The sequence below is a fragment of the Natator depressus genome, chromosome 1 (assembly GCF_965152275.1).
Source record: "Natator depressus isolate rNatDep1 chromosome 1, rNatDep2.hap1, whole genome shotgun sequence".
In the NCBI taxonomy this organism is placed as follows: Eukaryota; Metazoa; Chordata; order Testudines; family Cheloniidae; genus Natator; species Natator depressus.
The window spans coordinates 152690408-152753103 of NC_134234.1; the positions used below are offsets into that span (position 1 = coordinate 152690408).

General features: G+C 42.4%; 1 protein-coding gene across 1 annotated transcript; it reads left to right on the plus strand.

Annotated features, from left to right (window-relative positions):
- The first annotated feature begins 6373 nt into the window (after nt 1–6373).
- MAOA (monoamine oxidase A) lies at nt 6374–48519 on the plus strand. The gene is made up of 15 exons (XM_074969162.1): nt 6374–6508; nt 18605–18699; nt 20886–21023; nt 32645–32749; nt 33988–34079; nt 36943–37084; nt 37593–37742; nt 38096–38255; nt 39084–39180; nt 41171–41224; nt 42124–42181; nt 42617–42714; nt 44187–44298; nt 46196–46258; nt 46788–48519. Exons 1-15 carry the CDS (start codon nt 6463–6465, stop codon nt 46935–46937), a joined length of 1560 nt encoding a protein of 519 aa, XP_074825263.1. The 5' UTR covers nt 6374–6462; the 3' UTR covers nt 46938–48519.
- The last annotated feature ends 14177 nt before the right edge of the window (nt 48520–62696 follow it).

Below are 62696 nucleotides of genomic sequence, written 5' to 3' on the forward strand. Positions count from 1 at the left end.
CGTATTAAACCACACACACAGTTATTTATTGTGACAAACTCCTGTTTTTATCCATGCTATACACTCTACTTTAATAAGGTATTTTAGACAATAAGAGGAAAAAGTACAATCAACATGATGATTTATAATGGTAACACCTTAAGGCCCCAGCTGAGATTAGGGTACCATTGTACTAAGCACACTATCAACTCGTGGTTAGGAGCAGGGTAAAGAGGGAAAAGGCACAGAGAAATGAAATGATTGTCCAAGTGGCAGAGCAAGGACTAGAGCCCAGATCTTCAGACACCCAGTATAGTGTCCTATCCACACTGACTCTCACATTAACAGTTTTTGATTTAGTTTTATGGGCAGAGAATTCTACCTGCAAGAAAAAACATACATAGCCCTTTCCTCCAGAACTACAGCCAGCTGCTATAGCCGGTCAAACCATTCCTGTTGCTGTCCCACAGGCTAGATTTATGAGATTTTTGTTTACAGTTGCAAACAAAAGTGAATTTACGTTGTCATGGTAGTTTTCTTCTAATCCTCCTTACATAATTTGCATGGGATTTCATTAGGGTAATTAAGGGTTTTATGTCATAATACAGAGTGTGAGTGCTGAAATAATTTTTAAGAATAATTTCAAAATCACAGTATACAAACTGAGATTGTCCCATTTCTTGCATGCTGCATAAAGCAGAAGAAACCGTGTACAATGCTCTCTTTTAGGGACAAACAGGTACAAGTTAACCTGCAAAACCCTGTGCTGCTTTGCTTCTCATTTCCAAAGCAGCAGGGCATTGTTGAACACCAGCTGCATGCTTTGGTCATGCAGAAATGCCAAAAGGGGCATAGCCCCACTGAAAGAGCCAAGGCTGGACCGCATAGCCACACTGAAAGGGCACATGGTCAGACCACATTCCTTTGTGCTCAAAAGGCCCAAGAAAACTGCCTCTTCCTGCTGTACATTATGTTTAGTTCTGGGCATGGCACTGTGGCTCTTAGGTTAAAAAGCACCAGAGAGAGACAAACAGAATTTCACACTTTACAGCAATGTTCCAGGCCTTACCCTCTGTTTCCCTAATTCTGTGGACTGAACTTAATTATCTTGATCTGGCTATATCGTACAAACCCCTTCTAAACATCTGCCTGCCTTCCATAGATTCTGGCTGTGTATGTGTGGATGAGATATGGCATTGCCAGGGCTCCCCGTATGTGTGTTAATCAAGCGGCTGTGGTACTGCACTGTACAGATATTTGCCATCTGTGACCATTTTCCTGGCTGCTGGCCCCCAGTCCTGTTACATACAATAAGTGTGCAGTTCTTGCCATTGTGCGTGTTGTCTCACATTGGGGATGGAACTGTGAGTAGTCAGAGTTCGTAGCAATCAATGCCATCACATGGTTTATCTGGTTGCCCTCGTAGGAAGCCAGACCAGCGTAAGTGTGAATGAGGGTCAGATTTCGGAATTTGCCAGTTAGATTTGAATGCTGAAATCCAACCAACTAGATTTGCTGATCTGATAAAATGTTGTAGTCCACACTGAAATTTGTTTTAAAAGGCATAGAGAGGTTATGGGAGGTGCAATCTGTGTTCTGAGGTCGTTTTGGCAGCTGGCAGGGGAGACCCTTTGTTTCCCTTTAGAAGTGGGGTGAAGAAGAGAATGAAGTGCTGCTTTCTAGGTCTGAACTTCAAAACTCCAAGACCCAGCAGGTTCAGCTGCTGAAGATGTAAGTCCCTTCGAACCCATCTATAACCGCTGCACCCCCACCCCTCTCCTGCGCCCATGTGGGGAAACTGACCTGGATGCACATTGGCATTTCTCCCTCCCCCCTCCCCCCGCCACCCAGGAGGCTGTGAGGGAGAGAGTGAAGAGCAACCTCAGGGCTCCCTGCATTCAGCATCAGGAGCTGCTGCTCCCCTCACAGCACAGCACAGGTGGGGAAAATGACCTGGATGCACGGAGCACTTCATGTTGCTCCTCGCTCCCCCCACCCCAGCCCAGCTCCCTAGGTGGGTGTGGAGGAACGTTGATGGGGATGTGAGCAATATCTGTGTGTCACTGGTTCACCCAGTCCCAGCTGAGTCCTTTTCATATGCACTTATATCACTAGAAAGGTCAGGCTAACCAACTGGTTTATATAACATCTTACAGAAAACAAAAGTTAGCTAAATAAAAAGGCTAATAAAGCTTGGTCTGTAATTTTACTACCACAGAGACCATGATGCAGAAAGTTACTATGCAACAGTGCAAATGTCAACACAATTAACTTTTTTTTTCAAATTAAGGCATAAATCCTTTTTCTGCCCTAAATCTGCGTTACAGTGTATTCCAAAAACAAACTAACAAAAACAAACAACCAGTTATTTTTAACAAAAACAGATGCTGAATCATAAGAACGGCCATACTGGGTCAGACCAAAGGTCCATCTAGCCCAGTATCCTGTCTTCCAACAGTGGCCAATGCCAGGTGCCCCAGAGGGAATGAACAGAACAGGTAATCATCAAGTGATCCATCCCCGGTCGCACACTCCCAGCTTCTGGCAAACAGAGGCTAGGAACAACAGTCCTGCCCATCCTGGCTAATAGCCATTAATGGACCTATCCTCCATGAATTTATCTAGTTCTTTGTTGAGCCCTGTTATAGTCTTGGCCTTCACAACATCCTCTGGCAAGGAGTTTCACAGGTTAACTGTGCATTGTGTGAAAAAATACTTCCTATTGTTTGTTTTAAACCTGCAGCCTCTTAATTTCATTTGATGACCCCTAGTTTGTGTGTTATGAGAAGTAGTAAATAATATTTCCTTATTTACTTTCTCCGCATCAGTCATGATTTTATAAACCTCTATCATATCCCCCCTTAGTCTCTTTTCCAAGCTGAAAAGTCCCAGTTTTATTAATCTTTCATCATATGGAAGCCATTCCATAACCCTAATAATTTTTGTTACCATTTTCTGAACCTTTTCCAATTCCAATATATCTTTTTTGAGATGGGGCGACCACATCTGCATGCAGTATTCAAGATGTGGGCGTACCATGGATTTATATAGAGGCAACATGATATTTTCTGTCTTATTATCTATCCCTTTCTTAATGATTCCCAACATTCAGTTCACATTTTTGACTGCCACTGCACATTCAGTGGATGATTTCAGAGAACTATCCACAATGACTCCAAGATCTCTTTCTTGAGTGGTAACAGCTAATTTAGACCCCATCATTTTATAGGTATAATTGAGATTATGTTTTCCAATGTCCATTACTTTGCAATTATCAACATTGAATTTCATCTGCCATTTAGTTGCCCAGTCACTCCGTTTTGTGAGATCCTTTTGTAGCTCTTTGCAGTCTGCTTGGGAATTAACTATCTTGAATAGTTTTGTATCATCTGCAAATTTTGCCACCTCACTGTTTACCCCTTTTTCCAGATCATTTATGAATATGTTGAATAGGACTCGTCCAAGTACAGACCCCGGGGGACACCACTATTTACCTCTCTCCATTCTGAAAACTGACCATTTATTCCTACACTTTGTTTCCTATCTTTTAACCAGTTACCAATCCATGAGAGGACCTTCCCCCTTACACCATGAGATAATCCAGGTTTTTCTGGTATTTTTACACTGGAATCTTGATTTTTTGTTTCTGTTGTTGTACTCAAAGTCGCCGTATTGGTTCTCCCTTTAGACAGTGGAATTTGGAGGATCAGAGCCAGAATTTGTCTGGATGTGGGTAGGTTCCCAGTACTGGATCTAGATGTTTGTGATGCTGTAGGAGGACATCAGGAACTAATTATTTTTTAAAAACTGGACTATTTTGATAGGCCATTCAAATTACAGAGATTTTTTTTGAGCGGGTGGGGGGAGAGGGGAAGGAAAGAGTGAGCAGGATCCAGGTAGAACCATCTTTCCCCCCAAACTGTAGATTAGTAGCAGCGCAGTCCCAGTTACCTATCAGGGAAAAGACATCAAAGTATCTGTGCCTCTTAGTCAGGGATGGCTAAACTGCAGCTCGTGAGCCACATGTGGCTCTTGTAGAGTTAAAGTGCGGCTCGCAGAACACCTCCCTGCTCCCCCCCTCCCCTTAGCAAACTGGGGGTAGAAGGGAAGCTCGGGGCTTCTATCCTGTGGTGGGACTATGCGCTTCTGCCAGAGACAACTGGTACCCACTGAGAGGTGGGTGGCACAATTTAAAGGTTTGCTGCCCCGCAACAACTTGCATCACCCCTCCAGACATGCCCCCGTTGCCCTCAGCAGCCCCTCCCTCCAGCTCCCAGGTGTTAGCACCGCAGGGCGAGGCAGTGGCAAGCTGCAGGGAGTTGCTGCTGCTGCCTTAGCTCCCTGGGGAGAGGCAGCAGCAAAAGCGGCAGCTCTCCCTGCAGCTCCCAGCTGTTTGCTGCTGCCTCTCCCCATGGCTGTAGCTCCCAGCTTGTGGGCTCCAGCAGCTGCTGTGTAACCATGTAACCAAGCAGGGCCAGCAAACCCTGGCAAAAATCTGGGGCGGCGGCATGTAAGCCCAGAGTCCTGGCAGGTGCCTCCCGGCTCTGGAACTTCTGAAGATTGTCATATGTGGTTGGGACAGTCAGTAAATTTGGCCACCCCTGGTCTAGGTCCTTAGGCTGTGCAGTGACTGGGGATCACCTGAGGGCAGGGTTGGATTAAGACCTTTAGGGGCCCTAAGCACTGAAAAGATTATGGTGCCCCCCCATACGTAATTCAAAATAAAAACAATACTATACCGTAAAATAAAATTTTGTTTTTTGAAATGACACAAAACTTACATGTATGCTGAAATTAAAATAGCTTCTTTCTAGATTTTCTGATTGCAAAATTCTGGATAAGTTCATCGAAGCTGACTCGAGAAAGCATGTCTGCTTCCATACACAATAGGGAAAGTGAATCAAGTCTGTCCTGACACAATGTTGTTCTCTGAGGGTTTTTTATTCTTTTCAGCTGAGAAAAAGAGCGTTCTGCGGAGCAGTTAGTAACCATCAATGATAGAAAAATACGTAGCACGATCTCTACGTTTGGAAATACACATTGTATTCCATCTTTCAATATTGTGTCACGAAGATCAATGTGACTGAATTTCATTTTTCCTGTTTCGTTAAACTTTTCGCACATATAACAGTGGAACTGCCGTACTTCTCCACAGAGATTCATGTTCAAGTCAACAGGGTATGAGTCAACTAGCTTTTGGGAACCTTGTGAAAATTGTTTGTCGGATAAATCCATATCGTTTAGAAAAGAAAATCTCCTTGATACTTCTTTATACACTTCACCTCTCCTCTTCATATGAGCTTCAAGTGTATCAATTATAGTATAGTAAGTAGATACGTGAAATTTGTGTCTAGGATTCAATTCTGTTTTTGTTGCACTGCTATCATTTGCTTGTTTTTTCCTGATTCGCTTGCAGGACTGGGCTTCTTTGTAGTTAGTATCAGGCAACATATCTTTTGATGTCTTCAAATCTTTCGAAATCATTCCTCAAAGTGTGTAAATGGCCTGCCAATGATTGACAGAGGTCTGCACATGTTTTCAAATCCAATTCTTTCTCTTGGAGAGCTTAACTTGTGTGGTAAAAGTGTTGTAAAATTTCATTCCACACAGTCAACATGAATACAGACTCTAGTCCTTGCATCTTGTTTGCAATGTTTTCTGCCTCTTGTATAGTTTCTCCCTTTTGTGATTGGTCTTCAGCTATACTCGGAAGACTATATCAATAATAAAACATAAATTTATTGCAATACATGACAGGATCTGATTTCCTCGCATTAGTCCGATCTACCTTAGTACGATGCCCCCCCTAGTTTAGGTGGGGATAAGTAATAAAAAGAGAACAGAAAAAGGGGGGAAGAGTGTGTAGTAGAGTGTAAGGAAGTCTAACAAAGTTCTGATTTTTCCCATGATGACTACTTTGGTGCTTTTTTGGAAATATCAAATATCAAATTTAAAAAAAAAACTCTCTTTTTTTTTTTTTTTTTGGTGCCTGCTGCTTTGCTGGTGCCCTAAGCAGGTGCTTGGTCTGCCTCCCCGGTAACCCAGCCCTGCCTGAGGGGCTGAGGCATTCACAGGCACTGCTCCTCTGAGGGCGCTGTCCTGGGTGCGCGCTCCCCTGGCCCCAGCAAGAAGGAACTTTTCATCCCCAGGAGACCCGAGCCGCGCCCCGCAGGGAAGAAGAGGACGCGAGACCGGCCGCCGGTGTCTTCCCTTCCCACGACAGTCCGGGAGGGGGCGCTTCGGAGGGCGGGGGGGGCTCGCCCCGCTTTTCCCAGGACCTGATTGACACGCGGCGCGGCGCGCCCCCTCCCCGCACCCCGGCGGCCGGCTCCCCGCCTCCGGCGGGCCGCTCCCCGGCGGGGGCCCTGATTGGCGGGGCGGCGGGCGGGGCCGGGAGCGCGGGGGCGCCGCTGTCAGACTCCGGCCGGCAGCGAGGGAGGCGCGAGCGGCAGCTGCTCCGGGAGCCGAGGCAGAGCCATAGCCATGAGCGAGAAATGCGACGTGATCGTTGTTGGGGGCGGCATCTCAGGTCAGTGCGGCCCTTGGCGTGTCACGGCTGGGGGCTCGCTGCCTTTGTAACTCATCCTTTACAGAGGAGAGGGCTGTAATTTACCCCCCCCCCCCATTCCCAACCCCCGCCGCCTCTGAGTTCCGCGCCCTGGGGATGGCAACGGGTTGTGTGCCTGATGGGTGCCCTTGTTTAGCCCTCGCGAAAGTGCAAACCCGAGGCAAAATCGTCACAGGCCCCTTGACCCTGATTCAGACCTGGCACAGCGGAGAAGCAAAAGGTGCAGCTGCACTGCGGGTGGTCCTGAGTTTTGTATGCAAGCTGAAATGTGATGCCCCCCAAGGCAATGGGTGAAAGCCTTGCCGCATCGCAGTCCGGTGAGTCGGGTGGCAAGGAAACTGTAACTGCCTCTATCATGCTGCAACAGCTATAACTGTTGCAATGTCAGGAGTTATGTTTTCCCGACTGAACTCTATTGATACTGATGTGTTGCATAGGTGTCCGTTGCAATAATCAGCCCAGGTTAGGCTTCCCTTTACTTAACTGATCTTATAAGGAGTGTAGGGTAAAGCACTCTTGTGACCTATTTGGAGTAAGTATCTCTGATAATAGATTGTCTGAGCAGGATGCTTTATACATTTTCTCTCCACTTCTCATTTTGGGCTCATATTTCCTTTTTTAGGGTCTCAACCATTCCCCTCTCAGCAGCAATAACCCTGTTGTCCCCTTTTGTCAGAAGCGGAACTGTCTCCCTTGGCACTATCACGCTGCTGTTTGGAAGATTGCCCTAGTGCATGTGACAGGTTTCAGAGTAGCAGCCCTGTTAGTCTGTATCTGCAAAAAGAAAAGGAGTACTTGTGGCAGCTTAGAGACTAACCAATTTATTTGAGCATAAACTTTCGTGAGCTACAGCTCACTTCATCGGATGCATGCAGTGGAAAATACAGTGGGGAGATTTATATACACAGAGAACATGAAACAATGGGTGTTACCATACACACTGTAAGGAGAGTGCTCAGGTAAGGTGAGCTATTACCAGCAGGAGAACGGGGGTGGGGGAACCTTTTTATAGTGATAATCAAGGTGGGCCATTTCCAGCAGTTAACAAGAATGTCTGAGGGGGGGGGGGAGAAATAAACATGGGGAAATAGGTTTACTTTGTGTAATGACCCATTCGCTCCCAGTCTTTATTCAAGCCTAAGTTAATTGTATCCAGTTTGCAAATTAATTCCAATTCAGCAGTCTCTCGTTGGAGTCTGTTTTTGAAGTTTTTTGTTGAAGAATTGCCACTTTTAGGTCTGTAATCGAGTGACCAGAGAGATTGAAGTATTCTCTGACTGTTTTTTGAATGTTATAATTCTTGATGTCTGATTTGTGTCCATTTATTCTTTTACATAGAGACTGTTCAGTTTGGTCAGTGTACATGGCAGAGGGGCATTGCTGGCACATGATGGCATATATCACATTGGTAGATGTGCAGGTGAACGAGCCCCTGATAGTGTGGCTGATGTGATTAGGCCCTATGATGGTGTCCCCTGAATAGATATGGGGACACAGTTGGCAACGGGCTTTGTTGCAAGGATAGGTTCCTGGGTTAGTGTTTTTGTTGTGTGGTGTGTGGTTGCTGATGAGTGTTTGCTTCAGGTTGGGGGGGCTGTCTGTAGGCAAGGACTGGCGTGTGTCCCAAGATTTGTGAGAGTGATGGGTCGTCCTTCAGGATAGGTTGTAGATCCTTGATGATGCGTTGGAGAGGTTTTAGTTGGGGGCTGAAGGTGATGGCTAGTGGCGTTCTGTTATTTTCTTTGTTGGGCCTGTCCTGTAGTAGGTGACTTCTGGGTCCTCTTCTGGCTCCGTCAATCTCTTTCTTCACTTCAGCAGGTGGGTATTGTAGTTGTAAGAACACTTGATACCTATCCTTGCAACAAAGCCTGTTGCCAACTGTGTCCACATATCTATTCAGGGGACACCATCATAGGGCCTAATCACATCAGCCACACTATCAGAGGCTCGTTCACCTGCACATCTATCAATGTGATATATGCCATCATGTGCCAGCAATGCCCCTCTCTCATGTACATTGGCCAAACTGGACAGTCTCTACGTAAAAGAATAAATGGACACAAATCAGACATCAAGAATTATAACATTCAAAAACTAGTCGAACACTTCAGTCCCTTTGGTCACTCGATTACAGACCGAAAAGTGGCAATTCTTCAACAAAAAAACGTCAAAAACAGACTCCAGCGAGAGACTGCTGAATTGGAATTAATTTGCAAACTGGATACAATTAACTTAGGCTTGAATAAAGACTGGGAGTGGATGGGTCATTACACAAAGTAAAACTATTTCCCCATGTTTATTCCCCCCCCCTCCCCCCCCGTTCCTCAGATGTTCTTGTCAAGGGCTGGAAATGGTCCACCTTGATTATCACTACAAAATGTTCCCCCCTCCCGACCCCCCGCTCTCCTGCTGGTAATAGCTCACCTAACCTGATCACTCTCCTTATAGTGTGTATGGTAACACCCATTGTTTCATGTTCTCTGTGTATATAAATCTCCCCACTGTATTTTCCACTGCATGCATTCGATGAAGTGAGCTGTAGCTCACGAAAGCTTATGCTCAAATAAATTGGTTAGTCTCTAAGGTGCCACGAGTTCTCCTTTTCTTTTTACAGTGCATGTGGAAGTCTTTGTTACTGGTTTGAGGAAAGAGATCATTTTCAGTGCAGCAACTCAGTGAGTCAGTTATCAAATGTCCCAACAGGCTGACCACAACCATCGGTTGATTTTAAGTGGGGAAGCCTTTTCATAGAATTGTAAAGTTACAGCAGTGTCAATATTAGTAAATAATGTAGCACCCTAGTTAGGTACAATGTAATGAAATGGCGTGTAAACCCCACTGTACAATGAAACTGAATGGGGCCAGGAGATAAAAGTTTTGGCTTGGTTTTCTTGTTTTTGAAACAGACTAGAATCGTAGGCATGGGGAGAGTTTGTCTTTCACTTCTGAGAAGTTACAAGAGAAGTAGAAGGTGCCCTTATTGTCATTTCAGATGTTTCTTAATGCATATCTCGCTCTTGCACTTTGTTACTGCTGTCTTGCCAGTAAGAAAACGGTGTGTGTGTGTGAACTAGATGGCTCTTGTTTAATGTTATTGTTTTCACATGTGTAGGCCAAGGTTTAGGATAGGTTCAATTCAATCTGTCATTCAACTGTGACACAAACACTATTTTTAAATGGTTGCAGCTCAGATGTAGTTTATATTTTCTTGATTAACATTGATCTTTCCAAATTACAGTGTGACAGTTAAAACGGGGTTTTTTTCTTTGAGAAAAGATGTCCTTGCTAGAAGCCTGGGTCCCTCAGAAATTCTGGGCTTTTCACATTTCACCTGCTACAATATTTTGAACACACACTTTTTTATATGATAAAGAAAATTCTTGCTCCATGTGCCTGTGAATGACTCCCATTTACTTTAGTGAGAGCTGCACAGGAATGCCAGAGATCAGAATTAAACACTGTTTTAGAATGTTTGGGTTTGCTTTGCATAAATCCTTTAAGCCTGGCTAATATGCCTAATAAAGTACTTGAGTTTTCAGATATTATATGAAGGGGTGACAGCAGTATTAGTACAAATACAGTAACAATTTCAACCAGAATTGAGAAACGTTCATGAAAATTAAATCTTTGTTCGTAGTAAAATAATCCAGCTTCTTTCAAGTACCCCAAATATGGTGTATTAATCCACACACACAGAAATATTCAATTGTTGTTATATGAAATTACATACAGTGTCCTCCAATAGGAAAAAAGTGTTTGCATATTTCTTAAACAAATATACTAAAGATTGCAAAAAAACCAAGGGCTGACCTATGCAATGCCTGATTGTTGTTCTCGTAACATGGGCCATTCAAGTATCCTTCTCAAAGTTTAGCTCATCTCCAGAATCCTTTCATGGAATTAAAAACCTTATTATGTACAGTTGAAGGTATTACATTCTTTATAAAGTTGATATAGTTCTAAGCACTAGTTTCCTATAGGAAATGGGTCTCAACTTGTACGTGGTGGTTCTGATTTTTCCATTTATGTTTGGAAATGCTCTTGGTGACACCTGTTCAAATGTGTGTTAACTTCACTGGCTTCTTTGGGGTTACTCCTAGATTTACACAGAATTTGGCCCATAATATTTAACTCATATTACCAGATGCATGCTACTTCTGTGGGGGTTTTTTTTCATCTACCATGTGCTTTGCTATAGCTATCCAGTTCAGCTCATGCTCCTAGATAATTCTTTCCTAAACATAATATAGATCCTGATAGTCATTGGTGAACATTTTTAAATGTGGGTACCTAAAGTTAGGCACCTAAATCTGTATATAGACACCCAAAGAAGTGACCATATTTCAGAGGTGATGATCACCCTAAATTAGTTCTGATGGTGTTCAGTTAGCAATCTGATTATCATTATGGGAAAAATAAAAACATTGTGCAGAAACTGCAGAATCAAATGGATATACCCAACATACTGCACCTATTCAGTATGGGCAGAAGTGCTCATAATATTTGCCTCCCATTTTTCATGTCTCATTCAGAACTGCTGTAGTCACAAATTACGCAAAGCCCAGTAATAGTATTTAATGGGTGCATATTGGTTATAGCATTTTGTAACATGTGGCGTGCTTCTCAGTTAGGATAAATACACTCCTTGGTGCAAATGTCATTGATATGGTTGTTTGTACAAGAGACAAAGAAATGTCCCCAAATGTTCTTCATACAGCAGTTTTCATTCAATTGCATTCTCTAACACACGGTGTTCTAGAACAGTGTTTCTCAACTAGGGATATGCAGAGGTCTTCCAGGGGGTACTCAACTCATCTAGATCAGGGTTTTACAACAATCATGGGATAGGTTGGGGGGTTCGCAGTGCAGGGCCAGCATTAGGGAGTGGCAAGCAGGACAATTGCTTGGGGCCGCACACCAAAGGTGGCCTCATGAAGCTAAATTACACGCTTCAGCCCCACCATCTGGGGCTTGGGCTTCAGACAAGGCTCACAAGTGAAAAACATGTTCAAGTACCATACTGAAATATAAGTACCAATATTTATATTCAAATCAATTTATTTTAGAATTATATGGTAAAAATGAGAGAGTAAGCAATTTGTCAGTAATAATGTGCTGTGACACTTTTGTATTTTTATGTCTGATTTTTGTAAGCAAGTACTTTTTAAGTAAGGTGAAACTTGGGGGTACTCAAGACAAATCAGCCTCCTGAAAGGGTACATTAGTTTGGAAAGGTTGAAAACCACTGTTCTAAAACAATGACATAAAAGAGAGAATACATATGACCTGCATTCGTAACTTGAAATATCTTGGATTACTTATTAAATGAAGATTATTGCACCCATTAAATCTGTCATATGACTGATGAAATTTATGCATATGGATGAGTTGGATTTATTGATTAATGGACTCAAACTCCCTAACAGAGTTTCACAAACCTATATCATGTCCCTGAGTTCTGAATTTTGGACTGTATCTTTGTGTTAGCTGAAAGTTATTTAAATTCCCACATAGGAAGATATATTCCTGTTAACTATATATCTGAGGAATCCTCTGTGTATTATTTATCCCAGCCAGTATATTAAGTATCCAGTGTTTATGAAATATTCCCCAAATACCATAGAATAATCCATACAGTCAAGGGCACATTATTTTGAGTGCTTGGATTCTGACTTACATGATTTTTGTGCAACTAAGATCTCAACCATAATGTTGCAATAGTAGTTTTTTTGATAAATACTCATCTGAAGGGTATCATTTAATACGCAGGATTGACTGTGTGTGTTCAGAAAGACATTTAGCAAGGTTTTCTGTAGAAAATCCACAAAATACCCAGAAGATCCCACAAGCCACGCTGTAGAGATTCAATATATATTTTTAGCTAATAACACTTTTATTTCAACTCCATGTCTCCATACTAACTTTCGTATTAGCACAAAAACAAACAGAAATGAATAAACTGAGGGGAACATACTGTATTTAGTGTTGGGAGATTTGGACTTTAAATGACAGTGGATGAGCATGTGAGAAAGAAGGCATCGTAGGAATAGAATTTTCATTTTCCTTTGCCCATTGAGATTTTTCTAATGATGCCCATAGGGAAACTGTCTTTGCCCAACTCAAAGTAGGGTCTTCATCTATTTAAATGGTTCAGACAATAGTGCTATTGAATCGTATTGGAGTAGAGTGCCTCCAGTTAAAGTGTAGCAGCCGTGTTAGTCTGTATTCACAAAAAGAAAAGGAGTACTTGTGGCACCTTTGTTAGTTTCTAAGGTGCCACAATTACTCCTTTTCTTTTTTCCAGTTAAAGTGTATCCTGAAATGGAGATCACTTATTCTGCATTGTTCTGAAAACTATGCCATGAATCAATTAGAGGGTGGGTTTTTTGATTGAGAGAAATGAGTTGATCAAGAAAACTAACACTGACAAACGTAGAAACCAGTGATCTTAAAATCACAAACTAAATGAACCCTCATCCTTAATATTGCCTAAACTGTCAGTGGATATAAGGAAGAACAAGTAAAGTTTCAGACAAATAGAAAGCTAGTAGCATTCTGGGTGAAGGGAGATTGAAAAGAGGAAATTAACTTAGCTTAGTTATGGTAGTTAGCATTTTTTTTCAGCTCCTAAATGGCTTTGCTCTCTTGTGAAAAAAGGTAGTGGTTGAAATGAATGTATTTATTCATTTCATTCTTGTTTGTTGTTTTTCTTCAGTGATCTCAGATGGATCCTTTTACAGTCTGAAAAGAAAAATGGGCCTGATTCTCCTCTCATTTGCAATCTTTTATACCAGGTGTAACCACACTGATGTCAGTGAAGTAACTCTCAAATTACACCAGTGTAACGGAGAAGAAAATCAGGCACAACTCACTTAAATGTGTATTTGTGGTACCCAACCAATCTCCATTAAAAGGGAAATGGGAGTGGGAAGAGAGGAGAGAGTTTCTCCCTCAGGATATGGTGGAAATGTGTTGCAGCTCAGATTGGCACATCCACATTTGCTTGGCAAAGATTTCTATTAGACTAATGAGAGCTGAGTTTAAGGTGACCATTGCCAGATTTAATTTCTCAATTGTGTGTGGAAATAATTAGATTTGCCATCATTGAAGCAGTAAAAGTAATCACAGCACTAGCATGTTGTTATAGTAGAACTTTAATGTAATAAAGATTTATTGATAATTGCCTTACTTTACTGCTAACTGATAAATCTTAGGAGAATAAAAAAAGAAATATTCACACCTTAAGGTCAGGAAAAATTGCAGACAACCCCCTAAAGAGTTTTTTTTCCTTTTATTACTCATTCAGACTGAGCCAAACTACTGCTACAATGGGTTAGTAGCTAATTTTATGTAGAATATGTGAATTGTCATAATACTTTAAGAAATAATAGCCTACAGTGTTTTTTTTAAGCTGGTCTCTTTGTTGCCTATAGTAAACAAATGAACAGACAAAGAGGTTGACAGGTGAAAGAGATTTATCTCTGTGTATTTAAAAAACAAAAAGATAGCCTTAATTTTGAAAAGTGACTATTGATTTTGGTTTCAGAGTAGCAGCCGTGTTAGTCTGTATCCGCAAAAAGAACGAGGAGGACTTGTGGCACCTTAGAGACTAGCAAATTTATTTGAGCATAAGCTTTCGTGAGCTACAGCTCACTTCATCGGATGCATGCAGTAGAAAAAATTTATTTTGGGTGTCTTAATTTTTAGGTTCCCAGCTTGGGAAGCCTTAAAAGGACCTGATTTGGGAGGGTTGGATGCTCAGCATTTTCTGAAAACCACTCTTGTTTAAAGTTCCTCAAGCCTGGCACCTAAAATCCATGAGTATTATTTGAAAATTTACATCCATAACCATATGCCCCTCCTCCCCCAATACAGTAGTTTAACTTGTTGCGTTGCCGTAATGTTTTTAAAAAGATTTCCCAAGATGTAATCTCACAGTCATAGAGGTTGCAGAGAAGCTAGGCTGCGAATAGTCTGACACAGGGATGTACAGCAAATAGGCCATTGCGCTGCCATTGGAAAGAAAGAGATTCATGACTGAGACAAGACTTTGCTTCTCAGCCTATTACAGGGGTGGCCAAACTGGCTCGCAAGCCACATGCGGCGCTTTCACCATTAAAGTGCAGCTTGCAAGCCTCCCACGCAGCCCCCTCTTCTTGACCTACCAGACTTGGGGTGGGGGAGAGCTCAGGACCTCTACCTTGCAGTGAGGTGGTGGGATAGGGGCTTCTTTCCAGCAGGGAGGGGGTCTTGGGGCTTCAGCCCTGCAGGGCGCACCTGCTGGGGCTTGGGGCTTCAGCAGGAGTGGGGCTGAAGCCCCAAGCCCTGGCTTCTAGCTCTTGAACTTCTGAAGATTGTCATATGTGTCTTGAAAGACCAGTAAGTTTAGCTACCTATTGCATGAGGCTAGGCACTTGCAACGCCTGCTCTTTCAGGTTAAAGGTCTTTAACGTCAAATAGCTGTCTCCAGGCTTACGGTTGTTCCTGATGTAAGTAACTTTGAAAACACTGGGTGAAATTCTGGCCCCATTCATGTCAATGGTAAAACTCCTATTGATTTCAATAGGGTCAGGATTTCATCCAGTAATTCTGGATCTGATAGTGTGGTTTCAGACATATTCTTTGCCTGGTGCTGTGATATCAGAGATAGAAAAATAGTTACCTCTGCACCGCACTGTTCCTCAAACTTTTGCAGTGTGCTGTGTGCTAATAGTCCACCAGGGTGCTGCTTTCTGGTCTCGCTGTGGCTGCATTCTCGTGATCTTTTGTGTATATCATTTGGGATGTGCTTTGGGTCTCTCGGGGTGGAAAGTGCTATCTGTAAGTAAAATAATAATTATTCCTTCTGGTTATGGCATAACTCTAGACTCTTTGATGCACCAGCAACTCTGAAGGTCAGGTATTAAAGGAATGTCCACAATATATACTGATTTTGGCAGTCTAATACAAATTTCAGATAAAATGAATACTTCCGTAGAGAGCTACACTGAATAGTCTACTTACATGGACCTCATCAGAATAGCATCTGAGCACTTTGCAGTCATTAATGAATTTTTATCATCACAACAATCCTGTGAGGTAGGAAAATATTACCTCCATTTTACAGACAGAGAGTGGAAGCACAAAGTGCACTAAACTAAGCAACTTGCCCAAACTCACACAGGGAGTCTGTGGCTAAGCCAGGATTGAACTCAGATCTCTTGAGTCTGAGTCTTATACCCTATCTACTAGATCATTCTTCCTACCCTATGAGCTAAAAGGCCTGGTTAATTTTATTGTGCTTGCAAATAGCTTTTTCTGGACTTCTATCTGCAAGCCAAATACAGTGTTACTTGACAGCTGTATACTTTCTAAGCAGCTGTATTTTTCACCAGTTAGACTTGGCTTGTGTTCTGCAGGCTGACATTAATTTATCTTCCTCTTATCTAATTTTACTGTTTAGTGCACGCTGTACATCTTGTGTTTTACGTCTGATGACTGCTTTGGTTGATATTATTGCTATTTCTTCTGAAATGAAGGCAGTGACAGGAATCATTTAGGGCCTCCAGTAGCATGACAAAAATTAACTGGAATACGGTTTTCTTGTAGTGTCTTCAAATGGATGGAACTTGATTTCAGGTTGCCATGGAAACCCCTGTGGAGGCTGTACAAATTGTCTTGCCTTGTTTATCCTGATTTAATAACAAGTGGACTTCTACAGCTTGAGAATAAACAAGGCACGTTCTTGGCAGGCTCACCAGACCAGCTAATGCACTGCTAATTTCTAAACTTGGCACCCCCCAAAAAGTGGTATATAGGAAAACATGGTCCAAATTATCGTCTCTGTTGTGGCTTTTATAGTCTCAGCTATGTTTAGTGGGGGTAGAGAATGCAGTGGTGCACTGCTCCAGCACCAGCTGCTGGAGGCATTCTGTTTGTGGCGGAGAGAAGCAGAGAGAATCCCTGCAAGGGTGGTGGGAGAACACACTGATGCAGTAACTACTAGCCTCCTGGAAAAGGTACAGCATGTGTTCCCCACAGTGCTGGCCACCAGCTACTACAGGGCGCAAAAGGAAGGAAGCCTAGCACCTTAGTCACGGGAGTGCTTCCACTGAAGTCTACGAGGCTGTTTGTGTGCAAGGAAGGTGCTACCCAGCGTGATTAAGGCTTGGAGAATCAGACTGAAACACTGTGCTCCATTTCCCTGTTCTTTACCCTGTCTTGTTGGAATGTCATTATGGGCTAGATTATACACAATTTACATACAGGGCCAAGCACAGCACCCCAAAGGTCTTCCACCTCCCTCCCTCCCCCTGCTGATAGAGTAGAACTAGTGCAGAGTGTGCTATGCCAGGTTAAGGGGTGTTAGCAGTAGGCATGCTCCAAGCTGCTCAAGGAGACATCTGTATCTCTGAGATCCCTCTCTTAGTGCTCCCTGTGAGGCAGTGTCTCTGCGCTGCCCCTATTGCAGAGCTATGCTTTAAAGGTATAGTTTAGCTCTATGATACCTTTTATTCAGCTGTCACCTATGTAGGGTTTCCCCTTTTTCTTTCCCTTTATACTGAGCTAAACCTGCATAATTCTGACACTGACAGGGGGAGAAAGGAACCTCATGGGTCAATGAACCTCACAGCACAGCTGACATTTAGAGACAATACAATGGAAGCACCAGAAGGGAATATTCTTTCTCCTCCTTAACTCAGATATCACCACTTTCCTGATACAATAAATGTTGTTGTTGCTCAAATGTATCCTCTTTAATGGGCTAGCATTTCTCATCATTTTCTCAAATGCACCAAATTATAAGCAGTAATGAGAAACTGTGTGGTGAAAGTGGAATGTAAAGGGAAAAACTGGAGACACCCAAGTTAGACACTTTTGCAAGCTTCTCACTAGCAATTATTTTTTTCAGTACAGTATTTCAAACTTCTACCAGCACAGCTGCACATAATCACATATTTCATTTGTGCAACAACAGGGCATTTTAACTTTCTTGGTTTCTGAGAATGATTTTTTTTTCTTATGAATGTTTTTCCTACCTATGTAATAAAGTATCATCTGGACAAGGGCTATAGGGATTACTCCATTTTGTCTTCAGAACAAATGCAAACACACAGTTACACCCATAGCATTAGAATGATATATGATCTGGCCTTTTGAGGGGTGTGTGTGTGTAAAAGCAGTGGTTTTTAAATCACATCTCTAAAGAGTATGATCAGCATGAATATTAAATTACTGTTCCTTTCTGCAGGGTATCTTATTGGAAAGCTAAGACTATCTTTCCGATACTTCAAAACAAAACAAAACAAAGAAGCTGCTCTATGCCAAATTGGCCTAAGGAACAATGGGTTAATGACAAACTTGTGATTGTTTTTTACAATCTTGGTTCACATTCATAAATATAAAGAGGATTGCTATCCTATTGGTTTTTCTGTGTCTCTGATCTCCATCATATGCTCTCATAATTAGATCATCTGGAAGAGAAAATCATTTATCTTGCAAAGCATCCACATTCAGCCAATTTGATTGCCAGGGCCAAACCCTGCTGCATTAAAATAAATCCCTATATCAAATGTACTGTACTTCTGACTGTGGACGGGGGTAGTGGCAGGGAGTGAGACAGAGAGTTGATGGGAGAGAGAAGAACTAGGAAAGGCTGCTTTCCGGAGATGTCATTCTATATATCATTTGTAGCACCTAGTGGCTACAGTCAACACGGGGGGCCTATATCTCTTCAGGCATTGTACAAACACATAGAAAGAAACAGTCCCTGCACTGAATAGCAGATATTTTGTTGTCTAAAATCTTAATATGTTTTTAAAACCTTGGACAATGAAGCTTGAGTCTTTGGGATTTTATCTGTCCCAGTGTTTTTTACACAGAGAACTCAAAGTTAATGTAAACCAGATGGTTCTGTAGTGAAATTGCATTTCACATTTAATAGGGTGCTAAAGCTTTTCACGGCTTCTGGAGACAGCATGGAAAGTTCTGACCACACAGTTTTGTTGTTTTTAAAAAGCTCTTCTTGCTCTGAATAGGTCTTATACTTTAAAATGATGGTTTCTCTTTTTCCTGTAGGTATGTCAGCAGCCAAGCTGCTGGCTGAATCTGGGCTTAGTGTTGTGGTTTTAGAGGCCCGTGACAGAGTTGGAGGAAGGACTTTCACGGTTAAGGTAAGTGCTTTTTGACAGCAGTAACACTTGATTTTGTGGGCGCATAGGGCTAAGGATGGGAAGAGGTTCTAAATGATGTGGATCTTTAAAATGGGTATAAATGTAAAGGTTGCTTATTAAAAACTACATCTCATTTGGATTACGTGGCATGTACAGTGGTTGCCAGTGCGCTTAACGTATATCAGACACTGAATTTGAAACTATTCCCTTCCTCCTTCAGATACAAGTTAGACTTCTGTCCATTGCAGAGGAGAGTCCAAATCATTATTACTTTATATACATGTGCCGGTGGAAGGAAGTTGCCAGACCAATATGATAATAGCTAGTTCTCTTTGGGTATTGTTATGATGTCAGAAAATACAGGGTTGCTATAAATGCCGTATACAGCCAGGATCATATTGTAGAAAGATGTATGTTTGGAAGGACCAAAGGTGGTGTTTTAGGGCAAATGGCCACTCTTTCTACATGGGTACAATCCAGTAGAAGACTGAAAACTTTCACAGATCTGTGAAAGTTTTCAATCAAGGCTCTTGAATATTAATATTCAATAAGGCTCTGTCATTACAGCTCAGAGGTTTCTTTTAATGCCATTTCCCTATAAGGCTGTCTGTAACAAAACTATTACAAAAACGTACTGTACTTTTTTCAGAGTAGCAGCCGTGTTAGTCTGTCTCAGCAAAAAGAAAAGGGGTACTTGTGGCACCTTAGAGGCTAGCAAATTTATTTGAGCATAAGCTTTCGTGAACTACAGCTCACTTACTTTGTTTCCCAACTACATTGGTTGTCATTAACAAAATAAGCATTTACCTGAGATACCACCCTGTGATGTACAAATATTGCAGCTATTTCTGAATCTAAATATAGAGAGATGCTTAATTATGTCAGACACCACTGAGTGGTAACTGGGGATAAATATTAATATTCAATAGCAACCATTGTACTTCAAATCCCAGCACATAAACAACATCCTTCTATGACATTAAAAATACTTGATTTAAAACTCTTGCTATAAACAAAATCGAACAGAATTATTGTCTTGGGAAATCAGCCTGATAACAATAGTATGTGTGTCTTGCTTTTTGCTTTCTTCCCAAGTGTATCTGATGCTGTTCAAAGTTCTGCATGGAGCTCCTTCACTGCCAGGCACTAATGCAGCAGTGTTACATGTTCACACTGTATTACGTCCCAGTCCCGTGGTGCTGCAGAAGGGATTATTGTTTTCAGATACTCTTGCTCAGACAAGAGGTGCTCAGACACAGGATTATTGTTTTCAAATACAGGTGCTCAGACACAGCAGAGCTAGGGGCCATGTAAGTACCTAGATAGAAATGGCAAGCTTTGCTACCAGATCTATTTTCGGTTTGTAAATATTAATAGAGGAAACCTTCTGCAAGGATTGTGGGGGGGCCTCTCTTTCAGTACAGAAACACAGTACAATATGGATTCTGAAAAGGTAGGGATAGATTTTTTTTTTTAACGGCCATTTATTTAGATTTTAACATTGCATCTTGTATGCTAAGGACCTCAAATGATTAAAAAGATAATAGGGGAAACTATATTGAAATACTGAAAATAATTATCAAACTGTCATGATAGCATTACCATGTGTAATAGTCCTCCATGTCTCTCATAACCCTCCTTATCAGAACTGTGTGCTTGGTTCTCCACTGCTTTGCACCTCATCTACTCATTGACATTTGGGCATGACTGCGTTAAGGCGTGGAGAATTCTAATCTAGCAGTTTTCAAAGTAGCAGCCGTGTTAGTCTGTATCCACAAAAAGAAAAGGAGTACTTGTGGCACAAATTTATTTGAGCATAAGCTTTCATGAACTACAGCTCACTTCATCGGATGCATCTAGCAGTGTTTGACACTCACTTTGCACCAGTTTTGCACAAGTGTAAATAACTACATAACTTAGACCTCAGTGGAGAATCCAGCGCTAACTTTCTTTGCTCTATCAGGAAATGAACAGTGAGACAATAGAGCTTCTTGAATTCTGTAGTTAAAGGACTCAACCCTATACCTGCTTGAGTCAATGAGAGTTTTGTCATTGACCACAATGGGTGTAGGACAGAGGTCATTGTAGAGATTCTGCAATATCTAAGACCACCTTCCAGTTCTTAGAGCTTTCTGCTGCAGATCATCCTCTAGCCTTTCTGATTCTTGCAATTTTTCTTTTGACAGAACAAGCAAGTTAATTATGTAGATGTAGGTGGAGCATATATAGGACCTACACAAAACCGAATCCTCCGATTGGCCAAGGAACTGGGTATAGAGACCTATAAAGTCAATATAAAAGAGCGTCTTATCCATTACGTGAAGGTAAGATTTAAATCTTCTTTTCTGCACAGACAGCTAATGAGAATGTTGAACTTTGAAAAGTACTGGCATTTGTGAAAAGAGTCCTGTGTAAAGTGCCTGTTTGGTAGTTCAGTATGCATTTATCTGTAGTAGATACTGCTTTTCCATTTTGATTTATTGGCAATTGAAACAAAGATTTTCTTTTTTAAAGTGTGTAAAATATATTCAGTCCACAGGTGCTGGGGGGAGCAAATGGTCATTCCACCCTCCCCCTTTAAACAAGGGGGAACCAGCCCCCCCCCCCAACGCACACTTTTGAGAACCTGAACTCAGAAAGGGCTCGGGGCTCCACCAACCCCTTTTGGCTCCTGACTGAAGATGGGTGTAGTAACGGCAGCACCCCTCCTCTGTTGTCATGATAGTGGGGTGGGCAGGACAAATTTGAGTGGCGTTGTGACCCCGTGTCTCCTCCCCATTTTGCAGTCCTTCCAGCACCCATGATTCAGTTAGACTGTTACAATTTTAAGACAGGACAAATTTGGTACCTAATTATTTTTGAAAATATGCTTTATAGAGCTTCAATATTTCTGGATGGCTGTCCAATCTTTTGCATTCTGCTTTCGAAAACTCATATGACTTTAATCAGAAGCATTTGTAGAAGCTGTAAGCAGCTCTATGTGAAAGTTCTTTGCTCTTTAATTTTTTTATTTTCTAATATAACCTTGTAAAGTGAGGGGGAGAAAAACACCCATATAGGTTTTGAGCCCTACAAGGAGTAAATGCCAAACAAAGAGCTACTTCTCTGGCAACAGTTTACATTTTTAGCTATGACCACATCTAAATAAAATGACAGTTCCCATGCCTGCTTGGCCACACTACCTGCTTTTTTATTTCCTTAAAATTCTCCATACATTCTTCCCTTTAAATGAAGTGACATCAAGATAATAGCTGATCAGTTCTGCAAATTGCCTGCTGCTTGGGCAAGTGGCCATTTTCATTGAACAAACAGCAGTTTCATGGAATGTTATTTTTTCCTCGATGAAGAAAAACACTGAACAGCTGAAAATTGGAAGTGGGCCTTGAGAAACAGTTTCTGATATGAAATACCAGGAAGACCCAGTCATAGAAGCACAAAAACAGTTTTGTAGTTTAAATTATTTTTAAAACACATTTTATTTTTCTAACAACACTCAAAATATGCCATTTATGAAAATATTTACATGTAAATGATTTGCCTAACATTGTTATATAAATAAAATCCTATAAAGAACATGTAGGATAATACCAGATATGACATACTTTTCACAGTAACAAGGCTAACTGCACCTCTGACCCCTTTTGATCTCTGTGCGCTCACCTCCTCTCAGGTCTCAAGCCTTTAGCCATCACCTCTCTCTTGGGGTGGAATCATGTGATTCCTTCATTCTCAGGCCAGGCCTTAGCTGCAGTCCCCAGTGATGCACCATGATTAATTCAGCAGGCCTGACTTAGGCTCAGACCGTGCAGTTCTGTTCCCTCCAGGAGCAGTGACAATAGTAAACCATGACCAGGCAGCTTCCTTAAAGCAAAATATTACCTATTTAGAACCAAAGCATTTAAGAGAAAACATATCTTAAAAACTAGAAAACATACTACATGTATGTCTAGCCTATTAGGCATTTACCATTTTTCACATGGGGACGCTGGTGATTCTAAGCTTCGTAAAGGCCCCCCTGAGACCTCTAGGGTTTGCATAATTTGTTCTCTTAACTCACAAACCATTTCTTTCCCCCTGCTTCATAGGTTGTCTCCTTTTAAAAGCTGCTTAGTCTTTGTGATCACTCCGTGTCCCAGAGACTAGTCATCTTTTAACTGTTTCATAGAATCATAGAATATCAGGGTTGGAAGGGACCTCGGAGGTCATCTAGTCCAGTCCCCTGCTCAAAGCAGGACCAACCCCCAACAATTTGTAGCCCTTTGATCTATTCGTTCCTAGTCGTGGCAGAAAAAGGCTTGCAACTTTGTTGGATACAGGATTAAAAATCCTTGAAGTAGATAGCTTTGCCCATTGCCTTGCAAATGTGTGCTGGGGTGTCCATATCTGGGCCATTGTCGTCTTCCTATTTGTTTTTCCCCCAGTCCCCACTTAAGCTAGATCAGTACATTCATACAGGAAAGTCTTAACCCAATTACACAATAACTTCCCCTCACTGAACAGATCACATACCATGTTCCTAAAATTGTCATCTCAACATTCTTAGATTATTAGGTATCAGTTCCTACAGTATTTATAGCAGTATTACATCTCAATATTCTTAGGTTATTACTTAGCAGCTCTACTTCTGTTACAATGCTTACAAAATAAATTGGACCAGGTTTTCAGCCTCTGTAAATTGTTATAGCTCCAGTGACCTCAATCAGTTTATGCTGGTTTGCACTATTTGAACATCTAGCCTACTGTATTTAATTTAAACTCAAATGTGGGCCCCTTTCCTTCTTAAATGACTCTGCCTGTCCTGTGTGCTAAAAGCCTCTAATAAGATACATGAATTCATACCCTAAATCCATTTTGACACTGTAGATCCACGTTTCTTTGTCCCAGGTTTCATTATGTATGCTTTAGCTAATGACCGTGCTTCTCCCATAAGCTTTCTTTGGTGTAGAAGTGTGTTCCTGAATAAGAAGCAGAATTACAAGCTTGTCAACTATCCTACATGCCATGGGCTAGTCCTGGATTTGGCCTTGCAATCCTGCTTAGCTACCTTTCTTCTACATGTCGGGCTTCTGAAATCTCAGATCAGGGCAACAGAAAGCAGATTAAGCTCTTAACATGCTGACTGCCGTAGGTGCTAAATAAATAATGCCTCCCTTTCTCCAGTAGGACTGCTATTCCAGGGGCTGGAAGGCAAAACTATCAGAAGCTGCCTTCTTTCTCTGTCAGCTGTTCCCCTTCCTCCTCATTCGTCTTCAGTGTATCATCATTCTGTGTTGCACTGTAGCACAAAGATCCCACCCATCACTGGTTGTCTGATGTAACATTGGGTTCATCTACACCTGGAGCTGGGAGTGCGATTCCCAGCTCAAGGAGACGTACTTGCGCTAGCTCTGATGAAACTAGCATGCTAACTATAGAACGTAGCCGTGGCTGTGAGAGCAGCAAGATGGGCTAGTTACCACGAGTACATACTCGGGGTCTCTGACAGGTATGTAATCGGGCTGGCTAGCCCCTCCTGCCACTTGCACTCTGGTGGTTACATTCTATTTTTAGTGCACAAGCTCAATGACTGCTAGTGCAAGTATGTCTCCTCCTCGTACCCCAAGCTGCAAGAGTAGACACATCAATCTCAGATATCCCCCTTTGTGGGAGGCACATAAACACTAGGACAGAACCTGACAGCGTGGTCTATTTCTCTCTCCCTCCCACGAATTCCAGCCCTCAACTACTTGCTTTCTTCCCCTCGGATCTCCATTACTCTTTTCTTCTTTCCCTTGTGATTTTGTGTTATATCACATTCTCAGATGGCAACTACACTATCTCCCTTTTAATCCATTCTCAAGATCCATTTCTACTGTGATGCATACAAGAAGTTAGCAACTTAATACTGACTACATTAAGGGGCATTCAAGGCTATATATATAACTGCTTGTATGTTTTATCCCTCTCCCTCCCGTTCATATGTTTCTTGGCTTCTTAAATTATAAGCCCTTTAGGGTAGGGGTTGTGTCTTCATGGGTGGAAGCATGCCTAGCACATTCTAGATGCTACTGGAATCTAAACAACAACAATAGTACTCCCCAGAAAATGTAGAGTTAGTCAGCAGACTATTTGATACATGGAATTATGGGCATGAAATTCCTTTATTCATCTGGAAAATATTTGCTATTTAAATTACCAGATTAATTAATTGTAAGTTGTGGATTTGCTACCAAATTCCACATTTGAACGGAAAGCACTCAGGGGCAAGATTTTAAACATTTCTATTTAACTATAATACAGTATCTCTCTCAGCTGAGGCTTGTCATAGTTTGTTTAGCTGTGGATAAACAGGGAGCTCCATTCCCAAGTGCTTGTCTCTGAGGTTCACATTCCAACTGTGCTGAGGTCAGAGAGGGGAATGGACAGATCGTTCAGGAAGCCCAAGCCAGCTTTAGACTTTGCTGTCACAGTTTCAACCATTCATGCCCCACTCAGATTCACAGAGATTTTTTGTTCGGCAGTTTCCCACATGAGTCAGGAAGCTTTGCTCTAGGATACTGCTTAGAAACATTTAATTTAGAAGCAAGGGAATTTAGCTAGGAAGCAACTAAAGAGATTTAGAGTACTCCAAGACATTCTGTGAACTTCTTTCTGGGGAAGGAATTTTTAAAGTGTATTATACTAATTGCACTTTTAAACGGGGCTTTGGAGCGGAGCCCAGAGCTGGAGCGCGGAGCAGCTCCGGAGCAGTGGAGCTGCAGGTTTTTGCCTGGAGCTGGAGCAGAGCCGGAGCAAAGCTCTGCTTTTAAAGAACCATGAGCTTTCACTGGTAGATGGATTTCCTTTGCAGCCACTGTGTACCTAAAAAATCCAAATCCAAACCCAAACCTGCTGTCTGTCTTTTCGCATTTTTTGTTCTCCCTTTTTCTATAGAAAGAACTCCACTTGTTACCATGTCAACCAACATGAATCAAAAGCTAGTTCATATTCTGAAACACTAAATATATTTGGTTTTGGCATGTAGATTTTGCTTAGCTACTAGGCTATCTCTCCAGCAAGACTGTTCTTTATTTATTGGCCCCCCGCCCAGTAAGAGTGTTTTAGGAATGAGGGGGAAAGGGAGGCCTTCTTCCTTCACAGATCTGGTTGACAGTGGGGGGGGGGTTGTGTTTTTTTTCTGTCTGATATGTTACTTTCATTGAAAGTCCCATTATCTTCCATTTTCACTTTCATGTCAGTTGAACAGAAGCTTCTAGAAATCATAGCTGTTGGTACCTTGCTGTGGTGTTAAATGAAGCTCCTCTTACAAAATGTGCAGCCTATTGGTGTCTGTCTGCAGCATTCACGCTGATACACAAAATCAATGGGTAGATCAGGGATTTTTTTTTTTTTTTTTTTTTTTTTAATTTTGGTTGTGCTGCATTCACTCAGCATTTTCAAAGCATATGAACTTCTGGCAAATGGCAGTCGTTTGCATGTAAAGCCTGGTGTCTTATATAGAGTGACTTCTTCCACGCAAAGGGTACATCTATATTGCAGCTGGGAGCGTGCTTTCCAGCTCAGGTACGCAGACACACACTAGCTCTGCTCAAGCTAGCACATGAAAAATAGCGTTGTAGCTGGGGGTAACATGGGTGGCAGCTCAGGCTAACTGCCTGAATACAAACCCTCCCAGACCTTTTGGGTATATACCTTGGTAGCTAGCCTAAACCGCGGCCCAAACTGCCCCTAGGTACCTTTAAGTACAGTAGCTCAAGCAGAATTAGCACGTCCGTCTACATACACGGGGATGAAGGTGCAGCCGGCGAAGGTGTGAGCAAGTCTGTGTAGAGATTTGTGAACTGCAGAATCAGATCCAATAAGGGGAACGACAGACATTCTAAATCTGAATGTTCTTGTTCCTTATGCATGAGCACTTGGGAAGAAGGGCATGATGGCATAAGGAGCCACCGCTCCAGCCCAACCTGTGTGCATTTTGCAAGGCCCAAGGGCAGTCTCAGTCCCTGCATTCAGGGGAATACAGGGGCTGCTTCTTCTAGGTACCACCGTGGTGCACATTGCCCCAAAGGAGGCGTGGGAGAAGAGACAGGTTTCAAAACACACACACACCTCTGCCCTCCCTCCCCCAGCCCCCAGATCAGCAGAGAGGAGTAGGCTGTGCCATCCTCAAGGTGGGTGCAGCTGTGTACTTCCCTTGCACATCTTGAAGCTTAGGGTGGGATTGCATCTCCCTGAACTTTGCTTGGGGTGGGATGGCTCCGAAGTGCATCCTACCGTGGGCTAAATGCCACCGTTTAGCCCTGTGTGTGCACAGTGCAGCTCTAACAGAAGCCTTCTCTCCAAATTGCTTTTGCTAAGCACTGAGCTGTGGAGTATCAGATTGTTTTCTTTTGTTTGGTGTGAGGTAACTAAGTCAGGCAGGCAGCAGGATTAAAGTCTGTAGGAAAGTACTCAACACCCTAGGGAAAGAAAAATTAAATAAACTCTGTGGGTTAGTCAGGCAGCTTGGCTATTAGCATGGGAACCAAGCCAGGAGGTTATTTGCTTTTCAGTTAAGGAAACAGTAGTTCAAGGTAATCCATCCAGAACATTACAACTAGCATAAAAATGAGGTAATTTCAACCCTTGCTCACCGCAATGAACCCCTCTGTAAAGAACAAAGATGCCACTGATGCCCTGCTTGGGATGTGGCAACTTTTAAAAGCAGTTATATAAACTCTTGGGCCAATAACCACTTGGCCTGGATTTCCCCTCCCCTGGAAACACCCATGCAAGAAGGTGGCGTGGGGATGGAAGATGGTCAGAAACTACAGTGATGGGCACCAGGATAAGCATCTGCATAGATAGATCAATGATTTCCCCCTTGGAGCTTTCCTTGTATCAGTCCTTGGGTTGAAGTAGCAGCTTCCCTGCCCCGCATGCTCCACAGATCTCCTGAGGTCTCCAGCAGGCCCAGGCTATCTGCATGGAGGTCCTGTGTCTACATGCTAGATTTGGGGACCTCTGATCTCAGCCCCATCATCTCCCTGGCAGTGTGGTTCCATTGGTGCCATGTAGTCAAGGACTTCCCCAGTTGCTGCTTCCTCCAGGATCCCACTCCTCCTGAAGTTGCCTTCCCTGGCACAGAAGAACTACATAGAAGTTAACGCAGCCTCATGCTGTATTAATTGTCCACTGTTCTAATTCACTGGTTTGAGGGGAGTAAAAGGTGCATCCCGCTTGACTCTTCCCCTTCTGTACACAGCGCATCATTTCGCCATCTACAGATCCCAGACTTCACTGAGGTCTCTCCACAGGGTCCAGGCCGGCCAGGAAGGTTATTGTTGTAGAAGTCACCAGCACCACACATACCCCACCACACCTCTACCTTTCTTTGTGGGGGACAAGAGAGTAATTCTGAGAGAAAGATCCAGCCCCTGTGGTTAGAATCGCTAGAGTTTAGCAGGTGAAAGGAAGTAAATCAGGGGTCGGTCCTCGGTACGGTTTTGTTCAATATCTTCATAAATGATCTGGAGGATGGTGTGGATTGCACCCTCAGCAAGTTTGCAGATGACACTAAACTGGGAGGAGAGGTAGATACGCTGGAGGGTAGGGATAGGATACAGAGGGCCCTAGACAAATTAGAGGATTGGGCCAAAAGAAATCTGATAAGGTTCAAGAAGGACAAGTGCAGAGTCTTGCACTTAGGACGGAAGAATCCCATTCACCACTACAGACTAGGGATCGAATGGCTAGGCAGCAGTTCTGCAGAAAAGGACCTAGGGGTTACAGTGGACGAGAAGCTGGATATGAGTCAACAGTGTGCCCTTGTTGCCAAGAAGGCCAATGGCATTTTGGGCTGTATAAGTAGGGGCACAGTGAGCAGATCGAGGGACGTGATCGTTCCCCTCTATTCGACATTGGTGAGGCCTCATCTGGAGTACTGTGTCCAGTTTTGGGCCCCACACTATGAGAAGGATGTGGAAAAATTGGAAAGAGTCCAGCGGAGGGCAACAAAAATGATTAGGGGACTGGAACACATGACTTATGAGGAGAGGCTGAGGGAATTGGGATTGTTTAGTCTGCAGAAGAGAAGAATGAGGGGGGATTTGATAGTTGCTTTCAACTACCTGAAAGGGGGTTCCAAAGAGAATGGATCTAGACTGTTCTCAGTGGTAGCAGGTGACAGAACAAGGAGTAATGGTCTCCAGTTGCAGTGGGGGAGGTTTAGGTTGGATATTAGGAAAACCTTTTTCACTAGGAGGGTGGTGAAGCGCTGGAATGCGTTACCTAGGGAGGTGGTAGAATCTCCTTCCTTAGAAGTTTTTAAGGTCAGGCTTGACAAAGGCCTGGCTGGGATGATTTAGTTGGGGATTGGTCCTGCTTTGAGCAGGGGGTTGGACTAGATGACCTCCTGAGGTCCCTTCCAACCCTCATATTTTATGATTCTATGAAATAAAGGGACCCCAGTGATCCTTTCTGCTACTTTCTTTAGAAAGCCAGTTTGTCACATCCAGGGTGGGGCATGAAAGGGCATGGAAGCATTCCTTCTGTGCCAGAGCTCTGTCTAGTTGTTAGTTGCGCTGGTGCAGCTGGTCCTCCCTGCTCAGGCTTTCAATGCTGTAGGTCAGCAGAAGAAATTTAGTCTTCAGAGCCGCTGATCGAACACCTCACCCAAGGCCTAATCCTCAGTCCACTAATGTCAATAGAAATTTTGTCACTGACTTTTTAGGGCCCAGGATTTGGCCCTCCAAATACCATTAAAATTCCAGTCAGTTACTGAAAGCTGTTACATACCAAGCCAGTGCTATTGCCTCAGTTTAACAAAAGAAAATAAATAAAAGCACAATAATTTCAGTGTTTGGATTGTAAGCTCTTTTGTTCTGTGTTTATATAGTAACTAGCACAATGGGGTCCTGGGCTGAGACTGGGGCTCCTAGGCGCTATACTGCAATACCAATAATAGTAAATAATAAAAGAAGAAATGAGTGTCAGAAGTAATGCTAAACATTTCTAAACGTGCTCCGAGTAGGCTTAGATTACATGGTGGTTAAAATATTGGCAGCCGGTCTGCACTAGCAGTGGAGCTGAACTGGGGCTAATGCAGCTGTGGGAAATGTGCAGGAGAACACTAGTGTAGACGCAGCCAGTATGGCTAGAGAGTGTGCAGATTCTGTCTGTCACATTTGGAGTTCCAACTGCAGTAAATCAGAGCAGAGTTTTTTGGAGTATCTGAGCATTTTGCTGCCTAAATCAGTTGAATCAATAGCTAACATTGGCAGAGCTGCTTTGGAAGAAGGCCTATAGAGTTATTGTCAGCTATTATTATCTGGCTCTTGCTGTGGGCACTGATAAAGGAGTGCCTTGGTTTGAATAAGGGAGGGAAAGGATGGGAGGGATTTATTTTGAACCTACATTCACAAAAGTGACTCTGCCACTTTTTTTAAAAAAAAAAAACACTTTCTGGGATTGAGTAAAATAGGCTTAAAATGTGAGGTGTTGTGTGTTAGCTAGTCCATTCCCAATGGAAGTTCAGTATCCATATTGCCAGTTTGTGTGAAGAAGGGTCTTTATTACACAGTAAAAAGAAACTGGGCTTCTTTGAAAGAGAAAGTACCTCCTTCTTGTATCTATCTTGGCTTTCTGTAGCTAAGAGTTGGATGAGGCTTGTTCCATCTTCTATTCATGCAGGAGATAGAGCTGTGGGAAGTTTTCATATTGTCATTCATTCTGAAGGGAGAGTTTATTTCTGCCCATTCCCTCACTGTCACCTCTGCATTGCAACACCTGGCTTTGTAGCCTCAGTAATAATTAATCTTTAAGGCAATGAGATGGTGAACTTAGACCTTGCCCTTTCCCTTTCAGTGGCATTCGCTTTGTTTTATGATAGAGTGTGTGCTGATATTTCAGATGCATCTAGAGTCCTGATTAATAATAGTTAAGCTCCACAAATACAGAATATGATTTTTTTTAAACAAAGCAGTAAGAAAGATTTTTAAAAACCAAATAATTTGCTCCTTCCTATAGCATTTATCCATTATGAATAGTATCAGTTTACCAAGCTAGGACTTCTGCTGTACTAGCCAGTACATCATGATTCAGCATCCATCCATTCGTATCTGCTCCACCCTACAGCACAGTTTGTTCTCTTCCAAATTCCACTTCAGAGCTGCTGCCCAAATCGAAGGAGGAAGCAGTTTGTCTTGATCTGAATAACTACCTTGCAGCTGGTTCATGGGAGCGTTCATTCTGTTCTAGTACCAGCAAGTGCACATACTGCAGCCACATTGGAGGGATGTGGAGAAGAGATTATGGGCAGCAATTCCCACCCCACCCTCTCCTAAAAAAGATGAGGGAGAAACTGTGGCCCCGATGGTTGAGAATGGCTACAAAAGAACTCTGAGCTAAACAAGTACCCAGTACCCAGAGGGAGTACCCTTTTTCAAGTGCTCAACATAATTTAAAAAAAAAACAAAACCCTAAGGACTTTGGGAGCCTAAGCAGCACTGAGAGTGGGAGGAGGTGACAGTGGCTCAAGACATTATACCTAGCTGGGCCACGAGCTGGCACTATACCTCCTAGATTTGCTGTGAGAGCACGTTCACTACCAGCTCTTGCTACAGTTGGGACAAAGGTATAGCCCACGTCCCCCATCCCATCCCAGAGCAGCCCTTTGGCCTCAGGTCATTGTGTGGAGATAGAAGGATCATGGCTACACCTTACTGAGGGGTCAAATACTACTGGCTATGCCAGGCGACGCCACCCACACTCCCGGTGCAGAACTATAGCTGCCTCCTGTATCCTCTCATCTCCGCACATCTGCACTAGGACAGCCATAATGTGACCCTAAATCTTGAGGTTTGCCTTCTTTACTAGTCTCACCAACCCGGGTGGTGAAATGCCCTTGTGTAGGGTTTTGGTGTTAGGATCTCTGTAGAAAGCCAGTCAGAAGAGAATTAATAGGGCGCGCACACACACACACACAGCACAAAGTCAATGGGAATTTTGACATTGATTTCAAGAGGAGCAGGTTCAGAATGATTTGGTGAGGAAAATATGGTGACTGTCGATTCAGCTCCTCATTCAGATAAGAGCTGTCAAGAGAACCAGCTGCTCAAATGTGTGTCGTTGGATTGCTTTCCTTTTAATGGTTTCCCAAGGTCATCGGAAGTAGCCTGTATAGCTGCAGCAGTTTCCTGGCAGATCCATTTTTGTATGTATTCATAACGAGAATTATTATCTGGAGGGTTTTTTTAATTGGTTTGTTTTTAGTATAGAATTTTTTAGATGCTAGTGTTGTCTCAGGATGCGTCATATCACAAAGGAATGTGGCCAAGTTTCTAAGCCTAGTGACCAATGATCAGTGACTGCAGTCAAAGATATTCAGGTAGTTCTGACGCTTATTGAGAGTTTATCCAAACTTTTGGTTGCTTATTCAGTGTGAGCTACCAAATTGTCTCAGTTTCAGCCATCAGTAACAGGCTTAGCAGCAAGGAATACTTAACATTTAGGACTTGTCTTCCTGAGGAGTTATTCCAGAATAGCTATTTCCTGTGTGTGAATATTTTGTGCATTAAGACATTCTTATTCTGGAATAAGAGCATCCGTACATGGAGTTAATCAGAAATCGCTAATCTATTTTAAAGTCACACCCTACCTTATTCCAGATTATTTTTATGTGTATACAAGCCCTCAGACATGGCTGAAATCTGCTCTATTATCTAAAACCAGATGCTACAAAAACTGAATTTTTGGATCCTATTAAGACAACTTGGTTTTCTTAACAGTTTGTCACCTGGCCTACTTGTTGATCAGCATTTCTCACAGCAGAAATTTGCCCAGGGTTCATTTACAAAGACTTTTTGGATTGAAAGTTAATTATAATATTGCTTTGGTAACTGCAATTTCTGTTTAATTTGTGCTGCCGTGAAGCCTTGATCCGTTTTCTGTTGTATCTCAGTTGGTTACCTTTATTTGTGCATTTCAGGGGAAGTCCTACCCATTCCACGGTGCATTCCCTCCCATATGGAATCCCATAATTTACCTGGATTATAACAATCTGTGGAGGACAATGAATGAAATGGGGAAAGAGGTATGATGTAAATGCGGACTGCATATAAATCTATCATGAGATTACACCATCAGTCTTGGTGTCACAGGGAATAGGCTTTTTTACATGAAGGTTCAGAAAAACCCTTTCAGAATTCCAATATGGAGTGTCAGACAACAACCACAAACACTGAACGATATCAGGGCACGTGCACTGAAAGGGTAGAAGTGATTTTTATGGCTAAAGATTGGAGGCTAAAATGTGCTATTTTACTAAAGGACTTTTAAAAAATGTCAAACCCTGGACCATGGAAGACTAGACTGTGTTTAGAGAGTCTACCCTTTATAAAGGATATAGCTGCAGGGCCCCAGGAAAAGCACTGTACGTCACAGAGGTAAGATTCCTGCCTTGCTTGGGGAGAATAGCAATACGTTACTAATCCAGACCAGTAGGGGAGTATTACCTCCTGTGGTGGCGCAGCTGTGCTGTCCAGCGTATTGGGAAAGAGGCAAAGTCAAGATTCTGCCAACGTGCTCAAGGATGGGGCAAAGCAGCGGATGTGCTTAGCACTTGCTTACCCCTGCTGTAGGTCCAGGAAGGACAGCATAGGAGTTGCGGGGGCGCTTACCGTTATGATGATATTGATGTTTGTGGGCAGCTACGTAAGGTGGACTACAGGCTAGTTCAGAGTGACATTATTTTTAAAACCAAAATTTGTAAATGCTTCAGAAATGGAACTTTTAACATTCTTGACCATCCACTGTGCAAAAAAATCCCTGCAGAGGATTCCAAACTTTCAGGTATCTGTCAACTGTTCCATAACCTTACTACTGAACTGAAGGCCAATCTGGCAAAGACTCACACACCTCAATAACTTCACTCACACAAGGACAAGTTACTCATATGTGTAAGGTTTTGCATTATGATGTACCTACACTACATGCTTTCTCCCAGAAATCTCTGATAATACCTTTCTTTTGACAAGATTCAGATAAACAGTAGTGCATTCCTGTGTTGAGACTTGTAGGCAGCAGATCAGCATGAAATGTGTAGTTCAGTTTTACAGTGTGAATAAAAGGCCAGATTCTGCCCTCAGTTTTACTCTGGGTTTACATGAGTGTATCTATTGATGAAACAGAGAGAGTCCAGATTTACACCAGTGTACCAGTAGGTGGGAGCAGATTTGACCCACTATATTAGCAGGCCTGGGGCTGCAAACTAAATATGACTAGGTAGTAATATACTGTGCACTAAGTTTAATATTTTGCCTTCATTTGTAGATCCCTGCTGATGCACCCTGGGCGGCCCCACATGCTGCAGAATGGGACAAAATGACAATGAAAGAGCTCACCGACAAAATTTGCTGGACCAAGTAGATAACATTTTATTCACTTTAAAATCCTCTAGCTTCCTTGGCACGTTATATGATGGGGTGTAAAGTGCGCTTACTGAGGTCTTGATCATGCTCTTATTGACTTCAAGTGGGTCAGGTCAGAGTTCAGTTTTGCAGATGATGCAAAGGGAAAAGGGATTGTAATGACTTACGAGGAGAGAGTTAAAAATATAGAATGAGCCTGACAAATTAGATGTTTCTGAAATCACTGAAATGAGATTCAAGAAGGACAGAGGCAAGGTGGCTAATGTATGAAGAATAATTGAATGCTCCAGCAAAGAATAGAAGATAATTGGGTAGACAGTAGGAAGAGGGAAGGTTGTAAAGGTATAGTGGGTGATAAATTGAATGCATTAACAGTGCTGTGCTGTCACAAAGGCAGCAAATGTGATACTAGATTGTCTCAGCAGAAGTACCCATGTAAAACGAGTTAAGTGATTGTTTGTTTCTTTTTGCTCAGCATTAGTGAGGCCACAAGTGAGGCCACAAGTAGTTTTTGGTGGTGCGGTGTATAAAAAATTGACTAATTAGAGCAAGCCCAAACATCATAAATAAATAAATAATGATATATGGGTTTTACAGCAGTTGGTCTATGAGGGCAGGTTAAGAGAGTTGAACATGCAAGGAGCTGAGCACCTCAACTCCCAGTGTTCGGCACCTGGCAGCACCAGGGTCTTAGATTGTAAGCTTTTGTGGGAATGGGCATTGGCTTTTCCTTGTCTGTAAAGTGCCATGCACTTCCAGGTGCTATCTGAGTAAAAACACCACTGCCTGGATGTGGAGTCAGCAGCTCCAGTTGTGGTCTGCTCTTCCTTCCTCATTTCATAGCATCCGCCCTATAATGAGGCAAACAGAACCAGGTAGACTGTATTAAACCTATCCCACTTTGCTGTGCCATTCCCTTACACTGTACTAGAATAGCTTCCACCTCTATACTTAGTACAGTACCTTTTATTTAGGCAGCTCAGCACTGTTTGCCTTTTCTTTCTTACTAGTTTTTAGCACTACATCAAAGATTTCAGACTACTTTCTCCCTCAAGGTATTGTGCTTCTCCGAATCCTTCTCCTGCTCTGAGGCTTACAGAATATGGCCACTAGGTTTCTGTCCTGATCGTTATTGCATGATATTTTCCATACAATTAATTTTATAAGCCACTTGTCTGCCCATGCATGTAGTCCAGTGGTTATCAACCTGGAGCCCAGTCAGCACACAGCTGTGGCCCATGTAACATGCTCGGGGCCATACAGGTAGTAGATATACAGGTGTGGATGCGGCCCACATAACACAGAGAGAGCTGCTTATGTAGCCCACGATGGTAATAGGTTGAGAATCACTGTTGTAGTCTATAAAAGTAATTGTGAGCAGTCCTTTCTACACCAAATGGACTTTCTTCTAAGTCAGTAACTCACAGATGTATAAGCAGTACTAGATTTCTAATAAGCTGTGTGCTACAGTGCTTCTGTGCAATGTGAACAAAACTGATTCTATTGCTGATTCTTGTAATTTTAATGAGGATGTTGAGCTGAGATATGTTCAAAAACTCAAAACTCTCTCTGCTTTATTCCCTTCAAACCAATCAAAGTTTCTGAGCCACTGCTCAGAATGGCAGTATTATAAGTAGGAAACTCATCTTTCTGCATGCTGGGTACTTTCAGAGCCACACCAATAACTTGCAAAGGCAAGTAAAGCGCATGCCTAAGTAAATTAAATCTACCCTCAGAGCCAAAGTAAGAAAGGGCTGTAAAAGTTCACAAGTTACATATTCCATCGGAGATAGCTTGCTAAGTTGGTTACCTCAGCAGATGAATAGAGATTCTCTCTGTTAATGAAACTTTATCTGGAAGCACTTTGACTGTCTTTCATAAATGATCTAACTTAGTATGCTAATTAACAAATCACAAGTGAAATATAGGTGAATACTCTGGTGGTGTAACACTGTTGTGTTGAGTGGAGTTACACCAGCAGGGAATTTGGCCCTCTGTATATATATTTACTATGATTGCTGTCATTGCTGTACATTGTAGTACTTAAATTTGACGAGGCAATAAAATTTATTGCAGTGACATGTGGGAGAGTAAGTAGTGGCCTTGGAAATGAACTCCTTAAGCTACCAGGGATGTATCAAACCGTGGGAGTGGTGTACTTGATGAGCTCCCGATGGAGGAGACAGGCAGAAGACCTCCACTAACTGGCTATCAAATGCATCTCCTGTTGAGAAAATATTTGTTTTGTGGCAGTAGTGGCAACTGGGAAACTAGTTAAGAAGTATGGGTAAATGGTAGGGAGCTTCTTATAAACATATTCAAATAGTCCTTTCTACAGGCCAAAAAAATTGAATTGAGCAAAAATGATCTGTGCGCTTTCGGGAAATAACCTTGTTCAAAGATAATAAAGAAAAACTAATAATAGCCAACAGCAAAATAATATTTATTATTGCTTAGTGACTAATTGAATTTAAGTTCAATGGCTAACAACAACAAAAACCTGTTTTGAACCAAAACAGAATTGTTATGGTTTTTCTCACCAAAACAAAAAAACACAGACATTTTGTTCAGGTGCAGTGAAATATTATAAATATTGTTTTGAAATCATATTTCATTTTGAAAGTGTAGTTTCAAAACAAAATGTCAAAACCAAAACATTTTGATATTGCCAAAAAAAAAAAAAAACTTCCCCAGTTTTTGTCAGCTGAAACTATTTAAGTTCAACCTGAATTTGTGATTTTGTTTCAGGGCCCTGAAAAATGCATTTTTGGTGAATGTACTAATTATCCAAAAACTTTTACCCAGCTCTAATATCTACTTCCTAACCCCGTTGTCTTTGCTTTTGTTTGGCATACAGAACTGCCAGAGAGTTTGCTACTCTCTTTGTGAATATCAATGTCACCTCTGAGCCACATGAGGTCTCTGCTCTCTGGTTCCTGTGGTACGTGAAGCTGTGTGGGGGGACAACCAGGATATTTTCCGTAACCAATGGGGGGCAGGTACAGAATGTCATAAATGTTTCCTTTCTTGAGATCATAATGAACAAGTGTGGTGGTCCTTTTCCATTGCACAAACTTAACAAGTTCTCTGCAGTTAATGAAAAGATGAATAATCAGTTTTCAGAGTGCAAGAATTCAATATGTGTTTGAAAGTGTCAAATTGTCATCTATGGGAGCTTTGTACAATGTGGCATCTAATCAATCTAGGCCTCAAGTTAAAGCAGGACAATTTATTTAACTTCCCTCCCCACATCCCTTCAACATAGGTTTTTTTGCTGCTGTTGTAATAGCTGCCATTTTGGTTTCCATGGCCACTTATTATTGAATGTATGAGTGTCCTTCAAGCATACAAAGCTGATTAGTTAACTCAAAACAACTCTTGAAAATCTGGCCTTGTTTGTGCGCTCTGTGTACTTGAAAATCTGACCCTGATCTTCTTGTGTGTTAACAGAATTTATGATAGACTCTACTCTGAAGATGATTTCTTGGTGGGGGTTTTTTTTTCCAGGAGCGGAAGTTTGTTGGGGGTTCTGGTCAGATTACAGAAAAGATAATGGAACTCCTCAAAGGCAGAGTTAAACTGGAGAGGCCTGTAGTTTGCATTGATCAGTCAGGTGATAATGTCATCGTGGAGACTCTAAACCATGAGATATATGAGGTAATTCAATAAAAATAATAGTAATTTGCATTTAGAGTGTGCGTGTGTGGGGGGAAATGTCCGCTGCAGCTCTTAGCCAAATGTAATCAGCACCACACATTTGTGTGTCTCTGCTTCTCAGACTCCCCTGAAAGTCTTTGAAATCTGCTTTACTGATTTATTTATGACTGGGTCTCATATTAGTGTATTGTTAGTTGGCTTCTGACATTAGTCTACCTTCTATCTGCTTTGTTTTATTGTGTCATTTTATATTATAGTGCCACAAAGGTCATCTTAAATAAAGGAAAATAATATTTATGTTCATATCTAAGATTGAAGGTGTGTGTGTGATATATCAATTCCTTGTGTTTCAGGGCAGTTTTGTGATTAGTGCCATCCCCCCAGGCCTGACTACAAAGATCCATTTCAACCCAGAACTACCGTCAGAGAGAAACCAGTTAATTCACCGTCTTCCTATGGGTTCTGTCATTAAATGCATGGTGTACTATAAAGAGGCCTTCTGGAAGAAGATGGGTATGTGGGTATCAACCCCAGGGAAAAATGAAGAACTTGGGAGTTTAGTGCTACACTAATTTTAAAGCCACGGGTTTATCATCTTTAAGTGTTGGAGAATGGGCAAAAAAAAAAGTTTCCAGAACTATGTGTGAGGATGCTTCATTTCCAATATCAGAACAGCCACCGTTGCATTAAACAGGTGGATTTTTTTTATGTTATGAGGATTTATATCTCTTCAGCCAGCCACCAAGTCATTCCACTGTTGTCCACTACAGGGTTTCTTGCACCTGCCTCTGAAGCATCTGATCACTATCAGCGGCGAGATACTAGACTGGGCGGACCAGGGGTCCGATTCACTATGGCAATTCCTATGTTATGTCCTACCCCTGCTGTTTCTACCCTACTTCTGTGTAATCCCCATTGAGAGTTCCACAAGGAGTACAAGATTGAGTCTCCACTGAGTAGGCTTGCCAAGAATAGGGTTCTAATGTTGTTTTGGGCAAGCTACTTGAGGAACAAATAAAATATATTTCTACTAAGTCTGAATTTTTTTTTCAGTTTCTGTTATTTGATAAGAGTAAGTCTCCATAACTTTCTGTGAGTCACAAATAAATTCATGCAAAGCAACAAAATCCCCATTTAAAAACAAATTAGGATGTGTGTATACACGCAGTTTGGGAAACTGTACTGACAGGGAGAGAGAGAATGCTAGAAGGAGGTTCCAGGTTTCTTGGTATTATCAGTGAATGAAGAACAGCTCTACATTTACTTTTTATGGAATTTTTTTCATTACTACCAGTGAATAACACCCAGCAGTTATTATATCTGTTTCCTTTCTCCTGTCAGATTACTGTGGCTGCATGCTTATTGAGGACGAAGAAGCTCCAATTTCAATAACCTTAGATGATTCCAAACCTGATGGATCTGTGCCTGCCATTATAGGGTAAGGAGCCCCTAGTCCATATTCCTAGATTTTTAGATGCTTTTTAAAGGACTTACGGAGGGGATTGGAAAGCATGCAAATCACTATAGGTGATATTCATACATTGGAAGGATGCATGGAAGGCACACTGGGCCAGCTGCAGTCTTTGGGCATCCTCTTGTGTGGGATAAAGTAGTTATGCAGCCCCTTCAAGCCTCTGGATTCCTTGGAGAGAGGCTTTTCACCAGCTGTGAGGAGGCTGGTGGGAAGGGAGGTACATTGTCCAATGTGCCTATTCCTATGGTTGAAGTTAAGCACACATTTAAGGGTTTTGCTGAATTGGGTCCCTAGAAATTAAACCTCTCTTACTCAGATTTACCAAGCATCTTGCTCTGGCTATACTGGGCCTTCTCTTTTGGCCATGCTGAATACTGAAAATGCAGTTGACAGAAGCCATTGTTTGTCTTGAATCTGCAATGCATTGAAGAGAGATGAAGGACTGTTCCTCAAGCATCTTGTAATTCGGTCAAAGCACAGCTGCTCAGTGACAGATTTGGAATTCTGGAGAAACTGCCAAGTATTTAGCATTTTATTTTGGAAGGAGAGCTGGAAAATGTGTAACAGCACTTAGTGGCTTTTGAAAAGAGTGAATTAAGTGAATATAAATTAAAGAAAAGTTTACTAAATGTTTCCATTTTAAATCCAAGGCGAACCTTCCAAACAAGCTGAAAAAATACTTGTGTATATATACCAAATAATTGCATGTACAGTACCATACAGAGAGAGCCTAACACTCCTATTGAATTGTGTAACGTTATGGACACACAGTTTTAAAATGTCCTTGTTCTGAACACCATGAAACCCCCTAACATTCCTCTCAAGTTACTGTCAGCAACAGGAATGTAAATATTTTTTCTTGCTACTAAAATCAATGTCGAAATCATCTCTTTGCTAATATGCACAACTTTATGAAGGATTCCAGGAGCCAAATTCATCTGAGGTCAATGGAATTATTCCAGGAATCAATTTGACTCTAGCTGAAAACATCTTAGAGCAATTACTGATAGGAATGTGACTAGCCTTCTAAACTGCTTGTCATAAAATATATGTTGTGTATACTGTAGCCTCACTCCCCTGCAATTGCCCTGCAGCTGACCTAATCATGGATCTTTTAATAAAATAAGTGTTATTGGCCTTGTAGGAGGGGCAGCTCCCTGGGAATTTAGAGGGACAAGAAAACTAAAGCCCAGTTCAAGGAAACTCAGGTCTTGATCTTAGCCAATTTGGATTTAGATCTCGATATGGAAAGAGAGGCTGCACGTTTTGTATTGGTTGATTATCTCCTCACACTGGAGGAAGATCAGGGTGTTGCCTAATTCCGTTCCCACTGAAGTCAATGGGCATTGCACCGCTCACTTCAGTGAGAGCAGACTTAGGCCAATGCTGAGCAATTTTGAACATTCCACCATAGGGGTGTCTATTGATTCTTCTAGGTCTGTGAGCTCTCTTTGATACCAGTTACCATAGGGTACTATTGACCCCTGTGCAGATCCTAGCAGGGGTAGATGGAGTTGCTTTCAAAGGGCTCGGCCCCTTTCTGAGATCTCCCCCAGACTCTCCCTTGTCAGTAGTCCATGCCTCCGTCACCTTCACCTTGAATTGCTGTACTATGCTGTACCTGGGGGCTACACCTTCAACCCATTAGGAAGCTTCAGCTAGCACAGCATGTGGTAATCAGTTTTGTTAGCTTCCTGCAAGTAGCACTTTACTCCTGCACTCTGTGATCTCTGTACGAGCTGATCATTTCTGGATATAATGCAAGAAGCTATTGAATATGGATAAATGAATTCTGTGATGATTAAGCTATTTATCTGGTAAAAAAATGAGACTTACCAGGAGTGTGTTTGCCTCACTCATTGTAAAGTCTTCTAAACCAAAGACTTTATACGTGTGCTTTGTAAATCAGCCTGTGTATTGACACTGCACAATACTTATGTCCTCTTGTCTTTAGTTTTATCCTTACAAGAAAGGCCTATAGACTTGCACGGGTCAGCAAAGAAGAGAGGTAAGAACTTACAAATTTCAAAGAGTTGTTCTTTAGGATGCTTCACCAAGTAATTTTATATACCCATAGAGCAACTACAGATAATAGTATTTCCTAAACGCCAAGGGCCAAACTCAGCTTGCGTAAGCAGGCACAGCACCCAGGGAATCCATTTTAAGGATATTTTAAAGGGTCCACATGCTATCTGCTTTTTCATGTTATCACTAGCACATTGTCTTTCATAGATAGTCCTGGGGCACTGTTTTGGTCTGCGACAACTGCTGGTTACTGTAAAGATTCCAAAATGCTTGCTTCCTTCCTGACCATTTTCACATAGTTGGTCCATTAATGACATGAAGGGAGTGCTGAGGTACATAACCTTCGGTGTCCTTCCCCTAAGGGCCAGACAAAAATATTCTAACATTTATTATTATTTACATACATGTATAAACATACGTGTCTACAACAGTACTATTTCCACAACCATATATGAAAAAAGAGTCCAGTTTGAAGCTTATTTTGTTGTTCATAATAAATAAAATACCATTGAGCATTTTACAGGTCGAAATTTGCTCTCAGCTACGCTGTTGTAAATCTGGAGTGATTCCATTGACTTCATTGGAGCTATTCCAGACTTATACCAGTGAATCTGAGTATAATTTGACCCTGCATTCTCAGATAACTGTACAAACATTCATTTATTGGCACTCAGTCCAACATGAGCTTCCCAAATGTGATACCAGGATTTAGCACTTAGGCATCAGTGTTTGAAAATTTGGCCTAAGAGTATGAACTTGGAATCTGTTGCACGTGCAAAAATAACTTTACCGTGTATTGAAACAGATTTTAATGTTAAGAACAGCAGCAAAGAATGAGGTTCTTTCACTTGTTTTCTGATTGCTGTTTATATTTGTGTTTAGGAAGAGAAAAATCTGTGAGCTGTATGCCAAAGTGATGGGCTCAGAAGAGGCTTTACATGTGAGAAACCATGGCCTGTTCTTTCATTTACATTGTAGTAGTGCTACTTGTTTCTTCCGAATAGTGAAGCAAGGACAACATTTACATTTTAGTTGTCAAAAGCAATGCAGGTTACGCCATATGATACCTGCTTCCCCAGCTGCTGGTGAACCCCAAACACTAGCGGGAGTCAAGAACTCTGACTCTATACCAGAAAAGAGGATAAGAATTGTCAAAGTTGTCTATATTATATGGGAGATCAGTTCTCCACAGAAGTACAAACCTGCTCATTTTGTGCTGTTGGATAGTATTAACAGCATGCAGTGTGAGTCCTGTATCAGCATTGTAAAAAAAAATTCTAGTTTTGTTTCCTAAAAGCCAAACATTTACTTATTTTATTTCCAATATCCTAGCCAAGGGCTTGTTCTTTCTTTCACGTCTTGTTAACTGTTACAGCCAGTGCATTATGAAGAAAAGAACTGGAGTGAAGAACAGTATTCAGGGGGATGTTATACAGCCTACTTCCCACCAGGCATCATGTCTCAATATGGAAGGTAAACAAGATAACACTGTGCTTTTTTTTTTTAAGTAACTTCTTTGTAATTGTTACAATATTCTTTCTATACAAAACACATTGAACATACAGCATAGGGTGAAATCCTGGCCCCACTGAAGTCAACGTGAGTTTTGCTGTTGACTACAGTGGAACCAGGATTTCACCCATAATCTTCAGTGAAACAGAACACACTGGCTAATGGAGCTATGTCAGCAATACAAGACCTCTTCCCACTAGGTCACTGACCATTTTTGCTGCTTAAAATGTTTAATATGTTCCTTCAGTGCTTTCTAGAAGAGTGATGCTGTGACCACTGAAGTCAATGGGAGAGTTGTCATTAACTCAATACCGGCAAGGTCAGGCTCAGGCAGAGCTAATTCAGTTAGTCACAGGGAAGGAACAAATAAGTAAAATTCTTATAACGTAAACCCAAACCCACAAACAACAACATACAGTTCTTACACCTAACTAGGAGCATAGGAAAATTGCTTTGTTCATATGGCCCACTTCAGCTACTAGTGATCAGAAGTCTAGTTCTATTACTGAAGTACTTGCGGTGAACATGATACTCCTTCCTGCACACAATGGGAACAACTCAACCCATACATCCTTGGCAGGGGCACACTATGGCCCTTTTAAGATTTTTCTCAAGCTGGCTGCCAGTCATCTGGGGAATATCCTGTCCATGTTTCAGGATGCTGGGGATTCCCTGAACATGTGGGTGCTATATTTTATTAGCCTGAGTGCCATGGAGTGATGGGTGAGGTTTATGGCTTTGCCCAGAGGCCGAGCTAGTTTCTGGCAGCTGTTTAAAGTCTAACCCAGTGTTTTCTCTGTGACCACTAGAGACTCTCCCTCTATGAAAAGGAAGTGAAATTCCTGTGGCTGTGTGGCCCAGGAAGCTTATGGAGTTTGTGCAGCTAGCATCTGAACTAGAGCAGCACAGGGTCCTAAAGGGGGAGATGCAGCTCTCTCTTCTGCACACAGAAGCATCTCTCTCTCTCTTCCCCTTTAGCATGCAGCCATACAAATGGGAAAGCTCTGCTGAATCTCAAAATATAAGAGCAACCCATCCCTGCAAAGGCATCCTTCCTATCCAGTTGTAATGGAAGAATAAAAGCAAAGTAGCCATACAGGGGAAATAAATCCATTTAACCACAGTGCATTTCTGGTGCCTCTTAGGATTGTTCCCTATCCAAGCACTAAAATGAGACATCTTCTGAGAGATCAGTTTGTGTCTTGGATTTTCTCTGATTTTCTGTGTCTTGACTAAAGTTAACATGTTGTAAATAGGAGCAGGTAAGATGCTAACCGAAGGAAAAACCTAATGTATTTCTTTCCCTTTCCATACCAGCCCTTTAGGAATTCTTAAGAAACTTAACAGGCTCTAGTGTCAAGGGCAATAATTGCTTTTAAAATGATCGTCAGCCTTCTGTTAGTGGTCTTTAACATTTTACATTTGTTTTAAAGGATCATTCGCCAGCCCGTCGGCAAGATCTACTTTGCGGGCACAGAGACTGCTACCCAATGGAGTGGGTACATGGAGGGGGCTGTGCAGGCAGGAGAGAGAGCAGCAAGAGAGGTACGGATAGCCACTTTTCCTTGATCATGGCTATTGAAGACCAAAAGAGGCCAGATGTTTCATGGGGATTTTGATCTTAGTATCTGACATGGAGTATGTCTGCATTTGGAGCTGGGGCTGTGATTCCCAGCCAGAGGAGACATATCCACACTACCCGTCATGGGGCTAATCACTAAAAATAGAATGTAACTGTCCTGGCATGAGTGACAGGGCCACCCCAAGTAAGGTGCCGGTCAGAGACCCTAGGCACGTACTCAGGGCTAGCAGCCCCTCCCACCACTCCCACTGTTGCAGCTACATTCGATTTTTAGCCTACTCCCTCACTGAGAGCTAGCACAAGTGGGTCTCCTTGAGTTGGGAGTCATATGCCCCGCTCAAAGTGTAGACATACCCTGGGTTCATTAGCTACTGTAACTGTACTAATGAAAGAGGGCTCCTAGAATGAACAGTGGCAAGATTCCAAAACACCACGAGCCAAAGTTTAACTGTATTCTGTATATTATTAAATCCTTTGAGGCATTACAAGTTAAAGTCTCAGACAAATCTGAATGTTATCAAATTCATCACCGAAATATTAAATCCAAGCCAGTGCAATGTATCCTATGCCTAAAAATAAACACCTCAAGCCCAGTTCTGCCCTCAGATCTACCCATGCAACTTCCCTCAGAGTCCATTATTTGTTTTAGCTCATTATGTATTTCTTGCACTAGCTATTATTTCCAGTTATAGACTCTTAAAATCTGACCTTTCTACGACAAGTGATCACTCCCTTCTGCTTCTCTCTGACAGAGAGCATGTAGCGAAGGTCTGTCGATCCATCATGGGCAACGAACAGTCTGTTTAAAAAAAAATAAAAAGAGCAAACAAATAGCACATACAGGGCTTGCTTCTCAGTCAGACTGGGGATGTCTGCACAGCAGCTGGGAGGCTTGCTCCAAGCCCAGACAGACGGACTCGTGCTCACGCCGCTTGAGCTGGCGCACTAACAGTAGCAGTGTGGACACTCCAGCATGGGTGGCAGCACAGACTAGCCACTCGAGTCCCCAGTCCGCCTGACCTCCTGGGTCTGGGCTCAGCTAGAGAGCCCAGGCCACCATCCCTGTCGCACTGTCCTCATTGCTATTTTTAGTGTGATAGCTAGAGCAGAGCTAGCATGAGTCTGTCTCCCCGGACTGGAAGGCTGGCTTTCAGCAGCCGTGTGGATGTACCCAGGATAAAAGGACCTGCAAGTGGGCACAGATTATATTTTACCCCCCATTGTTCCTTTACTCTGGCAGAGCAGTGTAAAGGAGGCTCAGTGGGACTGAGAATCGGGTCCAGGGCTTCCATTTGATATGATAGTGTATTATTTTAATAATCATAAGGGTTTCAGATCACCCCTCCTTCTCTTTCCCTCTACACACCACAACAGTGGTAGCTACAGAGACATTTACCTATTTGTGCTGCAGACATTTTATGCCCTTGCAAACCTCTGCCCTTGTTACAGCACTATGGTTTTTTGTTGTTTTAGAAACACTGATTTTTATACTCCCCAAAAAGCCAAGGGATAACTCCACAATCGAACCTTCAGAGGCACAGATTTACACCCCTGTCCCTGTGATTGGCAATCCAGCCAGCATCACTGCCAGTAGATGTTCAATCTCATGAGTGACACAAGGTTAAACTTACTTTAATATTTCTCAGGTTGGGTAATAGATTGTCAGGTAACCTTTTCGCCTGTGCCTGGTGGGATGAAACCTATGACAACGGTCTCAAGTGGGAAAGCTGCACAAGTTGCTCTGACTTTTAGCTTATGAAAAAAAAAGTTTTTCATTTTCTTCATTACTTAATATATTACCAGCCTATGATTATTAAATAAAACATGAATGTTCATGTGGTGTCATTATTTTTCTTCCAGATATTGTTCAAGATGGGAAAGATCTCAAAGGGTGAAATCTGGATGCCTGAACCAGAGTCAGAGGCAAGCTTTATATCCTATGTATTGATAGAGCAATAGCTAAACACAGTGTTCTGGTTGCTAGCCCTAGCTAAGTTCTTATAGCGATGGGGCCATATGAGTGCTTCTGATCACCTAACATTATGAATGAATTCATCTTCCCAACACCCCTGTGAGGGAGGGAAATATTGTTTGCTATTTTGCAGATGGGGAACTAAGGCCCAGAGAGAATGATTTCTCATTGCTCAGGGTACTACTGGGAGTCTTGGAATAGCCAGGAAATGAACCTGATTCTGCTGACTCCCAGTCTGGGTCCTTAACCACAAGGCCACCCTTCTTGCCTAGCCTGTTGTCTGATTTATATCCGTGGTTCTCAGCCTTTTCCATATTGTGACCAAGTTACAACAGAAGGTGTTTTGGGACCCCCTCCTACCCCCCATTTAGTTAAAAAGAAAGAGAAGCCTATGATTTATATAGTACATTCGTGAGCTCTGTACTCTCCCTCTCATGGCAGAGGTGACCCTGCACTAATACGGAATGTTTCCTCCTCCAGGATGTCCCAGCCCAGCCAATCACTACTACCTTTTGGGAGAGAAACTTGCCATCTGTACCAGGACTGCTGAAGCTCGTTGGATTTTCCACTTTCTTCACTTCAGTGGCTGCCATTGGGCTGTTTGCCTACAAAAAGGGGCTGCAAGCTTAAAACTGAAGAGTGTCCATGGGAAACTGCACACTTGCTGTTTTCCCCTTCCCAATCCAAGGGTTATCTTTGGAGAGGAGGCACACGGAAGGCTGGAAAGGGCAAGAGACCTTCTTTAGGTGTTCAAAAGAACGTCTACATTAACACACCAAAACCATTCAAATCAGTGTCAGTTCAACAACAAAAAGATCTATTGTGGTGAAAGAAGTGGCATTTCTAGTTTCCTTCTACATTAATTTGTCTTGATTGACAGCATAAAATCAATTGCATATATTTCCTAATATCTGGAGGGGACAATCCAGAGCAGAAACTTTGCAAAGGGCAAGATGTCCTTGGATAATATATTTTCTTCCATTTGCTGTTTTTGTTTTTGTTTTTTAAAGTAAAATTAATATATATCTTTGTTTCTAAATCCATTTCTGTGCAGAGGTTGAGTAGGTTAGAGGGCTCTTCTGTAAAATCCCTGCTGCACATAAGACTGACAAGCCAATCTGACTTACAATAGCAACAATTAATTAAAAACATATTTGAGTAATTATTACATACAGATACAGAACTTAGCCATGAGCTGAATGAAGATAATTAGCATTCTACTCCCACCCCCCAGTTCAATACAGCCAGAAAAAGAATACAGATGAACTTTTTGACTGTATGTTATTGAACAAATGGCCACACTTGTCTGACAGTGGAGATCTGTATCTCAGTTGTCCATTTGCTATGGATTATGTGGACACATTATGGATCTGTTACCTTCTGTCCTATACACCTGTAATGCTGCTTGGCCTACTATTAAAATTGAGAGAAGTGAATTAGCGAAGTTATAGACCAACTGACCTAGGATACTAAAGACATTATTTTCACAGTGTCAGCAGTTTCCTGGCTCCCTATTAATTTGCTGTTTCCCTTCACATATAATCTGTACTGCCTTCTTACTTTCAGGGGAAATACATGTGGGGCTGGAATTACTGCCTTGTAAATGCCATTAATTGGATGCTTCTGGCCATCCCACTGTTGTACAGGAGACATTTATTGCTACATTCCAACAATGCTTCTTGCACTTGGAACTTTAGAGTGTTTGTTTTCCAAATAAACACTTTTCAGCGTGTTAATTTAGAGTACAAACAGAATGATTTAATAGTGCTTAAGGCCTGATCCTGACATCACGGAAGCCACTTATATCCAGGGGAGCAGATGCAGGCCCTGAATGAACATTAATCTGCACCTCTTGGAAAAACTGAATCAAGGCTGTCTTCTTCTACACTAGGATGCCTAAAACCACTCTACTGCTTTCTGCAGTTCTCTTATGCTAAACGATGAGCTCAGAGAAGCCGGAGTGTGTCTACCGATTAAATTAATGCGGTGTTTACAACTTGTTTTCTGCAGGTGCTGGGCTATAGTTGGTGTGGTGTGTTCTCCAAAAGTATTAACCAAATAATCACTGTTATTAACTGAAATGGAATATGTACATTTCAGAATGTGCCATTGTTATGAACTGCTTTTAAGAATGTGGATATTGTATGTAAGTCCAGGAATTTCATTGTAATTCAACAGTTGTGAAATGTGCCTTTCAATAGTCCTCAAATCTTGATAAAAGGATCCATTTTGTAAAGCTTTCTTCAGATTCTTTCACTTGCATCTTTTTTGTGAGTTTGCCCAGTGTTCTTCTTATTTTAGACTTTGCCATCTGCACCTGTGTTAAAGCTCGTGGTACATCACATACAATAAAACCGAAACACATCCAATGGATCTTAATCACCAGACATGGAAAGAGAAGTCTTCTCAACCCATGTGACCTCTCTCCTAACCCCTCCCTTTACTCACCCTCTGTGCCTTAGAGAACACATGAATGCAGGTCATTCTGGAGTAAACTCAGTGTAGGCTCTGGTGAACCAAGACAGGACGCTACTTCCAAAGCAAAGGACTTTTCACTGAGACAGCTTGTCACCAGTCCCCTTCCAATAAAAACTGAGCACGGTTAGTGCCAGCACTCAGATGATCACAACTACCACAGGCAGAAAGGTACAGTAACTGCTCGCTTAAAGTCGTCCCGGTTCACGTTGTTTCATTGTTACGTTGCTGATCAATTAGGGAACATGCTCGTTTAAAGTTGCGCAATGCTCCCTTATAATGTCGTTTGGCAGCTGCCTGCTTTGTCCACGGCTTGCAGGAAGAGCAGCCCGGTGGAGCCAGCTGGTGGGGGCTTGGAACCAGGGTGGGCCCGCGGCCCTCCATCAGCTCCCCTAAGTTCCCTGTGCAGCAGTCGCCCAGCAGGCTGTCAATTGCCGGGCAGTTCAGGTGTCCCTCCCCCTACTGCTGTGTGCTGCTCCTGCCCTCTGCCTTGGAGCTGCTCCCGGGAGCCTCCTGCTTGCTGTGCATGGGGGGGAGGGAGGACGCTAATGTCAGGGTGTCCCCCTACTCCTGCACCCTGCTTACCCCATTTCCGTTGAGTGCGGGGGGGGGAGGAATGGACAGGACAGGGCTCAGGACAGAGGGAGCTTCTGGCAGCAGCTTCTGTCTCAACTTGCTGATCTACTTAGAGTGTACTTAGAGTGAGGTCAGTGTACTGAAAGGGGCAATGCGCGTCCGTCTCTCTCTCTCTCTCACACGCACTCTGTGTCTCTGTCTGCCACGCTGTCTCCCCTCCCTCCATTCGTGCTGCCTTGTAGAGTGTGAGGCTACATTAACAACAATGGGTTAACCCTTGAGGGCTCAGATGATTGCTAGTTCATCATTTAGCAGTTAGAAATCCCCTGGGAAATATCCCACCCTCTGACTTCACCACCTCAACCAAGCCTCACAAACATCGTCACTGTGTACCAGTATTAAATTGTTTGTTTAAAAAAGAGAGAGAGAGAGAGAGAGAGTGCGTGTGTGTGAAAAATTTCCTTGGAACTTAACCCCCTCCCCCTTTTACATTACTTCTTATGGGGAAATTGGATTCGCTTAACATGGTTTCACTTAAAGTTGCATTTTTCAGGACCATAACTATAACTTTAAGCGAGGAGTTACTGTACTTCAACCAGTAGAGAGCTCCAAACTATTTACATCTTCACTCAAAGCCACTGCATGAGAATCATCCAGGCTGCACCATTATTTATAAGATGATCTGGAGAGTTTTCAACTTCCTTACCCATTTGGTACGTGCACACATTCTCTCTTGAATTTAATTGTTGGGAAAGGACATAATAATACCAGCAGGGAAGCCCCTTGGAAATGTTGGATTTTTAATATACTCAAAAAAGAACTGGAGAAGTTCATGGCAGATAGGCCCATCAGTGGCTATTAGCCAGGATGGGCAGGGATGGTGTCCCTAGCCTCTGTTTGCCAGAAGCTGGGAATGAGTGACAGGGGATGGATCACTTGATGATTACCTGTTCATTCCCTCTGGGGCACCTGGCACTGTCGGAAGACAGGATACTGGGCTAGATGGACGTTTGGTCTGACCCAGTATGGCCGTTCTTATGTTCTCAGTGGCAGTGCCAAACTTTATTGAAAGAGAGTTTGTGGCAGACTCCCTGCAGAAAGTAGTTTAAAATGGAGCATTTGGGAATTCAGTTCTGCTTAGTTTGACAAAGGAAGAACAGCAGCTACCCATGTTATTTGCCAGACAAATGGCCACCCCTTTAAGTCTTCTTTACACCACTCCAGCAGTGGCCAGCTGAGGATTCCCATGCACTGGGGAATCCTCCAGCAATGCAGAGTTAGTACAGAAGCAGTGAAGAAATCCTATGCCACCACGCCTCACAGGGGCAACATGTCAGGAGCACGGCCAGGGGAAGGGAAGATGGCCTGAGTGGTGCCACACTTTGGCAATCCCTGGCTGCAGGAATGGCCCTATGGGCCACTGCAGACAGGCATAACTTAAAGCACCCCTGAGCTGCTCTAAGTTGCACCAGGGGTTGAATATTTCACTAACTTAATACATTATATATCTAGCCACTCAAATACATTCACCGGTTTGTGTATATAGGACATCTGTCTGTGTTCATTTGAAATTGATTTCTACGTTTTGCTTCTAAGACAGCTTTTATGCACATATTGGAAGTGAAAGGAAATAACCCAACAATATCCATAGCTAAAGTGGGACTAAAGCAAAGAGACACCAGTATTATTAGTGGTGGACATTTTTCTTTTCTAGTTTTTCCGGCTAAACACAGGCAATGCTTGCAACGTACTTCAGTGCTACAGTGATGGAATAATTCAGCTGAACCTGTCCTGAATAATTTAACATTGCCCAGTGAGTGCTCCAAAACAGCACAGTGAAAAGTGCTCCTCACTACTGTGGAGACTGTAAATGGTATTTGAAATAAAAGTGTTTGATTAAAATTGGCATTTTAGAATCTCTTGCTGCCTTGAAAGCATCATGCTGCTGCTGAAAAAGGACAGCAGTTGTGATTCTGGCAGAGATTATAAAGCAGAAGGGAAACTGGTAAAATACCCTTTTGACAATCAGAACAACTTTACTGTTTAAACATTTGGTTTTAATATTAAACAGCCAAGTTCTTTCTGAAACCAATTTGAAGATAAAACAGGATGGAGTTTATCATCATCTCTGCCTGGGCTCAAATGGAGCCATTCCCATCGTTAAAGTACTGCTGTTAAAAGAAAAGTAGAAGCACTTCCTTCCACTGAGAGCCTTTTAGCAGAAGTTGGCCGTGCATATTAAGTTATGTCTTGTTGCTATTTTGACACATGACTTTAGCACTCATGAAAGATGTGTCAGAAGAGGCCCTCACTCTTCAGGGCTGTCAGTTTGCCAAGAGGAGTAGATAAGCACAGGCAAGCAGTAGCAACGCCGGCGTCCTTGCACTGCCCCACCTGTGCAACTCTCCGCTCACCGGGGGCTCTTGCTGAGCATCCTGGCCCATTTCAGTAATGTACTTAAGCACATGCTTGACTTTAAGGCTAGGAAGTCAATGGATGCTTAAAGTTAAGCATGTGCTTAAGGTCTGCACTGGATTTAGCTGGAGTGCTCAGCATCTTGCAGGCCCAAACCCCTGGACAGATTGAGCCAGATTCATCCCTGCTCTAATGCAAGCATCAGTACTACAACAGGAGGGAAATGGATTGTGCCTCTTCTAGTCAGGGACTGCCAGGTGCTAGCTGGTCCCACAGCACAGACTACAGCAGCCTTAGAGCTGCCCTTCTTTGCATCCCATGGCTAATGCAGGGCCTCAGAAGAGCCACACTCCCTCCAATGCCTTTCCCTGAGGCCACCCCAGAACACTCCCTGGCCCAGGAAGCACTGCAACAAGAAGGGGGTGGAATGGGGTTGTTATTGTCCTGACTCGGGGGATGCACGGGTAACAGGAGTGACCTGCAGTTCTCCAGGGACATCATCTCCTGATTAAAAGAAAGGAGACGATGTTCTAGCCCACTGGGAAAGCCCAAGGAAACACTGAACAGTTATCCTCCCAGATGGTCCCCTGGTGTGCTGTCGATAAGGACAAGTACAGTATCAAGTTACCAGCATGGAGTGACTGCACTACGCCCTACACTAGGCCCCTCAGAATGGCCGGCGTGAGGTTTGTCTTTGTAGAAGACTGAGCTGGCTCAGTCGCAAAGGCCGAGTGTCCCTCTGCATCATCGCTTAGCTCGGACCACATACCATCCGGTCCAGCCCCTGTGGCAGATGATGGAACAAGCCCCTGGACTCTTGTAAAGGTGGGGAATGCATGCTCACCGCAGGAAAATAAGGGCTAGTGAAGGAGAGAAAAAGGGGAAATAAAATCTCCAAAGAGAGAACAGTTAGGGTTAAAATCCCATTTAAAAGTATGGGGGAGAGAACTCAAGGGGAAAGACTGATATTTGATGTGTTGAAGTAAAACAGAGATCAGAGGAAGCACGGATTGAGGGAACAAATGCGAGAAGAAAAAGCTACATATTATCAATGACATAAAACAAACAACAAAGAAAAGTTGTCAAAATATCCAGACAATACAAAGAGAAGAATATGTGCTGCAGCCCTCTAACATCTATTTTATTGTCTGTCTCAGAGACCATACCCACAGGACCTGAGACCCTCACAACCTTTAATGTATTTATCCTCACAACACCCCTGTGGGGTAGGAAAGGGCTATTAGCCCCATTTTATAGGTGGGGCATTGAGGGCCCAAGAGGCGAAGTGACTTTCCTGAAGTCTCACAGGCAGTCTGTGGCACACCATGGGACCTTTGGCTTCCAAGTTCCAAGCTATTGCTGTAACCTTCACTTTTATTTGGCATAAAGGGTTCAGAGATTAGCCTCTGCTCAGAGGTTTGAACCTCTGGCTGTTGGGTTGCACCTGACAGAGCTCAGACGTTAATTAAAATTCAGCCCTAATTAAAGCCTGGAGGGGCAAACAGCACCCCTGTACAAGGGATAGCCACCTGTCACACACAGCCCTCTGCTTGACACTCACCAGGCTGCTGTGTTTGGGTACCAATTCACCAGCCCCATGTGCTCATAAGCTTCCCTGGGTCTGAGTAGGCTGCAGTATTGTCTCTCTCTCCTTGATCTCTCTGCCACATTTCCTAAGCAGGGACTGTCTGTAACCCCTTCACAGAAGCAGAGCCCCACAATCCCCTGGACCTGTGCTGACCCCTCAGATTCTCCAGTGGCTTAAGCACACCCTTTTCCACAGCTCCAACTTTATGGATAATCTAGGTTTACAGTTTAGCTCTTCAGGGACACATAATATGTGACGCAAGCAGACACACCTGTAGGCTTTACAAAGGTTTCTAAACACATTACTCTTTCCTCAGATAGCACAGTAGATATAAGTAGCCAGAAAAACATCATAAAAACACCTACATGCATTTCCCTGCCTCAGTTTCCTCACCATTCTGACGTATTCTTTGGACTTCAGTTTGAGGCCTCTAAAGAGTTCAGGATCCTTCCGGCTCTCCTGCACATGGCTCCTCCTCCAGCACACGGCATCTCTCTGGTCTTTTCTCCATCTCTTGCCTGTTCAAGCTTTTTGTAAAAAGTAAAATGGCTGGTGAGAGCCCCATAATTTTATAACCACCAGCCCCCTTGTCAGCTGACTCCCTGATCAGCCTCGACAGGTGATCAAAATCCCCTAACAGGGAACCTGTTGCTTAGTCACCACCCCTAGACAACTTGAGACTTGAAAAATTGCTTTTCCCTGCATGGCAGCCAGCTCTTTTTGTCCAAGGTACTCCATTTAAATGGATGATCATCAAAGTTGAATGACCTTCCATTGTTAGCCCTGTGCCACCAAACCTTGGCATTTTAGTCCAAGATGGAGATAAAGGGTGCAGGAAAGCAAAGACCAGCCTTACAATCAAATTGGAGTTTGCAGCTTCATAAAGACATATACAGAGCGTTCATAATCTCAAACAGACGTCATAAAATGTACATAGATTCCCCAAATCATCACATCCATCTTATATTGTTTAATTTCCATTGCACAATATAGACATATGGCCAAGTTCACCCCAAATACTATAGACTGATAAACACAAACTTATTGAATTGTTTATTAGCATCGTGTTAACTATTTGTGTTTAAATATTTGTATCTATTATTTTTTCCAAACTTTATTAATGTTTTCCAGGTTGTGCTCTCTAATTTTTAATTTCACTTTACTATTTTATATATTTTAATAATAACAACTGGGATGGGTGGGTGACACTTCCCAAAGGGTCAAATTCATCCTTATCATAAACCCATTTACTTCAGAGCCCCAATGATCTAGGCACTGTGTGAACACATTGAGAGAAACAGTCCCTGCCCTGGAGAGCTTTCAAAAATGCCAGTGGGCATATCTGTACGTCAGAGGCGTGATTGCAACACATGCAGATGTGTGGGTTGCCCAGACGTGAACTAAATTTAATCTATGTAGCAATAGCAGAGAAGCTGCTTCAGCATGGGCTTCTTGGCTTTCCTGCCTTTGGTTGTATCTGCCATTCTGCTCTGTGATTCATAGCACTTCTCTCTTCTAGTTTCTGTTCCACTTCAGACAAACCCACCCATGACCCTGGATACTTACGTGGGTGGCTGTCCCACACTGAAGTCCATGCTACTCCAGCTTCACTGCTATTGGTACTTGCGCTAGCTAGATCACCGCTAGCTCACACACGGCCACACACGCTGCAGTCACACCTCTGGCCACAGTGGAGATGTTCCCACGTTTAGAAAGAAGAAACAAGGATGGAGCGACTTGACCTAAGTCACCCAGCAGGTCAGTGGCAGACCAAAGGCTAGAACTCAAGGCTCCTGATTCCTATGCTCGAGCCACTACCAGGTAAGTAGCAGCAGCCAGGAAACCATGCCAAGAATAAAGTGTGTGTGGTCTGGAGTATTTCTGTTGCTGCTGTCATTTTCCATTACCTGGATCCTGGAGGAGAGGACAAAATAAATAAAGCTATATAACAGCAGCAAAAATATACAAGTGAGGGCAACAGGAATCAACTTTGGTTTTGTGGTGGCATTTTCCCCCCCTGTTTCTCCTCTGTTCAGCTGTACAGAAGTACGAGCTTTGACTTTGTAAATACTTGATGCAAAAATGATTGTCTTCTGCCTGCAAAAGCCAAGTTTCAATTTAGTGGAAAATAAGAAGGGCACGTGAATGTGACCCCCTGTGATTTTTTGGTTGGTTGGTTGGTTGGTTGGTTGGTGGGTGGGTGGGTTTTTTTGCACACAGCTCCTCAACTTTACACTATTTATCTTGGCTTTCCTGACTTTGGTTGCATCCGCCATTCTGCTCTGTTATTCATAGCACTTCTCTCTTCTAGTTTCTGTTCTACTTCATGTTTTCCTACCCACATCTAACACAGGCGGAGTAAGAGAGAAAGGTCATCAAAAGCTGGAGTTTTTTGTTAATGAGTAAGAGAACATGATGATACTGGCAGGTAGTTTCAAGCAGGGTAAACCTCCAATTTACTGAGTCATTGACAAGGTCATCCATGTCTTAAAATGACCACCCATCCTCCGTTTTAATGAGATTCCCTTATTTGGTGCTATGGGATGCACGCTGTCTAGTATTCCAGCAGCAAGCGTGCAAATGAGACTACACTGGCATGCAGATGTATAATTTTGCATTTTATATTATTTTTATCAAGCATAAAGCATGTGGGATGCTCTCCCTTAAATATAAGCTTTGGCCTGTAGTTTTCATACCAGTGTCCTTTGTTTTCTTAAAATACAGACGGTGACCCCAGCTGATTCACTCATAATGTGTTACTGTGGGTTCCATTCAGAATAGTATTGAAAGTGGAGCAATGGATTTAATTACTGCTGTTGCTAGGGCTTGGACCTGGACGGCCTTGGATTCACCTTGGGGCCTATTTCCTTGGATTATAGCTCAGGCATAGTCAGCTTGGTCAAAAATATTGACTAAACCTGTGCTGTCCAGCTGAATAATAAAAGGCAGCACCTAGACTTCCAAAGAGCCTGTTCTTTATATGCTAGTCACAGCTACTGTAGCTGTGACTAAACAGTTCTTGCAGACCCACTTCTTTATAAAAACACAGCACAGCTGAGTCTAACACAGAAATAAAAGTACCATGTCCTGGCTAATTGACAATATCATCTCTCCAGCTCACACACAAAAACCCGGCAAGGCTAAGAGCTCAGATGACCAGAACAGTGACCCGCCACCCCCCACACTGACTTCTTGGGAGCTCGTTCTCACAGCCTTCCTGCGTATCTAAAATATCTACCTATAAAATTAGAACAAACAGAAACTGTAAGTGCAAAGCAGCAAATTGTTGGAAGCAGGAGAGCTGGACTGGCATCTCAGCCCTAAATCAGAGCTGTGTCCAAGGTGCACTCAGTACAGCCTGGGTAAATCGAGGAGGAAAAGGGTAGCTGTACACCACTTTTGCAACCTTTGAGTTCTGGGACCAGCTGGTCTCTAGTGCAAGTTAGAGCAGCTCAAAGGCTGCTGTGCCATCTCTATGCCACTCAAGGATTCCCCTTACATCAGAGGAATCCACTTGTAGACATTAAGCTAGTTCTCTAACTGCTTTAGGCCACTGGAGCAATGTAAAACAACCAGAATGGAAGTGAGCATCAGACCCTTCATATGTATTAAGTGCACCCTTGGGGGGAAAGGGGGGAAATCTTCTGATGTCATGTTTGAGTTACAGGAACAGAAAGACATTTCTGCTTGAATACACCACCTCTTACAAAACTGGGATTCTCCCAGCTTCCGCTCTGTGCTACTTATTAAAGAAATGTGTAGGAAATAACATGCTTTCTATTTCGGTTTAATATTTTCATTATCTTCTGGACTGAACTGGGAAGCATAAGCTAGAATAGCTGTCACACTTGATTTTGTTTAAGCATGATCATGCATTTCAAGTGTTTAGAATAATGACCGTACAATCCATTGGGACATTTGAATGCTTCAGCGCTGCAATGTTAGCTTCCACATCTAAAATTATAATGTCATTTCTGCTAAGTGCACCACTGCTGTGAAAAGTGTTTTCTTTACAAATTAGAGCCATGCAAATTGAAAGCCAACAGCATGACAGCTGACAGGATTGCCTTAATGCATTATTAATATGCTTAGATTTTTTCCCCTCTTACCATTAAACTACATCCAAGGTGCAGCACCTAATGGTATCAGAACACGGGACTTGCAGATCCACTTGACACACCTAATCACCTGGAAGTTGTGTATCCTGCTGCATAGCCATTCCCTGGCTCCATTATTTCTTTAACAGCTTTTCATTTGCTGTGTGGAAATTGTGTTTACCAGCCCACACATAGAGTTAATATTAAAGTTCAATGAAATAAAGTTTCTAAGCAAATGAAGTTGACATTTATTCACTCAAACTCTTTCTTGGCATAGGTCAGACAAATGCATCACTCTTTGTAAAAACAAGGGTCTACTCGTCTAAAATGAAATGACATTGATGACCAAAGGGATTTAGAGGCTAAATCTCAGTGAAATTCAGTGGGAAGTGGGTAGCTATCTTCCTCAGGTCCCTTTGAAAATCCCAGTTGTTGTTATTAAAATATTTGAGGACAAGAAGTTAATAAAACACAGTGTGTGAAAATCTTCCCATGGTCTTTACAAAATAACAAAAGAAAGAATGAAAGATTTTAAGAGTGGCTAAAACTTCCAGCACAACAGCTCTGGAGACTGAAGGGCTCACAGACAGCTACATATCCTCACAGCAAGTGTACTAAATAGCACCGACACCGCCTCCCACGGGTACGCTATGCAGCACAGACATATCCTCCATCAGAACAAGTATTTTATATAGCACTGACGTGCCCTCCCTCAGAGCAGGTATGTTATATAGTCCAGAGATATCCTCCCACAGAGCAGATACACTATATAGCTAGGGCCCTACCAAATTCCCAGCCATAAAAAAACACTTCATGGACCATAAAATCTGGCCTTCCCCCGTGAAATCTGGTCTTTTGTGTGCTTTTACCCAGATTTCACCGGGGGAGACCAGTGTTTCTCAAGTTGGGGGTCCTGACCGAAAAGGGAGTTGTGGGAGTCTTGCAAATTTATTTTAGGGGGGTTGTGGTATTGTCCCCCTTACTTCTGTGCTGCCTTCAGAGCTGGGTGGCTGAAGAGTGGCGGCTGCTGACTGACGGCCTAGCTCTGCAGGCAGCAGCGCAGAAGTAAGGGTGGCAATACCATACCATGCCATCCTTACTTCTGTGTTGCTGCTGGCAGGGCACTGCCTTTAGAGCTGGGCTCCCGGCCAGCAGCCGTCGCCCTCCAGCTCTGAAGGCAGCACCACCTGCAGCAGCAGTGCAGAAGTGAGGGTAGCAGTACTGCAACCCCTTACAATAAACTTGCGACACCCCCCCCAACAACTCCTACAATTACAACACTGTGAAATTTCATATTGAAATAGCTGAAATCATGAAATTTATGATTTTAAAAATCCTATGACCATGAAATTGACCCAAATGGACTGTGAATTTGGTAGGGCGCTATGTATAGCACAGAAATGTCTTCCATCAGAGAAGATCCACTGTACAACATTAGCATATCCTCATGGAAGGCACACTACATAACACAACTGAAAGGTCAATTACTGGAATTATGCTACTATTAATTTTGTGGCACTTATAGAAGCATTTGGGGGTATTTTTTTAAAGGGCCACTATCAAGTAAAAAATCATAAATTTAAAATAAGACCATGCCTCCTTAAATCAACTGTTCTCAAACCGTGGTCTACTGAGGGGTCCACAGGAGCCTAGTTCTCCTTCTTGTCCCAGTTCAAAACTGGACTTCTCATATAATTAACATTAAGCAGACGAATAAGGGTTTGTAGGATTGGGTGCCAGGTTCTTACTAGGCTCTCTCTCTAAGTGGTTGATTCAAAGGCAGTTGAAATGCATGGAAAGTCACCCATTGACTTCAATTGACTTTTGCTTATGCCTTTGTTCTGTCTCTGTCCAATGTTTTGGTTTACGCTGCTTTCTCTAAAACTATGGGCCAGTTTCCCTTCTCATTTACCCAGCTTTTATACTGGTCTAACTCCACTTGCTTCAGGGGAATCAATCCTCAGAACAGAATCAGCCCCCTACACGTTTTAGGAATTTGCTTAAAAGGTGTAACTTTGGAAGCTTGGGATAAGTATGACCAACAAGGTGGAGAATGACCTTCATTCTCACTCTCCGGATAGGTTTATAGGGGTCTTTACTAGCATATTTTACAAAACATGCAGATGTTCCAGCTTCCCCTCAACCTTGCAAAGGCTCGTTAATTGGTTTCTCAGGAAATGGACTGTTATTAATTAGTTATCTTTCTACTGACGCTATACAAAATAGAGTTCTACTGTACAGCCCTGCAGCAGGACTGGGATCCCAGGGAACCCGCAGGACCCTCTGCCATGATAGCGAGAGCCGATAAAATGTATTTTGTTACAGATGGGATAGGGCAAAAAAACCAGAGTGCAGTAATTTGTGAGAAAACACTAAAGCTCTCGTCAGTTTGTCATAAATGGAATTTCAGCAAGATAAAGCAAATGTTTCTTTTTTTATAAATAAAGTTTTTAATACTTAAATTAAAGCAGGGGATAGAAAGAGAATCGATGTCTATTATGACAAGTTGAAGTATTTTTACATGGTTAAAGCAAGATTTGTTTTATTATGTGGTAAAAATTGTGTCTGAATTCATATATATATGCGATCGGCAGTCAGTGTGTGTATGTATATATATATATATACACACATACACACACTGACTGCCGATCGCAGCTCCCACTGGCCGTGGTTCGCTGTTCCAGGCCAATGGGGGCCGCAGGAAGTGGCAGCCAACACATCCCTCAGCCTACGCCACTTCCTGTAGCCCCCATTGGCCTGGAATGGTGAACCGCGGCCAGTGGGAGCTGCGATTGGCTGAATTTGCGGACGCTGCAGGTAAACAAACCATCCCGGCTCTCCAGCAGATTTCCTTGACAGGCCGCGTGCCAAAGGTTGCCAATCCCTGGTCTACATAAAACTTAGTCCTGCCTTGAGTGCAGGGGACTGGACTAGATGACCTCTTGAGATCCCTTCCAGTTCTATGATTCTATGATTTCTAACTAAATGCAGCAGTGTAGGGCAGAAAATAGCATGTGGGAAGACTTGCTCTGAAAAAGGAGGTGACCTATTTTTAAAAAATTAAGAAATGGTCAAAATTCCTAGGAATATTTCAAATATTTGTATTCATTATTTTAGTATTATTATTATTATTTATTTATTTTTATTATGGCTGTGTTTAGAGGGTCCTACTGATATCAGGACTCTGTTTTGCACATGGTAAGAGAGACTGATCTAGACCATCCTTGACAGGTGTTTGTCCAACCGGCTCTTAAAAATCCCCAATGAAGGAGATTCTACAACCTTTCTAGGCAATTTATTCCAGAGCTTAACCACCCTGACAGTTGGGAAGTTTTTCCTAATGTCCATCCTAAACCGCCCTTGCTGCAATTTAAGCCCATTGCTTCTTGTCCTATCCTCAGAGGTTAAGAACAATTTTTCTCCCTCCTCCTTGTAACAACCCTTTATGTACTTGAAAATGGTTATCATGTCCCCTCAGTCTTCTCTTCTCCAAATTAAACAAACCCAATTTTTTTCAATCTTCCCTCATAGGTCATGTTTTCAAGACCTTTAATCATTTTTGTTGCTCCTGAAATGTGGCACCCAGAATTGGACACAATACTCCAGTGGAGGCCTAATCAGCATTGAGTAGAGCAGAAGAATTACTTCTCGTGTCTTGCTTACAGCACTCCTGCTAATACATCCCAGACAGATGTTTGCTTTTTTTGCCAAGCGTTACAAAGTTCTCAAATGTCAAAGTTCTCACAGATGAAATTAGTATGAAATATTGTGTTACCACAAAATAATAATCAAGATCACACAGAGATCAAAAGCAGGTTTCTGGATTCACAAAAGAAATGCACACACACAAGTTTGACATGAACAATCTTTATTGATTCTAGATTATGTTTAAAAAAAAAGGTTCACAGCTGATAGATAAAAATATCTGAAGAGCCTATTGAAAAGGGAACTTAAGAAGGGAACCAAGTGAGCCAGCCAACACAGAGTCACTTTAGAAAATGCTACCATTTGTTAAGGCACAAATGAATCACGCGCACCGAATCCATACTCCTATACAAGGAAGTCATTTTTATTTTCAAACCAGAGACAGACACGACTAATGCTGTCCTGCATGTGACCACGGGAGACAAACTATTTGACTGTGAGGATACTCTCAAAACAAAATTACTTTGGCTATTTCACTTTTAGCTTCATTGGAGAGAGGGTTGCAGAATCAAGATGGTCTCGAGGTGGAGATGCTAGAGGGAATGCTATTCTGTTTAACCACAGGCCCAGTCTATTTTGTGGGCATTGTAATCTACATTTTAACTGCACTGTTGGTTGTTGCCTAGAGGTACTGACACTTCTGCTGTGATTTCTTTCCAATTCCCTTTTGAGCATAAATCAGATGTAAATATTTGCTTTCATCTGAGAAAACAAAATGGTAAGAATTTTGGACCTTTATAATTTCTGCCTTAATTAACATCACTGTCCCATTTAGGAAATACCATGATTAGTGTAATAAAAGTCATTAGCTTGTCCTCCAGCTTTTAGGCTGTAAATCAGGAAAACACTTGCTTAACCTTAAGTGCTATCCTGAATAGGGTGCTTTCTTGAATCGGGGTCTGTGTTGAGAAGTAATGAATCAGTTAAAGAACTGACATCTTGTGCTTTCTCTCACTGTTCACTTTACTGTACTGTTGAATAACATGTATGATTGGCTTTTAATTTTATCACTACCAAATACTATTGTTGCCATGAACAAATTTACATATCATGTTTTGACACCAGTCACATTAATACATAGTTATAGATACAGTATACAAACAAGTACACTGTCTTTAAAAACAGACCCTCAGATCATCAAAAATATATGTGAGAATACAAATTATGACCATCACAGTTTACACAATACATTTGACTAGATCAGTACAGTGAAGGATTTCTCATGGGGGCATATTTCCCATTAGACTTCAATCAATCAGTTAAGAATACTATACCGATAATCACATTTCAAACCCGATTTTCAAACTTCTTTCCTTTAACAGTCAGTTAGAATGAGTGTAAAGAGGTAAATTAGTGCTAAGTTCCTTCCATGTGTGCAAAGGGGGATGGATTCTGTAACCACATCTGATCAATTTATTGACGACATCATGATGTACATACATACACAATGTCACTTCTAAGTTTTTTCATAAAATATTTAATAAACAAAAGAACAACTGACTGCACTTATCTTTAATCACATTGTGTTCTTAG

Bases quoted from the DNA above. Each gene is read 5' to 3' on its own strand.
- MAOA (XM_074969162.1), top strand. From the start codon at position 6,463: ATGAGCGAGAAATGCGACGTGATCGTTGTTGGGGGCGGCATCTCAG. The intron at 32,750-33,987 runs GTATGATGTAAA...CTTCATTTGTAG, and splicing joins TGAATGAAATGGGGAAAGAG to ATCCCTGCTGATGCACCCTG. The intron at 37,085-37,592 runs GTACAGAATGTC...TTTTTTTTCCAG, and splicing joins CCGTAACCAATGGGGGGCAG to GAGCGGAAGTTTGTTGGGGG.